Raw genomic sequence first — 71,108 nt, 5'->3', positions numbered from 1 at the left:
ACTAAAAGGTTCAGGAACATCTCTTCATAGAACTAAAAGGTTCAGGGACATCTCTTTAAAGAACTAAAATGTTCAGGGACTTCTATTCTCTGAACTAAAAGGTTCAGGGACTTCTCTTCATAGAACTAAAAGCTTCAGGGACATATCTTTAAAGAACTAAAATGTTCAGGGACTTCTATACTCTGAAGTAAAAGGTTCAGGGACTTCTCTTCATAGAACTAAAAGGTTCAGGGACTTCTCGTCATAGAAAATAAAAAGGTTCAGGGACTTCTCTTCAAGGAACTAAATGGTTCAGGATCTTCTTTTCCAAAACTAAAAGGTTCAGGGACTTTTCTTCATAGAACAAAGAGTTTCAGGGACTTCTCGTCATAGAACTAAAAGCTTGAGGGACTTCTCTTCTCAGAACTAAAAGGTTCAGGGACTTCTCTTGAAAGAACTAAAAGGTTCAGGGACTTCTCTTGAGGAACTAAAAGGTTCAGGGAGTTCTCTTCATTGAACTATAAGGTTCAGGGACTTATCTTCAAAGAACTAAAAGGTTCAGGGACTTCTCTTCAAAGAACTAAATGGTTTAGGGACTACTCTTCAAAGAACTAAAAGGTTCAGGGACTTCTCTTCTCAGAACTAAAAGGTTCAGGGACGTCTGTTCTCAGAACTAAAAGGTTCAGGGACTTCTCTTCTCAGAACTAAAAGGTTCAGGGACGTCTCTTCTCAGAACTAAAAGGTTCAGGGACTTCTCTTGATAGAACTACAAGATTCAGGGAATTCTCTTTATAGAACTAAACGGTTCAGGGGCTTTTCTTCAAAGAACTACAAGGTTCAGGGACTTCTCTTCATAGAATTAAAAGGTTCAGGGACTTCTTTTCATAGAACCAAAAGGTTCAGGGACGTCTCTTCATGAACTAAAAGGTTCAGGAACATCTCTTCATAGAACTAAAAGGTTCAGGGACATCTCTTTAAAGAACTAAAATGTTCAGGGACTTCTATTCTCTGAACTAAAAGGTTCAGGGACTTCTCTTCATAGAACTAAAAGGTTCAGGGACTTCTCGTCATAGAAAATAAAAAGGTTCAGGGACTTCTCGTCATAGAAAATAAAAAGGTTCAGGGAGTTCTCTTCATAGAACTAAAAGGTTCAGGGACTTCTCTTCATAGAACTAAAAGGTTCAGGGACTTCTCGTCATAGAAAATAAAAAGGTTCAGGGACTTCTCTTCAAGGAACTAAATGGTTCAGGATCTTCTTTTCCAAAACTAAAAGGTTCAGGGACTTCTCTTCATGGAACTAAATGGTTCAGGGACTTCTCTTCAAAGAACTAAAAGGTTCAGGGACTTTTCTTCATAGAACAAAGAGTTTCAGGGACTTCTCGTCATAGAACTAAAAGCTTGAGGGACTTCTCTTCTCAGAACTAAAAGGTTCAGGGACTTCTCTTGAAAGAACTAAAAGGTTCAGGGACTTCTCTTAAGGAACTAAAAGGTTCAGGGAGTTCTCTTCATTGAACTATAAGGTTCAGGGACTTCTCTTCAAAGAACTAAAAGGTTCAGGGACTTCTCTTCTAAAGAATTAAAAGGTTCAAGGATTTCTCTTCTCAGAACTAAAAGGTTCAGGGACGTCTCTTCAGGAACTAAAAGGTTCAGGGACTTCTCTTGAAAGAAATAAAAGGTTCAGGGACTTCTCTTAAGGAACTAAAAGGTTCAGGGATTTCTCTTCATTGAACTATAAGGTTCAGGGACTTCTCTTCAAAGAACTAAAAGGTTCAGGGACTTCTCTTATAAAGAATTAAAAGGTTCAGGGACTTCTCTTCTCAGAACTAAAAGGTTCAGGGACGTCTCTTCAGGAACTAAAAGGTTCAGGGACTTCTCTTCATAGAACTAAAAGGTTCAGGAACATCTCTTCATAGAACTAAAAGGTTCAGGGACATCTCTTTAAAGAACTAAAATGTTCAGGGTCTTCTATTCTCTGAACTAAAAGGTTCAGGGACTTCTCTTCATAGAAAATAAAAAGGTTCAGGGACTTCTCTTTAAAGAACTAAAAGGTTCACGGACTTCTCTTAAGGAACTAAAAGGTTCAGGGAGTTCTCTTCATAGAACTATAAGGTTCAGGGACTTCTCTTCAAAGAACTAAAATATTCAGGGACTTCTCTTCAAAGAACTAAAAGGTTCAGGGACTTCTCTTCAAAGAACTAAATGGTTCAGGGACTACTCTTCAAAGAACTAAAAGGTTCAGGGACTTCTCTTCTCAGAACTAAAAGGTTCAGGGACGTCTCTTCTCTGAACTAAAAGGTTCAGGGACTTCTCTTGATAGAACTACAAGATTCAGGGACTTCTCTTCATAGAACTAAACGGTTCAGGAACTTTTCTTCAAAGAACTACAAGGTTCAGGGACTTCTCTTCATAGAATTAAAAGGTTCAGGGACTTCTTTTCATAGAACCAAAAGGTTCAGGGACGTCTCTTCAGGAACTAAAAGGTTCAGGGACTTCTCTTCATAGAACTAAAAGGTTCAGGGACTTCTCTTCCAAGAGCTAAAAGGTTTAGGGACTTCTCTTCTCAGAACTAAAAGGTTCAGGGACTTCTCTTCATAGAATTAAAAGGTTCAGGGACTTCTCTTCCAAGAGCTAAAAGGTTCAGGGACTTCTCTTCTCAGAACTACAGGGTTCAGGGACTTCTCTTCATGGAAATAAAAGGTTCAGGGACTTCACTTGAGGAACTAAAAGGTTCAGGGACTTCTCTTCATGAACTAAAAGGTTCAGGAACATCTCTTCATAGAACTAAAAGGTTCAGGAACATCTCTTCATAGAACTAAAAGGTTCAGGGACATCTCTTTAAAGAACTAAAATGTTCAGGGACTTCTATTCTCTGAACTAAAAGGTTCAGGGACTTCTCTTCATAGAACTAAAAGGTTCAGGGACATATCTTTAAAGAACTAAAATGTTCAGGGACTTCTATACTCTGAAGTAAAAGGTTCAGGGACTTCTCTTCATAGAACTAAAAGGTTCAGGGACTTCTCGTCATAGAAAATAAAAAGGTTCAGGGACTTCTCTTCAAGGAACTAAATGGTTCAGGATCTTCTTTTCCAAAACTAAAAGGTTCAGGGACTTCTCTTCATAGAATTAAAAGGTTCAGGGACTTCTCTTCATGGAACTAAATGGTTCAGGGACTTCTCTTCAAAGAACTAAAAGGTTCAGGGACTTTTCTTCATAGAACAAAGAGTTTCAGGGACTTCTCGTCATAGAACTAAAAGCTTGAGGGACTTCTCTTCTCAGAACTAAAAGGTTCAGGGACTTCTCTTGAAAGAACTAAAAGGTTCAGGGACTTCTATTCTCTGAACTAAAAGGTTCAGGGACTTCTCTTCATAGAACTAAAAGGTTCAGGAACATCTCTTCATAGAATTAAAAGGTTCAGGGACATCTCTTTAAAGAACTAAAATGTTCAGGGACTTCTATTCTCTGAACTAAAAGGTTCAGGGACTTCTCTTCATAGAACTAAAAGGTTCAGGGACTTCTCGTCATAGAAAATAAAAAGGTTCAGGGACTTCTCGTCATAGAAAATAAAAAGGTTCAGGGAGTTCTCTTCATAGAACTAAAAGGTTCAGGGACATCTCTTTAAAGAACTAAAATGTTCAGGGACTTCTATACTCTGAAGTAAAAGGTTCAGGGACTTCTCTTCTCAGAACTAAAAGGTTCAGGGACTTCTCTTGATAGAACTACAAGATTCAGGGAATTCTCTTTATAGAACTAAACGGTTCAGGGGCTTTTCTTCAAAGAACTACAAGGTTCAGGGACTTCTCTTCATAGAATTAAAAGGTTCAGGGACTTCTTTTCATAGAACCAAAAGGTTCAGGGACGTCTCTTCATGAACTAAAAGGTTCAGGAACATCTCTTCATAGAACTAAAAGGTTCAGGGACATCTCTTTAAAGAACTAAAATGTTCAGGGACTTCTATTCTCTGAACTAAAAGGTTCAGGGACTTCTCTTCATAGAACTAAAAGGTTCAGGAACATCTCTTCATAGAATTAAAAGGTTCAGGGACATCTCTTTAAAGAACTAAAATGTTCAGGGACTTCTATTCTCTGAACTAAAAGGTTCAGGGACTTCTCTTCATAGAACTAAAAGGTTCAGGGACTTCTCGTCATAGAAAATAAAAAGGTTCAGGGACTTCTCGTCATAGAAAATAAAAAGGTTCAGGGAGTTCTCTTCATAGAACTAAAAGGTTCAGGGACATCTCTTTAAAGAACTAAAATGTTCAGGGACTTCTATACTCTGAAGTAAAAGGTTCAGGGACTTCTCTTCATAGAACTAAAAGGTTCAGGGACTTCTCGTCATAGAAAATAAAAAGGTTCAGGGACTTCTCTTCAAGGAACTAAATGGTTCAGGATCTTCTTTTCCAAAACTAAAAGGTTCAGGGACTTCTCTTTATAGAATTAAAAGGTTCAGGGACTTCTCTTCATGGAACTAAATGGTTCAGGGACTTCTCTTCAAAGAACTAAAAGGTTCAGGGACTTTTCTTCATAGAACAAAGAGTTTCAGGGACTTCTCGTCATAGAACTAAAAGCTTGAGGGACTTCTCTTCTCAGAACTAAAAGGTTCAGGGACTTCTCTTGAAAGAACTAAAAGGTTCAGGGACTTCTCTTAAGGAACTAAAAGGTTCAGGGAGTTCTCTTCATTGAACTATAAGGTTCAGGGACTTCTCTTCAAAGAACTAAAAGGTTCAGGGACTTCTCTTCTAAAGAATTAAAAGGTTCAGGGATTTCTCTTCTCAGAACTAAAAGGTTCAGGGACGTCTCTTCAGGAACTAAAAGGTTCAGGGACTTCTCTTGAAAGAAATAAAAGGTTCAGGGACTTCTCTTAAGGAACTAAAAGGTTCAGGGATTTCTCTTCATTGAACTATAAGGTTCAGGGACTTCTCTTCAAAGAACTAAAAGGTTCAGGGACTTCTCTTATAAAGAATTAAAAGGTTCAGGGACTTCTCTTCTCAGAACTAAAAGGTTCAGGGACGTCTCTTCAGGAACTAAAAGGTTCAGGGACTTCTCTTCATAGAACTAAAAGGTTCAGGAACATCTCTTCATAGAACTAAAAGGTTCAGGGACATCTCTTTAAAGAACTAAAATGTTCAGGGTCTTCTATTCTCTGAACTAAAAGGTTCAGGGACTTCTCTTCATAGAAAATAAAAAGGTTCAGGGACTTCTCTTTAAAGAACTAAAAGGTTCACGGACTTCTCTTAAGGAACTAAAAGGTTCAGGGAGTTCTCTTCATAGAACTATAAGGTTCAGGGACTTCTCTTCAAAGAACTAAAATAGTCAGGGACTTCTCTTCAAAGAACTAAAAGGTTCAGGGACTTCTCTTCAAAGAACTAAATGGTTCAGGGACTACTCTTCAAAGAACTAAAAGGTTCAGGGACTTCTCTTCTCAGAACTAAAAGGTTCAGGGACGTCTCTTCTCTGAACTAAAAGGTTCAGGGACTTCTCTTGATAGAACTACAAGATTCAGGGACTTCTCTTCATAGAACTAAACGGTTCAGGAACTTTTCTTCAAAGAACTACAAGGTTCAGGGACTTCTCTTCATAGAATTAAAAGGTTCAGGGACTTCTTTTCATAGAACCAAAAGGTTCAGGGACGTCTCTTCAGGAACTAAAAGGTTCAGGGACTTCTCTTCATAGAACTAAAAGGTTCAGGGACTTCTCTTCCAAGAGCTAAAAGGTTTAGGGACTTCTCTTCTCAGAACTAAAAGGTTCAGGGACTTCTCTTCATAGAATTAAAAGGTTCAGGGACTTCTCTTCCAAGAGCTAAAAGGTTCAGGGACTTCTCTTCTCAGAACTACAGGGTTCAGGGACTTCTCTTCATGGAAATAAAAGGTTCAGGGACTTCACTTGAGGAACTAAAAGGTTCAGGGACTTCTCTTCATGAACTAAAAGGTTCAGGAACATCTCTTCATAGAACTAAAAGGTTCAGGAACATCTCTTCATAGAACTAAAAGGTTCAGGGACATCTCTTTAAAGAACTAAAATGTTCAGGGACTTCTATTCTCTGAACTAAAAGGTTCAGGGACTTCTCTTCATAGAACTAAAAGGTTCAGGGACATATCTTTAAAGAACTAAAATGTTCAGGGACTTCTATACTCTGAAGTAAAAGGTTCAGGGACTTCTCTTCATAGAACTAAAAGGTTCAGGGACTTCTCGTCATAGAAAATAAAAAGGTTCAGGGACTTCTCTTCAAGGAACTAAATGGTTCAGGATCTTCTTTTCCAAAACTAAAAGGTTCAGGGACTTCTCTTCATAGAATTAAAAGGTTCAGGGACTTCTCTTCATGGAACTAAATGGTTCAGGGACTTCTCTTCAAAGAACTAAAAGGTTCAGGGACTTTTCTTCATAGAACAAAGAGTTTCAGGGACTTCTCGTCATAGAACTAAAAGCTTGAGGGACTTCTCTTCTCAGAACTAAAAGGTTCAGGGACTTCTCTTGAAAGAACTAAAAGGTTCAGGGACTTCTCTTAAGGAACTAAAAGGTTCAGGGAGTTCTCTTCATTGAACTATAAGGTTCAGGGACTTCTCTTCAAAGAACTAAAAGGTTCAGGGACTTCTCTTCTCAGAACTAAAAGGTTCAGGGACGTCTGTTCTCAGAACTAAAAGGTTCAGGGACTTCTCTTGATAGAACTACAAGATTCAGGGACTTCTCTTCATAGAACTAAACGGTTCAGGGACTGTTCTTCAAAGAACTAAAAGGTTCAGGGACTTCTCTTCATAGAATTAAAAGGTTCAGGGACTTCTTTTCATAGAACCAAAAGGTTCAGGGACGTCTCGTCAGGAACTAAAAGGTTCAGGGACTTCTCTTCATAGAACTAAAAGGTTCAGGGACTTCTCTTGAAAGAACTAAAATGTTCTGGAACTTCTCTTCCAAGAACTAAAAGGTTCAGGGACTTCTCTTCATAGAATTAAAAGGTTCAGGGACTTCTCTTCCAAGAGCTCAAAGGTTCAGGGACTTCTCTTCTCAGAACTACAGGGTTCAGGGACTTCTCTTCATGGAAATAAAAGGTTCAGGGACTTCTCTTGAGGAACTAAAAGGTTCAGGGACTTCTCTTCATGAACTAAAAGGTTCAGGAACATCTCTTCATAGAACTAAAAGGTTCAGGGACATCTCTTTAAAGAACTACAATGTTCAGGGACTTCTATTCTCTGAACTAAACGGTTCAGGGACTTCTCTTCAAGGAACTAAAAGGTTCAGGAACTTCTCTTCAAAGAACTAAAAGGTTCAGGGACTTCTCTTCATAGAACAACGAGTTTCAGGGACTTCTCGTCATAGAAATAAAAGCTTGAGGGTCTTCTCTTCTCAGAACTAAAAGGTTCAGGGACTTCTCTTGAAAGAACTAAAAGGTTCAGGGACTGCTCTTCATAGAACTAAAAGGTTCAGGGACTTCTCTTCCAAGAACTAAAAGGTTCAGGGACTTCTCTTTAAAGAACTAAAAGGTTCAGGGACTTCTCTTAAGGAAGTAAAAGGTTCAGGAAGTTCTCTTCATAGAACTATAAGGTTCAGGGACTTCTCTTCAAATAACTAAAATATTCAGGGACTTCTCTTCAAAGAACTAAAAGGTTCAGGGACTTCTCTTCTCAGAACTAAAAGGTTCAGGGACGTCTCTTCTCAGAACTAAAAGGTTCAGGGACTTCTCTTGATAGAACTACAAGATTCAGGGAATTCTCTTTATAGAACTAAACGGTTCAGGGGCTTTTCTTCAAAGAACTACAAGGTTCAGGGACTTCTCTTCATAGAATTAAAAGGTTCAGGGACTTCTTTTCATAGAACCAAAAGGTTCAGGGACGTCTCTTCATGAACTAAAAGGTTCAGGAACATCTCTTCATAGAACTAAAAGGTTCAGGGACATCTCTTTAAAGAACTAAAATGTTCAGGGACTTCTATTCTCTGAACTAAAAGGTTCAGGGACTTCTCTTCATAGAACTAAAAGGTTCAGGAACATCTCTTCATAGAACTAAAAGGTTCAGGGACATCTCTTTAAAGAACTAAAATGTTCAGGGACTTCTATTCTCTGAACTAAAAGGTTCAGGGACTTCTCTTCATAGAACTAAAAGGTTCAGGGACTTCTCGTCATAGAAAATAAAAAGGTTCAGGGACTTCTCGTCATAGAAAATAAAAAGGTTCAGGGACTTCTCTTCATAGAACTAAAAGGTTCAGGGACATCTCTTTAAAGAACTAAAATGTTCAGGGACTTCTATACTCTGAAGTAAAAGGTTCAGGGACTTCTCTTCATAGAACTAAAAGGTTCAGGGACTTCTCTTCATAGAAAATAAAAAGGTTCAGGGACTTCTCTTCAAGGAACTAAATGGTTCAGGGACTTCTCTTCAAAGAACTAAAAGGTTCAGGGACTTTTCTTCATAGAACAAAGAGTTTCAGGGACTTCTCGTCATAGAACTAAAAGCTTGAGGGACTTCTCTTCTCAGAACTAAAAGGTTCAGGGACTTCTCTTGAAAGAACTAAAAGGTTCAGGGACTTCTCTTAAGGAACTAAAAGGTTCAGGGAGTTCTCTTCATTGAACTATAATGTTCAGGGACTTCTCTTCAAAGAACTAAAAGGTTCAGGGACTTCTCTTCTAAAGAATTAAAAGGTTCAGGGATTTCTCTTCTCAGAACTAAAAGGTTCAGGGACGTCTCTTCAGGAACTAAAAGGTTCAGGGACTTCTCTTGAAAGAAATAAAAGGTTCAGGGACTTCTCTTAAGGAACTAAAAGGTTCAGGGATTTCTCTTCATTGAACTATAAGGTTCAGGGACTTCTCTTCAAAGAACTAAAAGGTTCAGGGACTTCTCTTATAAAGAATTAAAAGGTTCAAGGACTTCTCTTCTCAGAACTAAAAGGTTCAGGGACGTCTCTTCAGGAACTAAAAGGTTCAGGGACTTCTCTTCATAGAACTAAAAGGTTCAGGAACATCTCTTCATAGAACTAAAAGGTTCAGGGACATCTCTTTAAAGAACTAAAATGTTCAGGGTCTTCTATTCTCTGAACTAAAAGGTTCAGGGACTTCTCTTCAAGGAACTAAATGGTTCAGGATCTTCTTTTCCAAAACTAAAAGGTTCAGGGACTTCTCTTCATAGAATTAAAAGGTTCAGGGACTTCTCTTCATGGAACTAAATGGTTCAGGGACTTCTCTTCAAAGAACTAAAAGGTTCAGGGACTTTTCTTCATAGAACAAAGAGTTTCAGGGACTTCTCGTCATAGAACTAAAAGCTTGAGGGACTTCTCTTCTCAGAACTAAAAGGTTCAGGGACTTCTCTTGAAAGAACTAAAAGGTTCAGGGACATCTCTTCATAGAACTAAAAGGTTCAGGGACTTCTCTTCATAGAACTAAAAGGTTCAGGGACATCTCTTCATAGAACTAAAAGGTTCGGGGACTTCTCGTCATAGAAAACAAAAAGGTTCAGGGACTTCTCGTCCTAGAAAATAAAAAGGTTCAGGGACTTCTCTTGAGGAACTAAAAGGTTCAGGGACATCTCTTTAAAGAACTAAAATGTTCAGGGACTTCTATTCTCTGAACTAAAAGGTTCAGGGACTTCTCTTCATAGAACTAAAAGGTTCAGGGACATCTCTTTAAAGAACTAAAATGTTCAGGGACTTCTATACTCTGAAGTAAAAGGTTCAGGGACTTCTCTTCATAGAACTAAAAGGTTCAAGGACTTCTCGTCATAGAAAATAAAAAGGTTCAGGGACTTCTCTTCAAGGAACTAAATGGTTCAGGATCTTCTTTTCCAAAACTAAAAGGTTCAGGGACGTCTCTTCAGGAACTAAAAGGTTCAGGGACTTCTCTTCATAGAACTAAAAGGTTCAGGGACTTCTCTTGAAAGAACTAAAATGTTCCGGAACTTCTCTTCCAAGAGCTAAAAGGTTCAGGGACTTCTCTTCTCAGAACTACAGGGTTCAGGGACTTCTCTTCATGGAAATAAAAGGTTCAGGGACTTCTCTTGAGGAACTAAAAGGTTCAGGGACTTCTCTTCATGAACTAAAAGGTTCAGGAACATCTCTTCATAGAACTAAAAGGTTCAGGGACATCTCTTTAAAGAACTAAAATGTTCAGGGACTTCTATTCTCTGAACTAAAAGGTTCAGGGACTTCTCTTCATAGAACTAAAAGGTTCAGGGACTTCTCGTCATAGAAAATAAAAAGGTTCAGGGACTTCTCGTCATAGAAAATAAAAAGGTTCAGGGACTTCTCTTCATAGAAATAAAAGGTTCAGGGACATCTCTTTAAAGAACTAAAATGTTCAGGGACTTCTGTACTCTGAAGTAAAAGGTTCAGGGACTTCTCTTCATAGAACTAAAAGGTTCAGGGACTTCTCGTCATTGAAAAAAAAAAGGTTCAGGGACTTCTCTTCAAGGAACTAAATGGTTCAGGATCTTCTTTTCCAAAACTAAAAGGTTCAGGGACTTCTCTTCATAGAATTAAAAGGTTCAGGGACTTCTCTTCATGGAACTAAATGGTTCAGGGACTTCTCTTCAAAGAACTAAAAGGTTCAGGGACTTCTCTTCATAGAACTAAAAGGTTCAGGGACATCTCTTTAAAGAACTAAAATGTTCTGGGACTTCTATTCTCTGAACTAAAAGTTTCAGGGACTTCTCTTGATAGAACTACAAGGTTCAGGGACTTCTCTTCATAGAACTAAACGGTTCAGGGACTTTTCCTCAAAGAACTACAAGGTTCAAGGACTTCTCTTTATAGAACTAAACGGTTCAGGAACTTCTTTTCAGTGAACCAAAAGGTTCAGGGACGTCTCTTCAGGAACTAAAAGGTTCAGGGACTTCTCTTCATAGAACTAAAAGGTTCAGGGACTTCTCTTGAAAGAACTAAAATGTTCCGGAACTTCTCTTCCAAGAGCTAAAAGGTTCAGGGACTTCTCTTCTCAGAACTACAGGGTTCAGGGACTTCTCTTCATGAACTAAAAGGTTCAGGAACATCTCTTCATAGAACTAAAAGGTTCAGGGACATCTCTTTAAAGAACTAAAATGTTCAGGGACTTCGATTCTCTGAACTAAAAGGTTCAGGGACTTCTCTTCATAGAACTAAAAGGTTCAGGGACTTCTCGTCATAGAAAATAAAAAGGTTCAGGGACTTCTCGTCATAGAAAATAAAAAGGTTCAGGGACTTCTCTTCATAGAACTAAAAGGTTCAGGGACATCTCTTTAAAGAACTAAAATGTTCAGGGACTTCTATACTCTGAAGTAAAAGGTTCAGGGACTTCTCTTCATAGAACTAAAAGGTTCAGGGACTTCTCGTCATAGAAAATAAAAAGGTTCAGGGACTTCTCTTCAAGGAACTAAATGGTTCAGGATCTTCTTTAGCAAAACTAAAAGGTTCAGGGACTTCTCTTCATAGAATTAAAAGGTTCAGGGACTTCTCTTCATGGAACTAAATGGTTCAGGGACTTCTCTTCAAAGAACTAAAAGGTTCAGGGACTTTTCTTCATAGAACAAAGAGTTTCAGGGACGTCTCGTCATAGAACTAAAAGCTTAAGGGACTTCTCTTCTCAGAACTAAAAGGTTCAGGGACTTCTCTTGAAAGAACTAAAAGGTTCAGGGACTTCTCTTAAGGAACTAAAAGGTTCAGGGAGTTCTCTTCATTGAACTATAAGGTTCAGGGACTTCTCTTCAAAGAACTAAAAGGTTCAGGGACTTCTCTTATAAAGAATTAAAAGGTTCAGGGACTTCTCTTCTCAGAACTAAAAGGTTCAGGGACGTCTCTTCAGGAACTAAAAGGTTCAGGGACTTCTCTTCATAGAACTAAAAGGTTCAGGGACATCTCTTTAAAGAACTAAAATGTTCAGGGACTTCTATTCTCTGAACTAAAAGTTTCAGGGACTTCTCTTGATAGAACTACAAGGTTCAGGGACTTCTCTTCATAGAACTAAACGGTTCAGGGACTTTTCCTCAAAGAACTACAAGGTTCAGGGACTTCTCTTTATAGAACTAAACGGTTCAGGAACTTCTTTTCAGTGAACCAAAAGGTTCAGGGACGTCTCTTCAGGAACTAAAAGGTTCAGGGACTTCTCTTCATAGAACTAAAAGGTTCAGGGACTTCTCTTGAAAGAACTAAAATGTTCCGGAACTTCTCTTCCAAGAGCTAAAAGGTTCAGGGACTTCTCTTCTCAGAACTACAGGGTTCAGGGACTTCTCTTCATGGAAATAATAGGTTCAGGGACTTCTCTTGAGGAACTAAAAGGTTCAGGGACTTCTCTTCATGAACTAAAAGGTTCAGGAACATCTCTTCATAGAACTAAAAGGTTCAGGGACATCTCTTTAAAGAACTAAAATGTTCAGGGACTTCTATTCTCTGAACTAAAAGGTTCAGGGACTTCTCTTCATAGAACTAAAAGGTTCAGGGACTTCTCGTCATAGAAAATAAAAAGGTTCAGGGACTTCTCGTCATAGAAAATAAAAAGGTTCAGGGACTTCTCTTCATAGAAATAAAAGGTTCAGGGACATCTCTTTAAAGAACTAAAATGTTCAGGGACTTCTGTACTCTGAAGTAAAAGGTTCAGAGACTTCTCTTCATAGAACTAAAAGGTTCAGGGACTTCTCGTCATTGAAAATAAAAAGGTTCAGGGACTTCTCTTCAAGGAACTAAATGGTTCAGGATCTTCTTTTCCAAAACTAAAAGGTTCAGGGACTTCTCTTCATAGAACTAAAAGGTTCAGGGACTTCTCGTCATAGAAAATAAAAAGGTTCAGGGACTTCTCGTCATAGAAAATAAAAAGGTTCAGGGACTTCTCTTCATAGAAATAAAAGGTTCAGGGACATCTCTTTAAAGAACTAAAATGTTCAGGGACTTCTGTACTCTGAAGTAAAAGGTTCAGAGACTTCTCTTCATAGAACTAAAAGGTTCAGGGACTTCTCGTCATTGAAAATAAAAAGGTTCAGGGACTTCTCTTCAAGGAACTAAATGGTTCAGGATCTTCTTTTCCAAAACTAAAAGGTTCAGGGACTTCTCTTCATAGAATTAAAAGGTTCAGGGACTTCTCTTCATGGAACTAAATGGTTCAGGGACTTCTCTTCAAAGAACTAAAAGGTTCAGGGACTTTTCTTCATAGAACAAAGAGTTTCAGGGACTTCTCGTCATAGAACTACAAGCTTGAGGGACTTCTCTTCTCAGAACTAAAAGGTTCAGGGACTTCTCTTGAAAGAACTAAAAGGTTCAGGGACTTCTCTTAAGGAACTAAAAGGTTCAGGGAGTTCTCTTCATTGAACTATAAGGTTCAGGGACTTCTCTTCAAAGAACTAAAAGGTTCAGGGACTTCTCTTATAAAGAATTAAAAGGTTCAGGGACTTCTCTTCTCAGAACTAAAAGGTTCAGGGACGTCTCTTCAGGAACTAAAAGGTTCAGGGACTTCTCTTCATAGAACTAAAAGGTTCAGGGACATCTCTTTAAAGAACTAAAATGTTCAGGGACTTCTATTCTCTGAACTAAAAGTTTCAGGGACTTCTCTTGATAGAACTACAAGGTTCAGGGACTTCTCTTCATAGAACTAAACGGTTCAGGGACTTTTCCTCAAAGAACTACAAGGTTCAGGGACTTCTCTTTATAGAACTAAACGGTTCAGGAACTTCTTTTCAGTGAACCAAAAGGTTCAGGGACGTCTCTTCAGGAACTAAAAGGTTCAGGGACTTCTCTTCATAGAACTAAAAGGTTCAGGGACTTCTCTTGAAAGAACTAAAATGTTCCGGAACTTCTCTTCCAAGAGCTAAAAGGTTCAGGGACTTCTCTTCTCAGAACTACAGGGTTCAGGGACTTCTCTTCATGGAAATAATAGGTTCAGGGACTTCTCTTGAGGAACTAAAAGGTTCAGGGACTTCTCTTCATGAACTAAAAGGTTCAGGAACATCTCTTCATAGAACTAAAAGGTTCAGGGACATCTCTTTAAAGAACTAAAATGTTCAGGGACTTCTATTCTCTGAACTAAAAGGTTCAGGGACTTCTCTTCATAGAACTAAAAGGTTCAGGGACTTCTCGTCATAGAAAATAAAAAGGTTCAGGGACTTCTCGTCATAGAAAATAAAAAGGTTCAGGGACTTCTCTTCATAGAAATAAAAGGTTCAGGGACATCTCTTTAAAGAACTAAAATGTTCAGGGACTTCTGTACTCTGAAGTAAAAGGTTCAGAGACTTCTCTTCATAGAACTAAAAGGTTCAGGGACTTCTCGTCATTGAAAATAAAAAGGTTCAGGGACTTCTCTTCAAGGAACTAAATGGTTCAGGATCTTCTTTTCCAAAACTAAAAGGTTCAGGGACTTCTCTTCATAGAACTAAAAGGTTCAGGGACTTCTCGTCATAGAAAATAAAAAGGTTCAGGGACTTCTCGTCATAGAAAATAAAAAGGTTCAGGGACTTCTCTTCATAGAAATAAAAGGTTCAGGGACATCTCTTTAAAGAACTAAAATGTTCAGGGACTTCTGTACTCTGAAGTAAAAGGTTCAGAGACTTCTCTTCATAGAACTAAAAGGTTCAGGGACTTCTCGTCATTGAAAATAAAAAGGTTCAGGGACTTCTCTTCAAGGAACTAAATGGTTCAGGATCTTCTTTTCCAAAACTAAAAGGTTCAGGGACTTCTCTTCATAGAATTAAAAGGTTCAGGGACTTCTCTTCATGGAACTAAATGGTTCAGGGACTTCTCTTCAAAGAACTAAAAGGTTCAGGGACTTTTCTTCATAGAACAAAGAGTTTCAGGGACTTCTCGTCATAGAACTACAAGCTTGAGGGACTTCTCTTCTCAGAACTAAAAGGTTCAGGGACTTCTCTTGAAAGAACTAAAAGGTTCAGGGACTTCTCTTAAGGAACTAAAAGGTTCAGGGAGTTCTCTTCATTGAACTATAAGGTTCAGGGACTTCTCTTCAAAGAACTAAAAGGTTCAGGGACTTCTCTTATAAAGAATTAAAAGGTTCAGGGACTTCTCTTCTCAGAACTAAAAGGTTCAGGGACGTCTCTTCAGGAACTAAAAGGTTCAGGGACTTCTCTTCATAGAACTAAAAGGTTCAGGGACATCTCTTTAAAGAACTAAAATGTTCAGGGACTTCTATTCTCTGAACTAAAAGTTTCAGGGACTTCTCTTGATAGAACTACAAGGTTCAGGGACTTCTCTTCATAGAACTAAACGGTTCAGGGACTTTTCCTCAAAGAACTACAAGGTTCAGGGACTTCTCTTTATAGAACTAAACGGTTCAGGAACTTCTTTTCAGTGAACCAAAAGGTTCAGGGACGTCTCTTCAGGAACTAAAAGGTTCAGGGACTTCTCTTCATAGAACTAAAAGGTTCAGGGACTTCTCTTGAAAGAACTAAAATGTTCCGGAACTTCTCTTCCAAGAGCTAAAAGGTTCAGGGACTTCTCTTCTCAGAACTACAGGGTTCAGGGACTTCTCTTCATGGAAATAATAGGTTCAGGGACTTCTCTTGAGGAACTAAAAGGTTCAGGGACTTCTCTTCATGAACTAAAAGGTTCAGGAACATCTCTTCATAGAACTAAAAGGTTCAGGGACATCTCTTTAAAGAACTAAAATGTTCAGGGACTTCTATTCTCTGAACTAAAAGGTTCAGGGACTTCTCTTCATAGAACTAAAAGGTTCAGGGACTTCTCGTCATAGAAAATAAAAAGGTTCAGGGACTTCTCGTCATAGAAAATAAAAAGGTTCAGGGACTTCTCTTCATAGAAATAAAAGGTTCAGGGACATCTCTTTAAAGAACTAAAATGTTCAGGGACTTCTGTACTCTGAAGTAAAAGGTTCAGAGACTTCTCTTCATAGAACTAAAAGGTTCAGGGACTTCTCGTCATTGAAAATAAAAAGGTTCAGGGACTTCTCTTCAAGGAACTAAATGGTTCAGGATCTTCTTTTCCAAAACTAAAAGGTTCAGGGACTTCTCTTCATAGAACTAAAAGGTTCAGGGACTTCTCGTCATAGAAAATAAAAAGGTTCAGGGACTTCTCGTCATAGAAAATAAAAAGGTTCAGGGACTTCTCTTCATAGAAATAAAAGGTTCAGGGACATCTCTTTAAAGAACTAAAATGTTCAGGGACTTCTGTACTCTGAAGTAAAAGGTTCAGAGACTTCTCTTCATAGAACTAAAAGGTTCAGGGACTTCTCGTCATTGAAAATAAAAAGGTTCAGGGACTTCTCTTCAAGGAACTAAATGGTTCAGGATCTTCTTTTCCAAAACTAAAAGGTTCAGGGACTTCTCTTCATAGAATTAAAAGGTTCAGGGACTTCTCTTCATGGAACTAAATGGTTCAGGGACTTCTCTTCAAAGAACTAAAAGGTTCAGGGACTTTTCTTCATAGAACAAAGAGTTTCAGGGACTTCTCGTCATAGAACTACAAGCTTGAGGGACTTCTCTTCTCAGAACTAAAAGGTTCAGGGACTTCTCTTGAAAGAACTAAAAGGTTCAGGGACTTCTCTTAAGGAACTAAAAGGTTCAGGGAGTTCTCTTCATTGAACTATAAGGTTCAGGGACTTCTCTTCAAAGAACTAAAAGGTTCAGGGACTTCTCTTATAAAGAATTAAAAGGTTCAGGGACTTCTCTTCTCAGAACTAAAAGGTTCAGGGACGTCTCTTCAGGAACTAAAAGGTTCAAGGACTTCTCTTCATAGAAATAAAAAGTTCAGCGACATCTCTTTAAAGAACTAAAATGTTCAGGGACTTCTATTCTCTGAACTAAATGTTTCAGGGACTTCTCTTGATAGAACTACAAGGTTCAGGGACTTCTCTTCATAGAACTAATGGGTTCAGGGACTTTTCCTCAAAGAACTACAAGGTTCAGGGACTTCTCTTCATAGAACTAAAAGGTTCAGGGACTTCTCTTAATAGAACAAAGAGTTTCAGGGACTTCTCGTCATAGAGCTAAAAGGTTCAGGGACATCTCTTCTCAGAACTGAAAGTTTCAAGGACTTCTCTTGAAAGAACTAAAAGGTTCAGGGACTTCTCTTGAGGAACTAAAAGGTTCAGGGAGTTCTCTTCAAAGAACTAAAAGGTTCAGGGACTTCTCTTCATAGAATTAAAAGGTTCAGGGACTTCTCTTCATGGAACTAAATGGTTCAGGGACTTCTCTTCAAAGAACTAAAAGGTTCAGGGACTTTTCTTCATAGAACAAAGAGTTTCAGGGACGTCTCGTCATAGAACTAAAAGCTTAAGGGACTTCTCTTCTCAGAACTAAAAGGTTCAGGGACTTCTCTTGAAAGAACTAAAAGGTTCAGGGACTTCTCTTAAGGAACTAAAAGGTTCAGGGAGTTCTCTTCATTGAACTATAAGGTTCAGGGACTTCTCTTCAAAGAACTAAAAGGTTCAGGGACTTCTCTTATAAAGAATTAAAAGGTTCAGGGACTTCTCTTCTCAGAACTAAAAGGTTCAGGGACGTCTCTTCAGGAACTAAAAGGTTCAGGGACTTCTCTTCATAGAACTAAAAGGTTCAGGGACATCTCTTTAAAGAACTAAAATGTTCAGGGACTTCTATTCTCTGAACTAAAAGTTTCAGGGACTTCTCTTGATAGAACTACAAGGTTCAGGGACTTCTCTTCATAGAACTAAACGGTTCAGGGACTTTTCCTCAAAGAACTACAAGGTTCAGGGACTTCTCTTTATAGAACTAAACGGTTCAGGAACTTCTTTTCAGTGAACCAAAAGGTTCAGGGACGTCTCTTCAGGAACTAAAAGGTTCAGGGACTTCTCTTCATAGAACTAAAAGGTTCAGGGACTTCTCTTGAAAGAACTAAAATGTTCCGGAACTTCTCTTCCAAGAGCTAAAAGGTTCAGGGACTTCTCTTCTCAGAACTACAGGGTTCAGGGACTTCTCTTCATGGAAATAATAGGTTCAGGGACTTCTCTTGAGGAACTAAAAGGTTCAGGGACTTCTCTTCATGAACTAAAAGGTTCAGGAACATCTCTTCATAGAACTAAAAGGTTCAGGGACATCTCTTTAAAGAACTAAAATGTTCAGGGACTTCTATTCTCTGAACTAAAAGGTTCAGGGACTTCTCTTCATAGAACTAAAAGGTTCAGGGACTTCTCGTCATAGAAAATAAAAAGGTTCAGGGACTTCTCGTCATAGAAAATAAAAAGGTTCAGGGACTTCTCTTCATAGAAATAAAAGGTTCAGGGACATCTCTTTAAAGAACTAAAATGTTCAGGGACTTCTGTACTCTGAAGTAAAAGGTTCAGAGACTTCTCTTCATAGAACTAAAAGGTTCAGGGACTTCTCGTCATTGAAAATAAAAAGGTTCAGGGACTTCTCTTCAAGGAACTAAATGGTTCAGGATCTTCTTTTCCAAAACTAAAAGGTTCAGGGACTTCTCTTCATAGAATTAAAAGGTTCAGGGACTTCTCTTCATGGAACTAAATGGTTCAGGGACTTCTCTTCAAAGAACTAAAAGGTTCAGGGACTTTTCTTCATAGAACAAAGAGTTTCAGGGACTTCTCGTCATAGAACTAAAAGCTTGAGGGACTTCTCTTCTCAGAACTAAAAGGTTCAGGGACTTCTCTTGAAAGAACTAAAAGGTTCAGGGACATCTCTTCATAGAACTAAAAGGTTCAGGGACTTCTCTTCATAGAACTAAAAGGTTCAGGGACATCTCTTCATAGAACTAAAAGGTTCGGGGACTTCTCGTCATAGAAAACAAAAAGGTTCAGGGACTTCTCGTCCTAGAAAATAAAAAGGTTCAGGGACTTCTCTTGAGGAACTAAAAGGTTCAGGGACATCTCTTTAAAGAACTAAAATGTTCAGGGACTTCTATTCTCTGAACTAAAAGGTTCAGGGACTTCTCTTCATAGAACTAAAAGGTTCAGGGACATCTCTTTAAAGAACTAAAATGTTCAGGGACTTCTATACTCTGAAGTAAAAGGTTCAGGGACTTCTCTTCATAGAACTAAAAGGTTCAAGGACTTCTCGTCATAGAAAATAAAAAGGTTCAGGGACTTCTCTTCAAGGAACTAAATGGTTCAGGATCTTCTTTTCCAAAACTAAAAGGTTCAGGGACGTCTCTTCAGGAACTAAAAGGTTCAGGGACTTCTCTTCATAGAACTAAAAGGTTCAGGGACTTCTCTTGAAAGAACTAAAATGTTCCGGAACTTCTCTTCCAAGAGCTAAAAGGTTCAGGGACTTCTCTTCTCAGAACTACAGGGTTCAGGGACTTCTCTTCATGGAAATAAAAGGTTCAGGGACTTCTCTTGAGGAACTAAAAGGTTCAGGGACTTCTCTTCATGAACTAAAAGGTTCAGGAACATCTCTTCATAGAACTAAAAGGTTCAGGGACATCTCTTTAAAGAACTAAAATGTTCAGGGACTTCTATTCTCTGAACTAAAAGGTTCAGGGACTTCTCTTCATAGAACTAAAAGGTTCAGGGACTTCTCGTCATAGAAAATAAAAAGGTTCAGGGACTTCTCGTCATAGAAAATAAAAAGGTTCAGGGACTTCTCTTCATAGAAATAAAAGGTTCAGGGACATCTCTTTAAAGAACTAAAATGTTCAGGGACTTCTGTACTCTGAAGTAAAAGGTTCAGGGACTTCTCTTCATAGAACTAAAAGGTTCAGGGACTTCTCGTCATTGAAAAAAAAAAGGTTCAGGGACTTCTCTTCAAGGAACTAAATGGTTCAGGATCTTCTTTTCCAAAACTAAAAGGTTCAGGGACTTCTCTTCATAGAATTAAAAGGTTCAGGGACTTCTCTTCATGGAACTAAATGGTTCAGGGACTTCTCTTCAAAGAACTAAAAGGTTCAGGGACTTCTCTTCATAGAACTAAAAGGTTCAGGGACATCTCTTTAAAGAACTAAAATGTTCTGGGACTTCTATTCTCTGAACTAAAAGTTTCAGGGACTTCTCTTGATAGAACTACAAGGTTCAGGGACTTCTCTTCATAGAACTAAACGGTTCAGGGACTTTTCCTCAAAGAACTACAAGGTTCAAGGACTTCTCTTTATAGAACTAAACGGTTCAGGAACTTCTTTTCAGTGAACCAAAAGGTTCAGGGACGTCTCTTCAGGAACTAAAAGGTTCAGGGACTTCTCTTCATAGAACTAAAAGGTTCAGGGACTTCTCTTGAAAGAACTAAAATGTTCCGGAACTTCTCTTCCAAGAGCTAAAAGGTTCAGGGACTTCTCTTCTCAGAACTACAGGGTTCAGGGACTTCTCTTCATGAACTAAAAGGTTCAGGAACATCTCTTCATAGAACTAAAAGGTTCAGGGACATCTCTTTAAAGAACTAAAATGTTCAGGGACTTCGATTCTCTGAACTAAAAGGTTCAGGGACTTCTCTTCATAGAACTAAAAGGTTCAGGGACTTCTCGTCATAGAAAATAAAAAGGTTCAGGGACTTCTCGTCATAGAAAATAAAAAGGTTCAGGGACTTCTCTTCATAGAACTAAAAGGTTCAGGGACATCTCTTTAAAGAACTAAAATGTTCAGGGACTTCTATACTCTGAAGTAAAAGGTTCAGGGACTTCTCTTCATAGAACTAAAAGGTTCAGGGACTTCTCGTCATAGAAAATAAAAAGGTTCAGGGACTTCTCTTCAAGGAACTAAATGGTTCAGGATCTTCTTTAGCAAAACTAAAAGGTTCAGGGACTTCTCTTCATAGAATTAAAAGGTTCAGGGACTTCTCTTCATGGAACTAAATGGTTCAGGGACTTCTCTTCAAAGAACTAAAAGGTTCAGGGACTTTTCTTCATAGAACAAAGAGTTTCAGGGACGTCTCGTCATAGAACTAAAAGCTTAAGGGACTTCTCTTCTCAGAACTAAAAGGTTCAGGGACTTCTCTTGAAAGAACTAAAAGGTTCAGGGACTTCTCTTAAGGAACTAAAAGGTTCAGGGAGTTCTCTTCATTGAACTATAAGGTTCAGGGACTTCTCTTCAAAGAACTAAAAGGTTCAGGGACTTCTCTTATAAAGAATTAAAAGGTTCAGGGACTTCTCTTCTCAGAACTAAAAGGTTCAGGGACGTCTCTTCAGGAACTAAAAGGTTCAGGGACTTCTCTTCATAGAACTAAAAGGTTCAGGGACATCTCTTTAAAGAACTAAAATGTTCAGGGACTTCTATTCTCTGAACTAAAAGTTTCAGGGACTTCTCTTGATAGAACTACAAGGTTCAGGGACTTCTCTTCATAGAACTAAACGGTTCAGGGACTTTTCCTCAAAGAACTACAAGGTTCAGGGACTTCTCTTTATAGAACTAAACGGTTCAGGAACTTCTTTTCAGTGAACCAAAAGGTTCAGGGACGTCTCTTCAGGAACTAAAAGGTTCAGGGACTTCTCTTCATAGAACTAAAAGGTTCAGGGACTTCTCTTGAAAGAACTAAAATGTTCCGGAACTTCTCTTCCAAGAGCTAAAAGGTTCAGGGACTTCTCTTCTCAGAACTACAGGGTTCAGGGACTTCTCTTCATGGAAATAATAGGTTCAGGGACTTCTCTTGAGGAACTAAAAGGTTCAGGGACTTCTCTTCATGAACTAAAAGGTTCAGGAACATCTCTTCATAGAACTAAAAGGTTCAGGGACATCTCTTTAAAGAACTAAAATGTTCAGGGACTTCTATTCTCTGAACTAAAAGGTTCAGGGACTTCTCTTCATAGAACTAAAAGGTTCAGGGACTTCTCGTCATAGAAAATAAAAAGGTTCAGGGACTTCTCGTCATAGAAAATAAAAAGGTTCAGGGACTTCTCTTCATAGAAATAAAAGGTTCAGGGACATCTCTTTAAAGAACTAAAATGTTCAGGGACTTCTGTACTCTGAAGTAAAAGGTTCAGAGACTTCTCTTCATAGAACTAAAAGGTTCAGGGACTTCTCGTCATTGAAAATAAAAAGGTTCAGGGACTTCTCTTCAAGGAACTAAATGGTTCAGGATCTTCTTTTCCAAAACTAAAAGGTTCAGGGACTTCTCTTCATAGAACTAAAAGGTTCAGGGACTTCTCGTCATAGAAAATAAAAAGGTTCAGGGACTTCTCGTCATAGAAAATAAAAAGGTTCAGGGACTTCTCTTCATAGAAATAAAAGGTTCAGGGACATCTCTTTAAAGAACTAAAATGTTCAGGGACTTCTGTACTCTGAAGTAAAAGGTTCAGAGACTTCTCTTCATAGAACTAAAAGGTTCAGGGACTTCTCGTCATTGAAAATAAAAAGGTTCAGGGACTTCTCTTCAAGGAACTAAATGGTTCAGGATCTTCTTTTCCAAAACTAAAAGGTTCAGGGACTTCTCTTCATAGAATTAAAAGGTTCAGGGACTTCTCTTCATGGAACTAAATGGTTCAGGGACTTCTCTTCAAAGAACTAAAAGGTTCAGGGACTTTTCTTCATAGAACAAAGAGTTTCAGGGACTTCTCGTCATAGAACTACAAGCTTGAGGGACTTCTCTTCTCAGAACTAAAAGGTTCAGGGACTTCTCTTGAAAGAACTAAAAGGTTCAGGGACTTCTCTTAAGGAACTAAAAGGTTCAGGGAGTTCTCTTCATTGAACTATAAGGTTCAGGGACTTCTCTTCAAAGAACTAAAAGGTTCAGGGACTTCTCTTATAAAGAATTAAAAGGTTCAGGGACTTCTCTTCTCAGAACTAAAAGGTTCAGGGACGTCTCTTCAGGAACTAAAAGGTTCAAGGACTTCTCTTCATAGAAATAAAAAGTTCAGCGACATCTCTTTAAAGAACTAAAATGTTCAGGGACTTCTATTCTCTGAACTAAATGTTTCAGGGACTTCTCTTGATAGAACTACAAGGTTCAGGGACTTCTCTTCATAGAACTAATGGGTTCAGGGACTTTTCCTCAAAGAACTACAAGGTTCAGGGACTTCTCTTCATAGAACTAAAAGGTTCAGGGACTTCTCTTAATAGAACAAAGAGTTTCAGGGACTTCTCGTCATAGAGCTAAAAGGTTCAGGGACATCTCTTCTCAGAACTGAAAGTTTCAAGGACTTCTCTTGAAAGAACTAAAAGGTTCAGGGACTTCTCTTGAGGAACTAAAAGGTTCAGGGAGTTCTCTTCAAAGAACTAAAAGGTTCAGGGACTTCTCTTCATAGAATTAAAAGGTTCAGGGACTTCTCTTCATGGAACTAAATGGTTCAGGGACTTCTCTTCAAAGAACTAAAAGGTTCAGGGACTTTTCTTCATAGAACAAAGAGTTTCAGGGACGTCTCGTCATAGAACTAAAAGCTTAAGGGACTTCTCTTCTCAGAACTAAAAGGTTCAGGGACTTCTCTTGAAAGAACTAAAAGGTTCAGGGACTTCTCTTAAGGAACTAAAAGGTTCAGGGAGTTCTCTTCATTGAACTATAAGGTTCAGGGACTTCTCTTCAAAGAACTAAAAGGTTCAGGGACTTCTCTTATAAAGAATTAAAAGGTTCAGGGACTTCTCTTCTCAGAACTAAAAGGTTCAGGGACGTCTCTTCAGGAACTAAAAGGTTCAGGGACTTCTCTTCATAGAACTAAAAGGTTCAGGGACATCTCTTTAAAGAACTAAAATGTTCAGGGACTTCTATTCTCTGAACTAAAAGTTTCAGGGACTTCTCTTGATAGAACTACAAGGTTCAGGGACTTCTCTTCATAGAACTAAACGGTTCAGGGACTTTTCCTCAAAGAACTACAAGGTTCAGGGACTTCTCTTTATAGAACTAAACGGTTCAGGAACTTCTTTTCAGTGAACCAAAAGGTTCAGGGACGTCTCTTCAGGAACTAAAAGGTTCAGGGACTTCTCTTCATAGAACTAAAAGGTTCAGGGACTTCTCTTGAAAGAACTAAAATGTTCCGGAACTTCTCTTCCAAGAGCTAAAAGGTTCAGGGACTTCTCTTCTCAGAACTACAGGGTTCAGGGACTTCTCTTCATGGAAATAATAGGTTCAGGGACTTCTCTTGAGGAACTAAAAGGTTCAGGGACTTCTCTTCATGAACTAAAAGGTTCAGGAACATCTCTTCATAGAACTAAAAGGTTCAGGGACATCTCTTTAAAGAACTAAAATGTTCAGGGACTTCTATTCTCTGAACTAAAAGGTTCAGGGACTTCTCTTCATAGAACTAAAAGGTTCAGGGACTTCTCGTCATAGAAAATAAAAAGGTTCAGGGACTTCTCGTCATAGAAAATAAAAAGGTTCAGGGACTTCTCTTCATAGAAATAAAAGGTTCAGGGACATCTCTTTAAAGAACTAAAATGTTCAGGGACTTCTGTACTCTGAAGTAAAAGGTTCAGAGACTTCTCTTCATAGAACTAAAAGGTTCAGGGACTTCTCGTCATTGAAAATAAAAAGGTTCAGGGACTTCTCTTCAAGGAACTAAATGGTTCAGGATCTTCTTTTCCAAAACTAAAAGGTTCAGGGACTTCTCTTCATAGAATTAAAAGGTTCAGGGACTTCTCTTCATGGAACTAAATGGTTCAGGGACTTCTCTTCAAAGAACTAAAAGGTTCAGGGACTTTTCTTCATAGAACAAAGAGTTTCAGGGACTTCTCGTCATAGAACTACAAGCTTGAGGGACTTCTCTTCTCAGAACTAAAAGGTTCAGGGACTTCTCTTGAAAGAACTAAAAGGTTCAGGGACTTCTCTTAAGGAACTAAAAGGTTCAGGGAGTTCTCTTCATTGAACTATAAGGTTCAGGGACTTCTCTTCAAAGAACTAAAAGGTTCAGGGACTTCTCTTATAAAGAATTAAAAGGTTCAGGGACTTCTCTTCTCAGAACTAAAAGGTTCAGGGACGTCTCTTCAGGAACTAAAAGGTTCAAGGACTTCTCTTCATAGAAATAAAAAGTTCAGCGACATCTCTTTAAAGAACTAAAATGTTCAGGGACTTCTATTCTCTGAACTAAATGTTTCAGGGACTTCTCTTGATAGAACTACAAGGTTCAGGGACTTCTCTTCATAGAACTAATGGGTTCAGGGACTTTTCCTCAAAGAACTACAAGGTTCAGGGACTTCTCTTCATAGAACTAAAAGGTTCAGGGACTTCTCTTAATAGAACAAAGAGTTTCAGGGACTTCTCGTCATAGAGCTAAAAGGTTCAGGGACATCTCTTCTCAGAACTGAAAGTTTCAAGGACTTCTCTTGAAAGAACTAAAAGGTTCAGGGACTTCTCTTGAGGAACTAAAAGGTTCAGGGAGTTCTCTTCAAAGAACTAAAATGTTCAGGGACTTCTCTTCTCAGAACTAAAAGGTTCAGGGACGTCTCTTGATAGAACTACAAGGTTCAGGGACTGCTCTTGATAAAACTACAAGGTTCAGGGACTTCTCTTCATAGAACTAAAAGTTTCAGGGACTTCTCGTCATAGAAAATAAAAAGGTTCAGGGACTTCTCGTCATAGAAAATAAAAAGGTTCATGGACTTCTCTTCATAGAACTAAAAGGTTCAGGGACTTCTCGTCATAGAAAATAAAAAGGTTCAGGGACTTCTCTTCAAGGAACTAAATGGTTCAGGATCTTCTTTAGCAAAACTAAAAGGTTCAGGGACTTCTCTTCATAGAATTAAAAGGTTCAGGGACTTCTCTTCATGGAACTAAATGGTTCAGGGACTTCTCTTCAAAGAACTAAAAGGTTCAGGGACTTTTCTTCATAGAACAAAGAGTTTCAGGGACGTCTCGTCATAGAACTAAAAGCTTGAGGGACTTCTCTTCTCAGAACTAAAAGGTTCAGGGACTTCTCTTGAAAGAACTAAAAGGTTCAGGGACTTCTCTTAAGGAACTAAAAGGTTCAGGGAGTTCTCTTCATTGAACTATAAGGTTCAGGGACTTCTCTTCAAAGAACTAAAAGGTTCAGGGACTTCTCTTATAAAGAATTAAAAGGTTCAGGGACTTCTCTTCTCAGAACTAAAAGGTTCAGGGACGTCTCTTCAGGAACTAAAAGGTTCAAGGACTTCTCTTCATAGAAATAAAAAGTTCAGCGACATCTCTTTAAAGAACTAAAATGTTCAGGGACTTCTATTCTCTGAACTAAATGTTTCAGGGACTTCTCTTGATAGAACTACAAGGTTCAGGGACTTCTCTTCATAGAACTAATGGGTTCAGGGACTTTTCCTCAAAGAACTACAAGGTTCAGGGACTTCTCTTCATAGAACTAAAAGGTTCAGGGACTTCTCTTCATAGAACAAAGAGTTTCAGGGACTTCTCGTCATAGAGCTAAAAGGTTCAGGGACATCTCTTCTCAGAACTGAAAGTTTCAAGGACTTCTCTTGAAAGAACTAAAAGGTTCAGGGACTTCTCTTGAGGAACTAAAAGGTTCAGGGAGTTCTCTTCAAAGAACTAAAATGTTCAGGGACTTCTCATCTCAGAACTAAAAGGTTCAGGGACGTCTCTTGATAGAACTACAAGGTTCAGGGACTGCTCTTGATAAAACTACAAGGTTCAGGGACTTCTCTTCATAGAACTAAAAGTTTCAGGGACTTCTCGTCATAGAAAATAAAAAGGTTCAGGGACTTCTCGTCATAGAAAATAAAAAGGTTCATGGACTTCTCTTCATAGAACTAAAAGGTTCAGGGACTTCTCGTCATAGAAAATAAAAAGGTTCAGGGACTTCTCTTCAAGGAACTAAATGGTTCAGGATCTTCTTTAGCAAAACTAAAAGGTTCAGGGACTTCTCTTCATAGAATTAAAAGGTTCAGGGACTTCTCTTCATGGAACTAAATGGTTCAGGATCTTCTTTAGCAAAACTAAAAGGTTCAGGGACTTCTCTTCATAGAATTAAAAGGTTCAGGGACTTCTCTTCATGGAACTAAATGGTTCAGGGACTTCTCTTCAAAGAACTAAAAGGTTCAGGGACTTTTCTTCATAGAACAAAGAGTTTCAGGGACGTCTCGTCATAGAACTAAAAGCTTGAGGGACTTCTCTTCTCAGAACTAAAAGGTTCAGGGACTTCTCTTGAAAGAACTAAAAGGTTCAGGGACTTCTCTTAAGGAACTAAAAGGTTCAGGGAGTTCTCTTCATTGAACTATAAGGTTCAGGGACTTCTCTTCAAAGAACTAAAAGGTTCAGGGACTTCTCTTATAAAGAATTAAAAGGTTCAGGGACTTCTCTTCTCAGAACTAAAAGGTTCAGGGACGTCTCTTCAGGAACTAAAAGGTTCAAGGACTTCTCTTCATAGAAATAAAAAGTTCAGCGACATCTCTTTAAAGAACTAAAATGTTCAGGGACTTCTATTCTCTGAACTAAATGTTTCAGGGACTTCTCTTGATAGAACTACAAGGTTCAGGGACTTCTCTTCATAGAACTAATGGGTTCAGGGACTTTTCCTCAAAGAACTACAAGGTTCAGGGACTTCTCTTCATAGAACTAAAAGGTTCAGGGACTTCTCTTCATAGAACAAAGAGTTTCAGGGACTTCTCGTCATAGAGCTAAAAGGTTCAGGGACATCTCTTCTCAGAACTGAAAGTTTCAAGGACTTCTCTTGAAAGAACTAAAAGGTTCAGGGACTTCTCTTGAGGAACTAAAAGGTTCAGGGAGTTCTCTTCAAAGAACTAAAATGTTCAGGGACTTCTCATCTCAGAACTAAAAGGTTCAGGGACGTCTCTTGATAGAACTACAAGGTTCAGGGACTGCTCTTGATAAAACTACAAGGTTCAGGGACTTCTCTTCATAGAACTAAAAGTTTCAGGGACTTCTCGTCATAGAAAATAAAAAGGTTCAGGGACTTCTCGTCATAGAAAATAAAAAGGTTCATGGACTTCTCTTCATAGAACTAAAAGGTTCAGGGACTTCTCGTCATAGAAAATAAAAAGGTTCAGGGACTTCTCTTCAAGGAACTAAATGGTTCAGGATCTTCTTTAGCAAAACTAAAAGGTTCAGGGACTTCTCGTCATAGAGCTAAAAGGTTCAGGGACATCTCTTCTCAGAACTGAAAGTTTCAAGGACTTCTCTTGAAAGAACTAAAAGGTTCAGGGACTTCTCTTGAGGAACTAAAAGGTTCAGGGAGTTCTCTTCAAAGAACTAAAATGTTCAGGGACTTCTCTTCTCAGAACTAAAAGGTTCAGGGACGTCTCTTGATAGAACTACAAGGTTCAGGGACTGCTCTTGATAAAACTACAAGGTTCAGGGACTTCTCTTCATAGAACTAAAAGTTTCAGGGACTTCTCGTCATAGAAAATAAAAAGGTTCAGGGACTTCTCGTCATAGAAAATAAAAAGGTTCATGGACTTCTCTTCATAGAACTAAAAGGTTCAGGGACTTCTCGTCATAGAAAATAAAAAGGTTCAGGGACTTCTCTTCAAGGAACTAAATGGTTCAGGATCTTCTTTAGCAAAACTAAAAGGTTCAGGGACTTCTCTTCATAGAATTAAAAGGTTCAGGGACTTCTCTTCATGGAACTAAATGGTTCAGGGACTTCTCTTCAAAGAACTAAAAGGTTCAGGGACTTTTCTTCATAGAACAAAGAGTTTCAGGGACGTCTCGTCATAGAACTAAAAGCTTGAGGGACTTCTCTTCTCAGAACTAAAAGGTTCAGGGACTTCTCTTGAAAGAACTAAAAGGTTCAGGGACTTCTCTTAAGGAACTAAAAGGTTCAGGGAGTTCTCTTCATTGAACTATAAGGTTCAGGGACTTCTCTTCAAAGAACTAAAAGGTTCAGGGACTTCTCTTATAAAGAATTAAAAGGTTCAGGGACTTCTCTTCTCAGAACTAAAAGGTTCAGGGACGTCTCTTCAGGAACTAAAAGGTTCAAGGACTTCTCTTCATAGAAATAAAAAGTTCAGCGACATCTCTTTAAAGAACTAAAATGTTCAGGGACTTCTATTCTCTGAACTAAATGTTTCAGGGACTTCTCTTGATAGAACTACAAGGTTCAGGGACTTCTCTTCATAGAACTAATGGGTTCAGGGACTTTTCCTCAAAGAACTACAAGGTTCAGGGACTTCTCTTCATAGAACTAAAAGGTTCAGGGACTTCTCTTCATAGAACAAAGAGTTTCAGGGACTTCTCGTCATAGAGCTAAAAGGTTCAGGGACATCTCTTCTCAGAACTGAAAGTTTCAAGGACTTCTCTTGAAAGAACTAAAAGGTTCAGGGACTTCTCTTGAGGAACTAAAAGGTTCAGGGAGTTCTCTTCAAAGAACTAAAATGTTCAGGGACTTCTCATCTCAGAACTAAAAGGTTCAGGGACGTCTCTTGATAGAACTACAAGGTTCAGGGACTGCTCTTGATAAAACTACAAGGTTCAGGGACTTCTCTTCATAGAACTAAAAGTTTCAGGGACTTCTCGTCATAGAAAATAAAAAGGTTCAGGGACTTCTCGTCATAGAAAATAAAAAGGTTCATGGACTTCTCTTCATAGAACTAAAAGGTTCAGGGACTTCTCGTCATAGAAAATAAAAAGGTTCAGGGACTTCTCTTCAAGGAACTAAATGGTTCAGGATCTTCTTTAGCAAAACTAAAAGGTTCAGGGACTTCTCTTCATAGAATTAAAAGGTTCAGGGACTTCTCTTCATGGAACTAAATGGTTCAGGGACTTCTCTTCAAAGAACTAAAAGGTTCAGGGACTTTTCTTCATAGAACAAAGAGTTTCAGGGACGTCTCGTCATAGAACTAAAAGCTTGAGGGACTTCTCTTCTCAGAACTAAAAGGTTCAGGGACTTCTCTTGAAAGAACTAAAAGGTTCAGGGACTTCTCTTAAGGAACTAAAAGGTTCAGGGACTTCTCTTATAAAGAATTAAAAGGTTCAGGGACTTCTCTTCTCAGAACTAAAAGGTTCAGGGACGTCTCTTCAGGAACTAAAAGGTTCAGGGACTTCTCTTCATAGAACTAAAAGGTTCAGGGACATCTCTTTAAAGAACTAAAATGTTCAGGGACTTCTATTCTCTGAACTAAAAGTTTCAGGGACTTCTCTTGATAGAACTACAAGGTTCAGGGACTTCTCTTCATAGAACTAAACGGTTCAGGGACTTTTCCTCAAAGAACTACAAGGTTCAGGGACTTCTCTTTATAGAACTAAACGGTTCAGGAACTTCTTTTCAGTGAACCAAAAGGTTCAGGGACGTCTCTTCAGGAACTAAAAGGTTCAGGGACTTCTCTTCATAGAACTAAAAGGTTCAGGGACTTCTCTTGAAAGAACTAAAATGTTCCGGAACTTCTCTTCCAAGAGCTAAAAGGTTCAGGGACTTCTCTTCTCAGAACTACAGGGTTCAGGGACTTCTCTTCATGGAAATAAAAGGTTCAGGGACTTCTCTTGAGGAACTAAAAGGTTCAGGGACTTCTCTTCATGAACTAAAAGGTTCAGGAACATCTCTTCATAGAACTAAAAGGTTCAGGGACATCTCTTTAAAGAACTAAAATGTTCAGGGACTTCTATTCTCTGAACTAAAAGGTTCAGGGACTTCTCTTCATAGAACTAAAAGGTTCAGGGACTTCTCGTCATAGAAAATAAAAAGGTTCAGGGACTTCTCGTCATAGAAAATAAAAAGGTTCAGGGACTTCTCTTCATAGAAATAAAAGGTTCAGGGACATCTCTTTAAAGAACTAAAATGTTCAGGGACTTCTGTACTCTGAAGTAAAAGGTTCAGGGACTTCTCTTCATAGAACTAAAAGGTTCAGGGACTTCTCGTCATTGAAAATAAAAAGGTTCAGGGACTTCTCTTCAAGGAACTAAATGGTTCAGGATCTTCTTTTCCAAAACTAAAAGGTTCAGGGACTTCTCTTCATAGAATTAAAAGGTTCAGGGACTTCTCTTCATGGAACTAAATGGTTCAGGGACTTCTCTTCAAAGAACTAAAAGGTTCAGGGACTTTTCTTCATAGAACAAAGAGTTTCAGGGACTTCTCGTCATAGAACTACAAGCTTGAGGGACTTCTCTTCTCAGAACTAAAAGGTTCAGGGACTTCTCTTGAAAGAACTAAAAGGTTCAGGGACTTCTCTTAAGGAACTAAAAGGTTCAGGGAGTTCTCTTCATTGAACTATAAGGTTCAGGGACTTCTCTTCAAAGAACTAAAAGGTTCAGGGACTTCTCTTATAAAGAATTAAAAGGTTCAGGGACTTCTCTTCTCAGAACTAAAAGGTTCAGGGACGTCTCTTCAGGAACTAAAAGGTTCAAGGACTTCTCTTCATAGAAATAAAAAGTTCAGCGACATCTCTTTAAAGAACTAAAATGTTCAGGGACTTCTATTCTCTGAACTAAATGTTTCAGGGACTTCTCTTGATAGAACTACAAGGTTCAGGGACTTCTCTTCATAGAACTAATGGGTTCAGGGACTTTTCCTCAAAGAACTACAAGGTTCAGGGACTTCTCTTCATAGAACTAAAAGGTTCAGGGACTTCTCTTAATAGAACAAAGAGTTTCAGGGACTTCTCGTCATAGAGCTAAAAGGTTCAGGGACATCTCTTCTCAGAACTGAAAGTTTCAAGGACTTCTCTTGAAAGAACTAAAAGGTTCAGGGACTTCTCTTGAGGAACTAAAAGGTTCAGGGAGTTCTCTTCAAAGAACTAAAATGTTCAGGGACTTCTCTTCTCAGAACTAAAAGGTTCAGGGACGTCTCTTGATAGAACTACAAGGTTCAGGGACTGCTCTTGATAAAACTACAAGGTTCAGGGACTTCTCTTCATAGAACTAAAAGTTTCAGGGACTTCTCGTCATAGAAAATAAAAAGGTTCAGGGACTTCTCGTCATAGAAAATAAAAAGGTTCATGGACTTCTCTTCATAGAACTAAAAGGTTCAGGGACTTCTCGTCATAGAAAATAAAAAGGTTCAGGGACTTCTCTTCAAGGAACTAAATGGTTCAGGATCTTCTTTAGCAAAACTAAAAGGTTCAGGGACTTCTCTTCATAGAATTAAAAGGTTCAGGGACTTCTCTTCATGGAACTAAATGGTTCAGGGACTTCTCTTCAAAGAACTAAAAGGTTCAGGGACTTTTCTTCATAGAACAAAGAGTTTCAGGGACGTCTCGTCATAGAACTAAAAGCTTGAGGGACTTCTCTTCTCAGAACTAAAAGGTTCAGGGACTTCTCTTGAAAGAACTAAAAGGTTCAGGGACTTCTCTTAAGGAACTAAAAGGTTCAGGGAGTTCTCTTCATTGAACTATAAGGTTCAGGGACTTCTCTTCAAAGAACTAAAAGGTTCAGGGACTTCTCTTATAAAGAATTAAAAGGTTCAGGGACTTCTCTTCTCAGAACTAAAAGGTTCAGGGACGTCTCTTCAGGAACTAAAAGGTTCAAGGACTTCTCTTCATAGAAATAAAAAGTTCAGCGACATCTCTTTAAAGAACTAAAATGTTCAGGGACTTCTATTCTCTGAACTAAATGTTTCAGGGACTTCTCTTGATAGAACTACAAGATTCAGGGACTTCTCTTCATAGAACTAATGGGTTCAGGGACTTTTCCTCAAAGAACTACAAGGTTCAGGGACTTCTCTTCATAGAACTAAAAGGTTCAGGGACTTCTCGTCATAGAAAATAAAAAGGTTCAGGGACTTCTCGTCATAGAAAATAAAAAGGTTCAGGGACTTCTCTTCATAGAAATAAAAGGTTCAGGGACATCTCTTTAAAGAACTAAAATGTTCAGGGACTTCTGTACTCTGAAGTAAAAGGTTCAGAGACTTCTCTTCATAGAACTAAAAGGTTCAGGGACTTCTCGTCATTGAAAATAAAAAGGTTCAGGGACTTCTCTTCAAGGAACTAAATGGTTCAGGATCTTCTTTTCCAAAACTAAAAGGTTCAGGGACTTCTCTTCATAGAACTAAAAGGTTCAGGGACTTCTCGTCATAGAAAATAAAAAGGTTCAGGGACTTCTCGTCATAGAAAATAAAAAGGTTCAGGGACTTCTCTTCATAGAAATAAAAGGTTCAGGGACATCTCTTTAAAGAACTAAAATGTTCAGGGACTTCTGTACTCTGAAGTAAAAGGTTCAGAGACTTCTCTTCATAGAACTAAAAGGTTCAGGGACTTCTCGTCATTGAAAATAAAAAGGTTCAGGGACTTCTCTTCAAGGAACTAAATGGTTCAGGATCTTCTTTTCCAAAACTAAAAGGTTCAGGGACTTCTCTTCATAGAATTAAAAGGTTCAGGGACTTCTCTTCATGGAACTAAATGGTTCAGGGACTTCTCTTCAAAGAACTAAAAGGTTCAGGGACTTTTCTTCATAGAACAAAGAGTTTCAGGGACTTCTCGTCATAGAACTACAAGCTTGAGGGACTTCTCTTCTCAGAACTAAAAGGTTCAGGGACTTCTCTTGAAAGAACTAAAAGGTTCAGGGACTTCTCTTAAGGAACTAAAAGGTTCAGGGAGTTCTCTTCATTGAACTATAAGGTTCAGGGACTTCTCTTCAAAGAACTAAAAGGTTCAGGGACTTCTCTTATAAAGAATTAAAAGGTTCAGGGACTTCTCTTCTCAGAACTAAAAGGTTCAGGGACGTCTCTTCAGGAACTAAAAGGTTCAAGGACTTCTCTTCATAGAAATAAAAAGTTCAGCGACATCTCTTTAAAGAACTAAAATGTTCAGGGACTTCTATTCTCTGAACTAAATGTTTCAGGGACTTCTCTTGATAGAACTACAAGGTTCAGGGACTTCTCTTCATAGAACTAATGGGTTCAGGGACTTTTCCTCAAAGAACTACAAGGTTCAGGGACTTCTCTTCATAGAACTAAAAGGTTCAGGGACTTCTCTTAATAGAACAAAGAGTTTCAGGGACTTCTCGTCATAGAGCTAAAAGGTTCAGGGACATCTCTTCTCAGAACTGAAAGTTTCAAGGACTTCTCTTGAAAGAACTAAAAGGTTCAGGGACTTCTCTTGAGGAACTAAAAGGTTCAGGGAGTTCTCTTCAAAGAACTAAAAGGTTCAGGGACTTCTCTTCATAGAATTAAAAGGTTCAGGGACTTCTCTTCATGGAACTAAATGGTTCAGGGACTTCTCTTCAAAGAACTAAAAGGTTCAGGGACTTTTCTTCATAGAACAAAGAGTTTCAGGGACGTCTCGTCATAGAACTAAAAGCTTAAGGGACTTCTCTTCTCAGAACTAAAAGGTTCAGGGACTTCTCTTGAAAGAACTAAAAGGTTCAGGGACTTCTCTTAAGGAACTAAAAGGTTCAGGGAGTTCTCTTCATTGAACTATAAGGTTCAGGGACTTCTCTTCAAAGAACTAAAAGGTTCAGGGACTTCTCTTATAAAGAATTAAAAGGTTCAGGGACTTCTCTTCTCAGAACTAAAAGGTTCAGGGACGTCTCTTCAGGAACTAAAAGGTTCAGGGACTTCTCTTCATAGAACTAAAAGGTTCAGGGACATCTCTTTAAAGAACTAAAATGTTCAGGGACTTCTATTCTCTGAACTAAAAGTTTCAGGGACTTCTCTTGATAGAACTACAAGGTTCAGGGACTTCTCTTCATAGAACTAAACGGTTCAGGGACTTTTCCTCAAAGAACTACAAGGTTCAGGGACTTCTCTTTATAGAACTAAACGGTTCAGGAACTTCTTTTCAGTGAACCAAAAGGTTCAGGGACGTCTCTTCAGGAACTAAAAGGTTCAGGGACTTCTCTTCATAGAACTAAAAGGTTCAGGGACTTCTCTTGAAAGAACTAAAATGTTCCGGAACTTCTCTTCCAAGAGCTAAAAGGTTCAGGGACTTCTCTTCTCAGAACTACAGGGTTCAGGGACTTCTCTTCATGGAAATAATAGGTTCAGGGACTTCTCTTGAGGAACTAAAAGGTTCAGGGACTTCTCTTCATGAACTAAAAGGTTCAGGAACATCTCTTCATAGAACTAAAAGGTTCAGGGACATCTCTTTAAAGAACTAAAATGTTCAGGGACTTCTATTCTCTGAACTAAAAGGTTCAGGGACTTCTCTTCATAGAACTAAAAGGTTCAGGGACTTCTCGTCATAGAAAATAAAAAGGTTCAGGGACTTCTCGTCATAGAAAATAAAAAGGTTCAGGGACTTCTCTTCATAGAAATAAAAGGTTCAGGGACATCTCTTTAAAGAACTAAAATGTTCAGGGACTTCTGTACTCTGAAGTAAAAGGTTCAGAGACTTCTCTTCATAGAACTAAAAGGTTCAGGGACTTCTCGTCATTGAAAATAAAAAGGTTCAGGGACTTCTCTTCAAGGAACTAAATGGTTCAGGATCTTCTTTTCCAAAACTAAAAGGTTCAGGGACTTCTCTTCATAGAACTAAAAGGTTCAGGGACTTCTCGTCATAGAAAATAAAAAGGTTCAGGGACTTCTCGTCATAGAAAATAAAAAGGTTCAGGGACTTCTCTTCATAGAAATAAAAGGTTCAGGGACATCTCTTTAAAGAACTAAAATGTTCAGGGACTTCTGTACTCTGAAGTAAAAGGTTCAGAGACTTCTCTTCATAGAACTAAAAGGTTCAGGGACTTCTCGTCATTGAAAATAAAAAGGTTCAGGGACTTCTCTTCAAGGAACTAAATGGTTCAGGATCTTCTTTTCCAAAACTAAAAGGTTCAGGGACTTCTCTTCATAGAATTAAAAGGTTCAGGGACTTCTCTTCATGGAACTAAATGGTTCAGGGACTTCTCTTCAAAGAACTAAAAGGTTCAGGGACTTTTCTTCATAGAACAAAGAGTTTCAGGGACTTCTCGTCATAGAACTACAAGCTTGAGGGACTTCTCTTCTCAGAACTAAAAGGTTCAGGGACTTCTCTTGAAAGAACTAAAAGGTTCAGGGACTTCTCTTAAGGAACTAAAAGGTTCAGGGAGTTCTCTTCATTGAACTATAAGGTTCAGGGACTTCTCTTCAAAGAACTAAAAGGTTCAGGGACTTCTCTTATAAAGAATTAAAAGGTTCAGGGACTTCTCTTCTCAGAACTAAAAGGTTCAGGGACGTCTCTTCAGGAACTAAAAGGTTCAAGGACTTCTCTTCATAGAAATAAAAAGTTCAGCGACATCTCTTTAAAGAACTAAAATGTTCAGGGACTTCTATTCTCTGAACTAAATGTTTCAGGGACTTCTCTTGATAGAACTACAAGGTTCAGGGACTTCTCTTCATAGAACTAATGGGTTCAGGGACTTTTCCTCAAAGAACTACAAGGTTCAGGGACTTCTCTTCATAGAACTAAAAGGTTCAGGGACTTCTCTTAATAGAACAAAGAGTTTCAGGGACTTCTCGTCATAGAGCTAAAAGGTTCAGGGACATCTCTTCTCAGAACTGAAAGTTTCAAGGACTTCTCTTGAAAGAACTAAAAGGTTCAGGGACTTCTCTTGAGGAACTAAAAGGTTCAGGGAGTTCTCTTCAAAGAACTAAAATGTTCAGGGACTTCTCTTCTCAGAACTAAAAGGTTCAGGGACGTCTCTTGATAGAACTACAAGGTTCAGGGACTGCTCTTGATAAAACTACAAGGTTCAGGGACTTCTCTTCATAGAACTAAAAGTTTCAGGGACTTCTCGTCATAGAAAATAAAAAGGTTCAGGGACTTCTCGTCATAGAAAATAAAAAGGTTCATGGACTTCTCTTCATAGAACTAAAAGGTTCAGGGACTTCTCGTCATAGAAAATAAAAAGGTTCAGGGACTTCTCTTCAAGGAACTAAATGGTTCAGGATCTTCTTTAGCAAAACTAAAAGGTTCAGGGACTTCTCTTCATAGAATTAAAAGGTTCAGGGACTTCTCTTCATGGAACTAAATGGTTCAGGGACTTCTCTTCAAAGAACTAAAAGGTTCAGGGACTTTTCTTCATAGAACAAAGAGTTTCAGGGACGTCTCGTCATAGAACTAAAAGCTTGAGGGACTTCTCTTCTCAGAACTAAAAGGTTCAGGGACTTCTCTTGAAAGAACTAAAAGGTTCAGGGACTTCTCTTAAGGAACTAAAAGGTTCAGGGAGTTCTCTTCATTGAACTATAAGGTTCAGGGACTTCTCTTCAAAGAACTAAAAGGTTCAGGGACTTCTCTTATAAAGAATTAAAAGGTTCAGGGACTTCTCTTCTCAGAACTAAAAGGTTCAGGGACGTCTCTTCAGGAACTAAAAGGTTCAAGGACTTCTCTTCATAGAAATAAAAAGTTCAGCGACATCTCTTTAAAGAACTAAAATGTTCAGGGACTTCTATTCTCTGAACTAAATGTTTCAGGGACTTCTCTTGATAGAACTACAAGGTTCAGGGACTTCTCTTCATAGAACTAATGGGTTCAGGGACTTTTCCTCAAAGAACTACAAGGTTCAGGGACTTCTCTTCATAGAACTAAAAGGTTCAGGGACTTCTCTTCATAGAACAAAGAGTTTCAGGGACTTCTCGTCATAGAGCTAAAAGGTTCAGGGACATCTCTTCTCAGAACTGAAAGTTTCAAGGACTTCTCTTGAAAGAACTAAAAGGTTCAGGGACTTCTCTTGAGGAACTAAAAGGTTCAGGGAGTTCTCTTCAAAGAACTAAAATGTTCAGGGACTTCTCATCTCAGAACTAAAAGGTTCAGGGACGTCTCTTGATAGAACTACAAGGTTCAGGGACTGCTCTTGATAAAACTACAAGGTTCAGGGACTTCTCTTCATAGAACTAAAAGTTTCAGGGACTTCTCGTCATAGAAAATAAAAAGGTTCAGGGACTTCTCGTCATAGAAAATAAAAAGGTTCATGGACTTCTCTTCATAGAACAAAAAGGTTCAGGGACTTCTCGTCATAGAAAATAAAAAGGTTCAGGGACTTCTCTTTAAGGAACTAAATGGTTCAGGATCTTCTTTAGCAAAACTAAAAGGTTCAGGGACTTCTCTTCATAGAATTAAAAGGTTCAGGGACTTCTCTTCATGGAACTAAATGGTTCAGGGACTTCTCTTCAAAGAACTAAAAGGTTCAGGGACTTTTCTTCATAGAACAAAGAGTTTCAGGGACGTCTCGTCATAGAACTAAAAGCTTGAGGGACTTCTCTTCTCAGAACTAAAAGGTTCAGGGACTTCTCTTGAAAGAACTAAAAGGTTCAGGGACTTCTCTTAAGGAACTAAAAGGTTCAGGGACTTCTCTTCAAAGAACTAAAAGGTTCAGGGACTTCTCTTATAAAGAATTAAAAGGTTCAGGGACTTCTCTTCTCAGAACTAAAAGGTTCAGGGACGTCTCTTCAGGAACTAAAAGGTTCAGGGACTTCTCTTCATAGAACTAAAAGGTTCAGGGACATCTCTTTAAAGAACTAAAATGTTCAGGGACTTCTATTCTCTGAACTAAAAGTTTCAGGGACTTCTCTTGATAGAACTACAAGGTTCAGGGACTTCTCTTCATAGAACTAAACGGTTCAGGGACTTTTCCTCAAAGAACTACAAGGTTCAGGGACTTCTCTTTATAGAACTAAACGGTTCAGGAACTTCTTTTCAGTGAACCAAAAGGTTCAGGGACGTCTCTTCAGGAACTAAAAGGTTCAGGGACTTCTCTTCATAGAACTAAAAGGTTCAGGGACTTCTCTTGAAAGAACTAAAATGTTCCGGAACTTCTCTTCCAAGAGCTAAAAGGTTCAGGGACTTCTCTTCTCAGAACTACAGGGTTCAGGGACTTCTCTTCATGGAACTAAAAGGTTCAGGGACTTCTCTTCATGAACTAAAAGGTTCAGGAACATCTCTTCATAGAACTAAAAGGTTCAGGGACATCTCTTTAAAGAACTAAAATGTTCAGGGACTTCTATTCTCTGAACTAAAAGGTTCAGGGACTTCTCTTCATAGAACTAAAAGGTTCAGGGACTTCTCGTCATAGAAAATAAAAAGGTTCAGGGACTTCTCGTCATAGAAAATAAAAAGGTTCAGGGACTTCTCTTCATAGAAATAAAAGGTTCAGGGACATCTCTTTAAAGAACTAAAATGTTCAGGGACTTCTGTACTCTGAAGTAAAAGGTTCAGGGACTTCTCTTCATAGAACTAAAAGGTTCAGGGACTTCTCGTCATTGAAAATAAAAAGGTTCAGGGACTTCTCTTCAAGGAACTAAATGGTTCAGGATCTTCTTTTCCAAAACTAAAAGGTTCAGAGACTTCTCTTCATAGAATTAAAAGGTTCAGGGACTTCTCTTCATGGAACTAAATGGTTCAGGGACTTCTCTTCAAAGAACTAAAAGGTTCAGGGACTTTTCTTCATAGAACAAAGAGTTTCAGGGACTTCTCGTCATAGAACTACAAGCTTGAGGGACTTCTCTTCTCAGAACTAAAAGGTTCAGGGACTTCTCTTGAAAGAACTAAAAGGTTCAGGGACTTCTCTTAAGGAACTAAAAGGTTCAGGGAGTTCTCTTCATTGAACTATAAGGTTCAGGGACTTCTCTTCAAAGAACTAAAAGGTTCAGGGACTTCTCTTATAAAGAATTAAAAGGTTCAGGGACTTCTCTTCTCAGAACTAAAAGGTTCAGGGACGTCTCTTCAGGAACTAAAAGGTTCAAGGACTTCTCTTCATAGAAATAAAAAGTTCAGCGACATCTCTTTAAAGAACTAAAATGTTCAGGGACTTCTATTCTCTGAACTAAATGTTTCAGGGACTTCTCTTGATAGAACTACAAGGTTCAGGGACTTCTCTTCATAGAACTAATGGGTTCAGGGACTTTTCCTCAAAGAACTACAAGGTTCAGGGACTTCTCTTCATAGAACTAAAAGGTTCAGGGACTTCTCTTAATAGAACAAAGAGTTTCAGGGACTTCTCGTCATAGAGCTAAAAGGTTCAGGGACATCTCTTCTCAGAACTGAAAGTTTCAAGGACTTCTCTTGAAAGAACTAAAAGGTTCAGGGACTTCTCTTGAGGAACTAAAAGGTTCAGGGAGTTCTCTTCAAAGAACTAAAATGTTCAGGGACTTCTCTTCTCAGAACTAAAAGGTTCAGGGACGTCTCTTGATAGAACTACAAGGTTCAGGGACTGCTCTTGATAAAACTACAAGGTTCAGGGACTTCTCTTCATAGAACTAAAAGTTTCAGGGACTTCTCGTCATAGAAAATAAAAAGGTTCAGGGACTTCTCGTCATAGAAAATAAAAAGGTTCATGGACTTCTCTTCATAGAACTAAAAGGTTCAGGGACTTCTCGTCATAGAAAATAAAAAGGTTCAGGGACTTCTCTTCAAGGAACTAAATGGTTCAGGATCTTCTTTAGCAAAACTAAAAGGTTCAGGGACTTCTCTTCATAGAATTAAAAGGTTCAGGGACTTCTCTTCATGGAACTAAATGGTTCAGGGACTTCTCTTCAAAGAACTAAAAGGTTCAGGGACTTTTCTTCATAGAACAAAGAGTTTCAGGGACGTCTCGTCATAGAACTAAAAGCTTGAGGGACTTCTCTTCTCAGAACTAAAAGGTTCAGGGACTTCTCTTGAAAGAACTAAAAGGTTCAGGGACTTCTCTTAAGGAACTAAAAGGTTCAGGGAGTTCTCTTCATTGAACTATAAGGTTCAGGGACTTCTCTTCAAAGAACTAAAAGGTTCAGGGACTTCTCTTATAAAGAATTAAAAGGTTCAGGGACTTCTCTTCTCAGAACTAAAAGGTTCAGGGACGTCTCTTCAGGAACTAAAAGGTTCAAGGACTTCTCTTCATAGAAATAAAAAGTTCAGCGACATCTCTTTAAAGAACTAAAATGTTCAGGGACTTCTATTCTCTGAACTAAATGTTTCAGGGACTTCTCTTCATAGAACTAATGGGTTCAGGGACTTTTCCTCAAAGAACTACAAGGTTCAGGGACTTCTCTTCATAGAACTAAAAGGTTCAGGGACTTCTCTTCATAGAACAAAGAGTTTCAGGGACTTCTCGTCATAGAGCTAAAAGGTTCAGGGACATCTCTTCTCAGAACTGAAAGTTTCAAGGACTTCTCTTGAAAGAACTAAAAGGTTCAGGGACTTCTCTTGAGGAACTAAAAGGTTCAGGGAGTTCTCTTCAAAGAACTAAAATGTTCAGGGACTTCTCATCTCAGAACTAAAAGGTTCAGGGACGTCTCTTGATAGAACTACAAGGTTCAGGGACTGCTCTTGATAAAACTACAAGGTTCAGGGACTTCTCTTCATAGAACTAAAAGTTTCAGGGACTTCTCGTCATAGAAAATAAAAAGGTTCAGGGACTTCTCGTCATAGAAAATAAAAAGGTTCATGGACTTCTCTTCATAGAACTAAAAGGTTCAGGGACTTCTCGTCATAGAAAATAAAAAGGTTCAGGGACTTCTCTTCAAGGAACTAAATGGTTCAGGATCTTCTTTAGCAAAACTAAAAGGTTCAGGGACTTCTCTTCATAGAATTAAAAGGTTCAGGGACTTCTCTTCATGGAACTAAATGGTTCAGGGACTTCTCTTCAAAGAACTAAAAGGTTCAGGGACTTTTCTTCATAGAACAAAGAGTTTCAGGGACGTCTCGTCATAGAACTAAAAGCTTGAGGGACTTCTCTTCTCAGAACTAAAAGGTTCAGGGACTTCTCTTGAAAGAACTAAAAGGTTCAGGGACTTCTCTTAAGGAACTAAAAGGTTCAGGGAGTTCTCTTCATTGAACTATAAGGTTCAGGGACTTCTCTTCAAAGAACTAAAAGGTTCAGGGACTTCTCTTATAAAGAATTAAAAGGTTCAGGGACTTCTCTTCTCAGAACTAAAAGGTTCAGGGACGTCTCTTCAGGAACTAAAAGGTTCAGGGACTTCTCTTCATAGAACTAAAAGGTTCAGGGACATCTCTTTAAAGAACTAAAATGTTCAGGGACTTCTATTCTCTGAACTAAAAGTTTCAGGGACTTCTCTTGATAGAACTACAAGGTTCAGGGACTTCTCTTCATAGAACTAAACGGTTCAGGGACTTGTCCTCAAAGAACTACAAGGTTCAGGGACTTCTCTTTATAGAACTAAACGGTTCAGGAACTTCTTTTCAGTGAACCAAAAGGTTCAGGGACGTCTCTTCAGGAACTAAAAGGTTCAGGGACTTCTCTTCATAGAACTAAAAGGTTCAGGGACTTCTCTTGAAAGAACTAAAATGTTCCGGAACTTCTCTTCCAAGAGCTAAAAGGTTCAGGGACTTCTCTTCTCAGAACTACAGGGTTCAGGGACTTCTCTTCATGGAAATAAAAGGTTCAGGGACTTCTCTTGAGGAACTAAAAGGTTCAGGGACTTCTCTTCATGAACTAAAAGGTTCAGGAACATCTCTTCATAGAACTAAAAGGTTCAGGGACATCTCTTTAAAGAACTAAAATGTTCAGGGACTTCTATTCTCTGAACTAAAAGGTTCAGGGACTTCTCTTCATAGAACTAAAAGGTTCAGGGACTTCTCGTCATAGAAAATAAAAAGGTTCAGGGACTTCTCGTCATAGAAAATAAAAAGGTTCAGGGACTTCTCTTCATAGAAATAAAAGGTTCAGGGACATCTCTTTAAAGAACTAAAATGTTCAGGGACTTCTGTACTCTGAAGTAAAAGGTTCAGGGACTTCTCTTCATAGAACTAAAAGGTTCAGGGACTTCTCGTCATTGAAAATAAAAAGGTTCAGGGACTTCTCTTCAAGGAACTAAATGGTTCAGGATCTTCTTTTCCAAAACTAAAAGGTTCAGGGACTTCTCTTCATAGAATTAAAAGGTTCAGGGACTTCTCGTCATAGAACTACAAGCTTGAGGGACTTCTCTTCTCAGAACTAAAAGGTTCAGGGACTTCTCTTGAAAGAACTAAAAGGTTCAGGGACTTCTCTTAAGGAACTAAAAGGTTCAGGGAGTTCTCTTCATTGAACTATAAGGTTCAGGGACTTCTCTTCAAAGAACTAAAAGGTTCAGGGACTTCTCTTATAAAGAATTAAAAGGTTCAGGGACTTCTCTTCTCAGAACTAAAAGGTTCAGGGACGTCTCTTCAGGAACTAAAAGGTTCAAGGACTTCTCTTCATAGAAATAAAAAGTTCAGCGACATCTCTTTAAAGAACTAAAATGTTCAGGGACTTCTATTCTCTGAACTAAATGTTTCAGGGACTTCTCTTGATAGAACTACAAGGTTCAGGGACTTCTCTTCATAGAACTAATGGGTTCAGGGACTTTTCCTCAAAGAACTACAAGGTTCAGGGACTTCTCTTCATAGAACTAAAAGGTTCAGGGACTTCTCTTAATAGAACAAAGAGTTTCAGGGACTTCTCGTCATAGAGCTAAAAGGTTCAGGGACATCTCTTCTCAGAACTGAAAGTTTCAAGGACTTCTCTTGAAAGAACTAAAAGGTTCAGGGACTTCTCTTGAGGAACTAAAAGGTTCAGGGAGTTCTCTTCAAAGAACTAAAATGTTCAGGGACTTCTCTTCTCAGAACTAAAAGGTTCAGGGACGTCTCTTGATAGAACTACAAGGTTCAGGGACTGCTCTTGATAAAACTACAAGGTTCAGGGACTTCTCTTCATAGAACTAAAAGTTTCAGGGACTTCTCGTCATAGAAAATAAAAAGGTTCAGGGACTTCTCGTCATAGAAAATAAAAAGGTTCATGGACTTCTCTTCATAGAACTAAAAGGTTCAGGGACTTCTCGTCATAGAAAATAAAAAGGTTCAGGGACTTCTCTTCAAGGAACTAAATGGTTCAGGATCTTCTTTAGCAAAACTAAAAGGTTCAGGGACTTCTCTTCATAGAATTAAAAGGTTCAGGGACTTCTCTTCATGGAACTAAATGGTTCAGGGACTTCTCTTCAAAGAACTAAAAGGTTCAGGGACTTTTCTTCATAGAACAAAGAGTTTCAGGGACGTCTCGTCATAGAACTAAAAGCTTGAGGGACTTCTCTTCTCAGAACTAAAAGGTTCAGGGACTTCTCTTGAAAGAACTAAAAGGTTCAGGGACTTCTCTTAAGGAACTAAAAGGTTCAGGGAGTGCTCTTCATTGAACTATAAGGTTCAGGGACTTCTCTTCAAAGAACTAAAAGGTTCAGGGACTTCTCTTATAAAGAATTAAAAGGTTCAGGGACTTCTCTTCTCAGAACTAAAAGGTTCAGGGACGTCTCTTCAGGAACTAAAAGGTTCAAGGACTTCTCTTCATAGAAATAAAAAGTTCAGCGACATCTCTTTAAAGAACTAAAATGTTCAGGGACTTCTATTCTCTGAACTAAATGTTTCAGGGACTTCTCTTGATAGAACTACAAGGTTCAGGGACTTCTCTTCATAGAACTAATGGGTTCAGGGACTTTTCCTCAAAGAACTACAAGGTTCAGGGACTTCTCTTCATAGAACTAAAAGGTTCAGGGACTTCTCTTCATAGAACAAAGAGTTTCAGGGACTTCTCGTCATAGAGCTAAAAGGTTCAGGGACATCTCTTCTCAGAACTGAAAGTTTCAAGGACTTCTCTTGAAAGAACTAAAAGGTTCAGGGACTTCTCTTGAGGAACTAAAAGGTTCAGGGAGTTCTCTTCAAAGAACTAAAATGTTCAGGGACTTCTCATCTCAGAACTAAAAGGTTCAGGGACGTCTCTTGATAGAACTACAAGGTTCAGGGACTGCTCTTGATAAAACTACAAGGTTCAGGGACTTCTCTTCATAGAACTAAAAGTTTCAGGGACTTCTCGTCATAGAAAATAAAAAGGTTCAGGGACTTCTCGTCATAGAAAATAAAAAGGTTCATGGACTTCTCTTCATAGAACTAAAAGGTTCAGGGACTTCTCGTCATAGAAAATAAAAAGGTTCAGGGACTTCTCTTCAAGGAACTAAATGGTTCAGGATCTTCTTTAGCAAAACTAAAAGGTTCAGGGACTTCTCTTCATAGAATTAAAAGGTTCAGGGACTTCTCTTCATGGAACTAAATGGTTCAGGGACTTCTCTTCAAAGAACTAAAAGGTTCAGGGACTTTTCTTCATAGAACAAAGAGTTTCAGGGACGTCTCGTCATAGAACTAAAAGCTTGAGGGACTTCTCTTCTCAGAACTAAAAGGTTCAGGGACTTCTCTTGAAAGAACTAAAAGGTTCAGGGACTTCTCTTAAGGAACTAAAAGGTTCAGGGACTTCTCTTATAAAGAATTAAAAGGTTCAGGGACTTCTCTTCTCAGAACTAAAAGGTTCAGGGACGTCTCTTCAGGAACTAAAAGGTTCAGGGACTTCTCTTCATAGAACTAAAAGGTTCAGGGACATCTCTTTAAAGAACTAAAATGTTCAGGGACTTCTATTCTCTGAACTAAAAGTTTCAGGGACTTCTCTTGATAGAACTACAAGGTTCAGGGACTTCTCTTCATAGAACTAAACGGTTCAGGGACTTTTCCTCAAAGAACTACAAGGTTCAGGGACTTCTCTTTATAGAACTAAACGGTTCAGGAACTTCTTTTCAGTGAACCAAAAGGTTCAGGGACGTCTCTTCAGGAACTAAAAGGTTCAGGGACTTCTCTTCATAGAACTAAAAGGTTCAGGGACTTCTCTTGAAAGAACTAAAATGTTCCGGAACTTCTCTTCCAAGAGCTAAAAGGTTCAGGGACTTCTCTTCTCAGAACTACAGGGTTCAGGGACTTCTCTTCATGGAAATAAAAGGTTCAGGGACTTCTCTTGAGGAACTAAAAGGTTCAGGGACTTCTCTTCATGAACTAAAAGGTTCAGGAACATCTCTTCATAGAACTAAAAGGTTCAGGGACATCTCTTTAAAGAACTAAAATGTTCAGGGACTTCTATTCTCTGAACTAAAAGGTTCAGGGACTTCTCTTCATAGAACTAAAAGGTTCAGGGACTTCTCGTCATAGAAAATAAAAAGGTTCAGGGACTTCTCGTCATAGAAAATAAAAAGGTTCAGGGACTTCTCTTCATAGAAATAAAAGGTTCAGGGACATCTCTTTAAAGAACTAAAATGTTCAGGGACTTCTGTACTCTGAAGTAAAAGGTTCAGGGACTTCTCTTCATAGAACTAAAAGGTTCAGGGACTTCTCGTCATTGAAAATAAAAAGGTTCAGGGACTTCTCTTCAAGGAACTAAATGGTTCAGGATCTTCTTTTCCAAAACTAAAAGGTTCAGGGACTTCTCTTCATAGAATTAAAAGGTTCAGGGACTTCTCTTCATGGAACTAAATGGTTCAGGGACTTCTCTTCAAAGAACTAAAAGGTTCAGGGACTTTTCTTCATAGAACAAAGAGTTTCAGGGACTTCTCGTCATAGAACTACAAGCTTGAGGGACTTCTCTTCTCAGAACTAAAAGGTTCAGGGACTTCTCTTGAAAGAACTAAAAGGTTCAGGGACTTCTCTTAAGGAACTAAAAGGTTCAGGGAGTTCTCTTCATTGAACTATAAGGTTCAGGGACTTCTCTTCAAAGAACTAAAAGGTTCAGGGACTTCTCTTATAAAGAATTAAAAGGTTCAGGGACTTCTCTTCTCAGAACTAAAAGGTTCAGGGACGTCTCTTCAGGAACTAAAAGGTTCAAGGACTTCTCTTCATAGAAATAAAAAGTTCAGCGACATCTCTTTAAAGAACTAAAATGTTCAGGGACTTCTATTCTCTGAACTAAATGTTTCAGGGACTTCTCTTGATAGAACTACAAGGTTCAGGGACTTCTCTTCATAGAACTAATGGGTTCAGGGACTTTTCCTCAAAGAACTACAAGGTTCAGGGACTTCTCTTCATAGAACTAAAAGGTTCAGGGACTTCTCTTAATAGAACAAAGAGTTTCAGGGACTTCTCGTCATAGAGCTAAAAGGTTCAGGGACATCTCTTCTCAGAACTGAAAGTTTCAAGGACTTCTCTTGAAAGAACTAAAAGGTTCAGGGACTTCTCTTGAGGAACTAAAAGGTTCAGGGAGTTCTCTTCAAAGAACTAAAATGTTCAGGGACTTCTCTTCTCAGAACTAAAAGGTTCAGGGACGTCTCTTGATAGAACTACAAGGTTCAGGGACTGCTCTTGATAAAACTACAAGGTTCAGGGACTTCTCTTCATAGAACTAAAAGTTTCAGGGACTTCTCGTCATAGAAAATAAAAAGGTTCAGGGACTTCTCGTCATAGAAAATAAAAAGGTTCATGGACTTCTCTTCATAGAACTAAAAGGTTCAGGGACTTCTCGTCATAGAAAATAAAAAGGTTCAGGGACTTCTCTTCAAGGAACTAAATGGTTCAGGATCTTCTTTAGCAAAACTAAAAGGTTCAGGGACTTCTCTTCATAGAATTAAAAGGTTCAGGGACTTCTCTTCATGGAACTAAATGGTTCAGGGACTTCTCTTCAAAGAACTAAAAGGTTCAGGGACTTTTCTTCATAGAACAAAGAGTTTCAGGGACGTCTCGTCATAGAACTAAAAGCTTGAGGGACTTCTCTTCTCAGAACTAAAAGGTTCAGGGACTTCTCTTGAAAGAACTAAAAGGTTCAGGGACTTCTCTTAAGGAACTAAAAGGTTCAGGGAGTTCTCTTCATTGAACTATAAGGTTCAGGGACTTCTCTTCAAAGAACTAAAAGGTTCAGGGACTTCTCTTATAAAGAATTAAAAGGTTCAGGGACTTCTCTTCTCAGAACTAAAAGGTTCAGGGACGTCTCTTCAGGAACTAAAAGGTTCAAGGACTTCTCTTCATAGAAATAAAAAGTTCAGCGACATCTCTTTAAAGAACTAAAATGTTCAGGGACTTCTATTCTCTGAACTAAATGTTTCAGGGACTTCTCTTGATAGAACTACAAGGTTCAGGGACTTCTCTTCATAGAACTAATGGGTTCAGGGACTTTTCCTCAAAGAACTACAAGGTTCAGGGACTTCTCTTCATAGAACTAAAAGGTTCAGGGACTTCTCGTCATAGAAAATAAAAAGGTTCAGGGACTTCTCGTCATAGAAAATAAAAAGGTTCAGGGACTTCTCTTCATAGAAATAAAAGGTTCAGGGACATCTCTTTAAAGAACTAAAATGTTCAGGGACTTCTGTACTCTGAAGTAAAAGGTTCAGAGACTTCTCTTCATAGAACTAAAAGGTTCAGGGACTTCTCGTCATTGAAAATAAAAAGGTTCAGGGACTTCTCTTCAAGGAACTAAATGGTTCAGGATCTTCTTTTCCAAAACTAAAAGGTTCAGGGACTTCTCTTCATAGAACTAAAAGGTTCAGGGACTTCTCGTCATAGAAAATAAAAAGGTTCAGGGACTTCTCGTCATAGAAAATAAAAAGGTTCAGGGACTTCTCTTCATAGAAATAAAAGGTTCAGGGACATCTCTTTAAAGAACTAAAATGTTCAGGGACTTCTGTACTCTGAAGTAAAAGGTTCAGAGACTTCTCTTCATAGAACTAAAAGGTTCAGGGACTTCTCGTCATTGAAAATAAAAAGGTTCAGGGACTTCTCTTCAAGGAACTAAATGGTTCAGGATCTTCTTTTCCAAAACTAAAAGGTTCAGGGACTTCTCTTCATAGAATTAAAAGGTTCAGGGACTTCTCTTCATGGAACTAAATGGTTCAGGGACTTCTCTTCAAAGAACTAAAAGGTTCAGGGACTTTTCTTCATAGAACAAAGAGTTTCAGGGACTTCTCGTCATAGAACTACAAGCTTGAGGGACTTCTCTTCTCAGAACTAAAAGGTTCAGGGACTTCTCTTGAAAGAACTAAAAGGTTCAGGGACTTCTCTTAAGGAACTAAAAGGTTCAGGGAGTTCTCTTCATTGAACTATAAGGTTCAGGGACTTCTCTTCAAAGAACTAAAAGGTTCAGGGACTTCTCTTATAAAGAATTAAAAGGTTCAGGGACTTCTCTTCTCAGAACTAAAAGGTTCAGGGACGTCTCTTCAGGAACTAAAAGGTTCAAGGACTTCTCTTCATAGAAATAAAAAGTTCAGCGACATCTCTTTAAAGAACTAAAATGTTCAGGGACTTCTATTCTCTGAACTAAATGTTTCAGGGACTTCTCTTGATAGAACTACAAGGTTCAGGGACTTCTCTTCATAGAACTAATGGGTTCAGGGACTTTTCCTCAAAGAACTACAAGGTTCAGGGACTTCTCTTCATAGAACTAAAAGGTTCAGGGACTTCTCTTAATAGAACAAAGAGTTTCAGGGACTTCTCGTCATAGAGCTAAAAGGTTCAGGGACATCTCTTCTCAGAACTGAAAGTTTCAAGGACTTCTCTTGAAAGAACTAAAAGGTTCAGGGACTTCTCTTGAGGAACTAAAAGGTTCAGGGAGTTCTCTTCAAAGAACTAAAAGGTTCAGGGACTTCTCTTCATAGAATTAAAAGGTTCAGGGACTTCTCTTCATGGAACTAAATGGTTCAGGGACTTCTCTTCAAAGAACTAAAAGGTTCAGGGACTTTTCTTCATAGAACAAAGAGTTTCAGGGACGTCTCGTCATAGAACTAAAAGCTTAAGGGACTTCTCTTCTCAGAACTAAAAGGTTCAGGGACTTCTCTTGAAAGAACTAAAAGGTTCAGGGACTTCTCTTAAGGAACTAAAAGGTTCAGGGAGTTCTCTTCATTGAACTATAAGGTTCAGGGACTTCTCTTCAAAGAACTAAAAGGTTCAGGGACTTCTCTTATAAAGAATTAAAAGGTTCAGGGACTTCTCTTCTCAGAACTAAAAGGTTCAGGGACGTCTCTTCAGGAACTAAAAGGTTCAGGGACTTCTCTTCATAGAACTAAAAGGTTCAGGGACATCTCTTTAAAGAACTAAAATGTTCAGGGACTTCTATTCTCTGAACTAAAAGTTTCAGGGACTTCTCTTGATAGAACTACAAGGTTCAGGGACTTCTCTTCATAGAACTAAACGGTTCAGGGACTTTTCCTCAAAGAACTACAAGGTTCAGGGACTTCTCTTTATAGAACTAAACGGTTCAGGAACTTCTTTTCAGTGAACCAAAAGGTTCAGGGACGTCTCTTCAGGAACTAAAAGGTTCAGGGACTTCTCTTCATAGAACTAAAAGGTTCAGGGACTTCTCTTGAAAGAACTAAAATGTTCCGGAACTTCTCTTCCAAGAGCTAAAAGGTTCAGGGACTTCTCTTCTCAGAACTACAGGGTTCAGGGACTTCTCTTCATGGAAATAATAGGTTCAGGGACTTCTCTTGAGGAACTAAAAGGTTCAGGGACTTCTCTTCATGAACTAAAAGGTTCAGGAACATCTCTTCATAGAACTAAAAGGTTCAGGGACATCTCTTTAAAGAACTAAAATGTTCAGGGACTTCTATTCTCTGAACTAAAAGGTTCAGGGACTTCTCTTCATAGAACTAAAAGGTTCAGGGACTTCTCGTCATAGAAAATAAAAAGGTTCAGGGACTTCTCGTCATAGAAAATAAAAAGGTTCAGGGACTTCTCTTCATAGAAATAAAAGGTTCAGGGACATCTCTTTAAAGAACTAAAATGTTCAGGGACTTCTGTACTCTGAAGTAAAAGGTTCAGAGACTTCTCTTCATAGAACTAAAAGGTTCAGGGACTTCTCGTCATTGAAAATAAAAAGGTTCAGGGACTTCTCTTCAAGGAACTAAATGGTTCAGGATCTTCTTTTCCAAAACTAAAAGGTTCAGGGACTTCTCTTCATAGAACTAAAAGGTTCAGGGACTTCTCGTCATAGAAAATAAAAAGGTTCAGGGACTTCTCGTCATAGAAAATAAAAAGGTTCAGGGACTTCTCTTCATAGAAATAAAAGGTTCAGGGACATCTCTTTAAAGAACTAAAATGTTCAGGGACTTCTGTACTCTGAAGTAAAAGGTTCAGAGACTTCTCTTCATAGAACTAAAAGGTTCAGGGACTTCTCGTCATTGAAAATAAAAAGGTTCAGGGACTTCTCTTCAAGGAACTAAATGGTTCAGGATCTTCTTTTCCAAAACTAAAAGGTTCAGGGACTTCTCTTCATAGAATTAAAAGGTTCAGGGACTTCTCTTCATGGAACTAAATGGTTCAGGGACTTCTCTTCAAAGAACTAAAAGGTTCAGGGACTTTTCTTCATAGAACAAAGAGTTTCAGGGACTTCTCGTCATAGAACTACAAGCTTGAGGGACTTCTCTTCTCAGAACTAAAAGGTTCAGGGACTTCTCTTGAAAGAACTAAAAGGTTCAGGGACTTCTCTTAAGGAACTAAAAGGTTCAGGGAGTTCTCTTCATTGAACTATAAGGTTCAGGGACTTCTCTTCAAAGAACTAAAAGGTTCAGGGACTTCTCTTATAAAGAATTAAAAGGTTCAGGGACTTCTCTTCTCAGAACTAAAAGGTTCAGGGACGTCTCTTCAGGAACTAAAAGGTTCAAGGACTTCTCTTCATAGAAATAAAAAGTTCAGCGACATCTCTTTAAAGAACTAAAATGTTCAGGGACTTCTATTCTCTGAACTAAATGTTTCAGGGACTTCTCTTGATAGAACTACAAGGTTCAGGGACTTCTCTTCATAGAACTAATGGGTTCAGGGACTTTTCCTCAAAGAACTACAAGGTTCAGGGACTTCTCTTCATAGAACTAAAAGGTTCAGGGACTTCTCTTAATAGAACAAAGAGTTTCAGGGACTTCTCGTCATAGAGCTAAAAGGTTCAGGGACATCTCTTCTCAGAACTGAAAGTTTCAAGGACTTCTCTTGAAAGAACTAAAAGGTTCAGGGACTTCTCTTGAGGAACTAAAAGGTTCAGGGAGTTCTCTTCAAAGAACTAAAATGTTCAGGGACTTCTCTTCTCAGAACTAAAAGGTTCAGGGACGTCTCTTGATAGAACTACAAGGTTCAGGGACTGCTCTTGATAAAACTACAAGGTTCAGGGACTTCTCTTCATAGAACTAAAAGTTTCAGGGACTTCTCGTCATAGAAAATAAAAAGGTTCAGGGACTTCTCGTCATAGAAAATAAAAAGGTTCATGGACTTCTCTTCATAGAACTAAAAGGTTCAGGGACTTCTCGTCATAGAAAATAAAAAGGTTCAGGGACTTCTCTTCAAGGAACTAAATGGTTCAGGATCTTCTTTAGCAAAACTAAAAGGTTCAGGGACTTCTCTTCATAGAATTAAAAGGTTCAGGGACTTCTCTTCATGGAACTAAATGGTTCAGGGACTTCTCTTCAAAGAACTAAAAGGTTCAGGGACTTTTCTTCATAGAACAAAGAGTTTCAGGGACGTCTCGTCATAGAACTAAAAGCTTGAGGGACTTCTCTTCTCAGAACTAAAAGGTTCAGGGACTTCTCTTGAAAGAACTAAAAGGTTCAGGGACTTCTCTTAAGGAACTAAAAGGTTCAGGGAGTTCTCTTCATTGAACTATAAGGTTCAGGGACTTCTCTTCAAAGAACTAAAAGGTTCAGGGACTTCTCTTATAAAGAATTAAAAGGTTCAGGGACTTCTCTTCTCAGAACTAAAAGGTTCAGGGACGTCTCTTCAGGAACTAAAAGGTTCAAGGACTTCTCTTCATAGAAATAAAAAGTTCAGCGACATCTCTTTAAAGAACTAAAATGTTCAGGGACTTCTATTCTCTGAACTAAATGTTTCAGGGACTTCTCTTGATAGAACTACAAGGTTCAGGGACTTCTCTTCATAGAACTAATGGGTTCAGGGACTTTTCCTCAAAGAACTACAAGGTTCAGGGACTTCTCTTCATAGAACTAAAAGGTTCAGGGACTTCTCTTCATAGAACAAAGAGTTTCAGGGACTTCTCGTCATAGAGCTAAAAGGTTCAGGGACATCTCTTCTCAGAACTGAAAGTTTCAAGGACTTCTCTTGAAAGAACTAAAAGGTTCAGGGACTTCTCTTGAGGAACTAAAAGGTTCAGGGAGTTCTCTTCAAAGAACTAAAATGTTCAGGGACTTCTCATCTCAGAACTAAAAGGTTCAGGGACGTCTCTTGATAGAACTACAAGGTTCAGGGACTGCTCTTGATAAAACTACAAGGTTCAGGGACTTCTCTTCATAGAACTAAAAGTTTCAGGGACTTCTCGTCATAGAAAATAAAAAGGTTCAGGGACTTCTCGTCATAGAAAATAAAAAGGTTCATGGACTTCTCTTCATAGAACTAAAAGGTTCAGGGACTTCTCGTCATAGAAAATAAAAAGGTTCAGGGACTTCTCTTTAAGGAACTAAATGGTTCAGGATCTTCTTTAGCAAAACTAAAAGGTTCAGGGACTTCTCTTCATAGAATTAAAAGGTTCAGGGACTTCTCTTCATGGAACTAAATGGTTCAGGGACTTCTCTTCAAAGAACTAAAAGGTTCAGGGACTTTTCTTCATAGAACAAAGAGTTTCAGGGACGTCTCGTCATAGAACTAAAAGCTTGAGGGACTTCTCTTCTCAGAACTAAAAGGTTCAGGGACTTCTCTTGAAAGAACTAAAAGGTTCAGGGACTTCTCTTAAGGAACTAAAAGGTTCAGGGACTTCTCTTCAAAGAACTAAAAGGTTCAGGGACTTCTCTTATAAAGAATTAAAAGGTTCAGGGACTTCTCTTCTCAGAACTAAAAGGTTCAGGGACGTCTCTTCAGGAACTAAAAGGTTCAGGGACTTCTCTTCATAGAACTAAAAGGTTCAGGGACATCTCTTTAAAGAACTAAAATGTTCAGGGACTTCTATTCTCTGAACTAAAAGTTTCAGGGACTTCTCTTGATAGAACTACAAGGTTCAGGGACTTCTCTTCATAGAACTAAACGGTTCAGGGACTTTTCCTCAAAGAACTACAAGGTTCAGGGACTTCTCTTTATAGAACTAAACGGTTCAGGAACTTCTTTTCAGTGAACCAAAAGGTTCAGGGACGTCTCTTCAGGAACTAAAAGGTTCAGGGACTTCTCTTCATAGAACTAAAAGGTTCAGGGACTTCTCTTGAAAGAACTAAAATGTTCCGGAACTTCTCTTCCAAGAGCTAAAAGGTTCAGGGACTTCTCTTCTCAGAACTACAGGGTTCAGGGACTTCTCTTCATGGAACTAAAAGGTTCAGGGACTTCTCTTCATGAACTAAAAGGTTCAGGAACATCTCTTCATAGAACTAAAAGGTTCAGGGACATCTCTTTAAAGAACTAAAATGTTCAGGGACTTCTATTCTCTGAACTAAAAGGTTCAGGGACTTCTCTTCATAGAACTAAAAGGTTCAGGGACTTCTCGTCATAGAAAATAAAAAGGTTCAGGGACTTCTCGTCATAGAAAATAAAAAGGTTCAGGGACTTCTCTTCATAGAAATAAAAGGTTCAGGGACATCTCTTTAAAGAACTAAAATGTTCAGGGACTTCTGTACTCTGAAGTAAAAGGTTCAGGGACTTCTCTTCATAGAACTAAAAGGTTCAGGGACTTCTCGTCATTGAAAATAAAAAGGTTCAGGGACTTCTCTTCAAGGAACTAAATGGTTCAGGATCTTCTTTTCCAAAACTAAAAGGTTCAGAGACTTCTCTTCATAGAATTAAAAGGTTCAGGGACTTCTCTTCATGGAACTAAATGGTTCAGGGACTTCTCTTCAAAGAACTAAAAGGTTCAGGGACTTTTCTTCATAGAACAAAGAGTTTCAGGGACTTCTCGTCATAGAACTACAAGCTTGAGGGACTTCTCTTCTCAGAACTAAAAGGTTCAGGGACTTCTCTTGAAAGAACTAAAAGGTTCAGGGACTTCTCTTAAGGAACTAAAAGGTTCAGGGAGTTCTCTTCATTGAACTATAAGGTTCAGGGACTTCTCTTCAAAGAACTAAAAGGTTCAGGGACTTCTCTTATAAAGAATTAAAAGGTTCAGGGACTTCTCTTCTCAGAACTAAAAGGTTCAGGGACGTCTCTTCAGGAACTAAAAGGTTCAAGGACTTCTCTTCATAGAAATAAAAAGTTCAGCGACATCTCTTTAAAGAACTAAAATGTTCAGGGACTTCTATTCTCTGAACTAAATGTTTCAGGGACTTCTCTTGATAGAACTACAAGGTTCAGGGACTTCTCTTCATAGAACTAATGGGTTCAGGGACTTTTCCTCAAAGAACTACAAGGTTCAGGGACTTCTCTTCATAGAACTAAAAGGTTCAGGGACTTCTCTTAATAGAACAAAGAGTTTCAGGGACTTCTCGTCATAGAGCTAAAAGGTTCAGGGACATCTCTTCTCAGAACTGAAAGTTTCAAGGACTTCTCTTGAAAGAACTAAAAGGTTCAGGGACTTCTCTTGAGGAACTAAAAGGTTCAGGGAGTTCTCTTCAAAGAACTAAAATGTTCAGGGACTTCTCTTCTCAGAACTAAAAGGTTCAGGGACGTCTCTTGATAGAACTACAAGGTTCAGGGACTGCTCTTGATAAAACTACAAGGTTCAGGGACTTCTCTTCATAGAACTAAAAGTTTCAGGGACTTCTCGTCATAGAAAATAAAAAGGTTCAGGGACTTCTCGTCATAGAAAATAAAAAGGTTCATGGACTTCTCTTCATAGAACTAAAAGGTTCAGGGACTTCTCGTCATAGAAAATAAAAAGGTTCAGGGACTTCTCTTCAAGGAACTAAATGGTTCAGGATCTTCTTTAGCAAAACTAAAAGGTTCAGGGACTTCTCTTCATAGAATTAAAAGGTTCAGGGACTTCTCTTCATGGAACTAAATGGTTCAGGGACTTCTCTTCAAAGAACTAAAAGGTTCAGGGACTTTTCTTCATAGAACAAAGAGTTTCAGGGACGTCTCGTCATAGAACTAAAAGCTTGAGGGACTTCTCTTCTCAGAACTAAAAGGTTCAGGGACTTCTCTTGAAAGAACTAAAAGGTTCAGGGACTTCTCTTAAGGAACTAAAAGGTTCAGGGAGTTCTCTTCATTGAACTATAAGGTTCAGGGACTTCTCTTCAAAGAACTAAAAGGTTCAGGGACTTCTCTTATAAAGAATTAAAAGGTTCAGGGACTTCTCTTCTCAGAACTAAAAGGTTCAGGGACGTCTCTTCAGGAACTAAAAGGTTCAAGGACTTCTCTTCATAGAAATAAAAAGTTCAGCGACATCTCTTTAAAGAACTAAAATGTTCAGGGACTTCTATTCTCTGAACTAAATGTTTCAGGGACTTCTCTTGATAGAACTACAAGGTTCAGGGACTTCTCTTCATAGAACTAATGGGTTCAGGGACTTTTCCTCAAAGAACTACAAGGTTCAGGGACTTCTCTTCATAGAACTAAAAGGTTCAGGGACTTCTCTTCATAGAACAAAGAGTTTCAGGGACTTCTCGTCATAGAGCTAAAAGGTTCAGGGACATCTCTTCTCAGAACTGAAAGTTTCAAGGACTTCTCTTGAAAGAACTAAAAGGTTCAGGGACTTCTCTTGAGGAACTAAAAGGTTCAGGGAGTTCTCTTCAAAGAACTAAAATGTTCAGGGACTTCTCATCTCAGAACTAAAAGGTTCAGGGACGTCTCTTGATAGAACTACAAGGTTCAGGGACTGCTCTTGATAAAACTACAAGGTTCAGGGACTTCTCTTCATAGAACTAAAAGTTTCAGGGACTTCTCGTCATAGAAAATAAAAAGGTTCAGGGACTTCTCGTCATAGAAAATAAAAAGGTTCATGGACTTCTCTTCATAGAACTAAAAGGTTCAGGGACTTCTCGTCATAGAAAATAAAAAGGTTCAGGGACTTCTCTTCAAGGAACTAAATGGTTCAGGATCTTCTTTAGCAAAACTAAAAGGTTCAGGGACTTCTCTTCATAGAATTAAAAGGTTCAGGGACTTCTCTTCATGGAACTAAATGGTTCAGGGACTTCTCTTCAAAGAACTAAAAGGTTCAGGGACTTTTCTTCATAGAACAAAGAGTTTCAGGGACGTCTCGTCATAGAACTAAAAGCTTGAGGGACTTCTCTTCTCAGAACTAAAAGGTTCAGGGACTTCTCTTGAAAGAACTAAAAGGTTCAGGGACTTCTCTTAAGGAACTAAAAGGTTCAGGGAGTTCTCTTCATTGAACTATAAGGTTCAGGGACTTCTCTTCAAAGAACTAAAAGGTTCAGGGACTTCTCTTATAAAGAATTAAAAGGTTCAGGGACTTCTCTTCTCAGAACTAAAAGGTTCAGGGACGTCTCTTCAGGAACTAAAAGGTTCAGGGACTTCTCTTCATAGAACTAAAAGGTTCAGGGACATCTCTTTAAAGAACTAAAATGTTCAGGGACTTCTATTCTCTGAACTAAAAGTTTCAGGGACTTCTCTTGATAGAACTACAAGGTTCAGGGACTTCTCTTCATAGAACTAAACGGTTCAGGGACTTTTCCTCAAAGAACTACAAGGTTCAGGGACTTCTCTTTATAGAACTAAACGGTTCAGGAACTTCTTTTCAGTGAACCAAAAGGTTCAGGGACGTCTCTTCAGGAACTAAAAGGTTCAGGGACTTCTCTTCATAGAACTAAAAGGTTCAGGGACTTCTCTTGAAAGAACTAAAATGTTCCGGAACTTCTCTTCCAAGAGCTAAAAGGTTCAGGGACTTCTCTTCTCAGAACTACAGGGTTCAGGGACTTCTCTTCATGGAAATAAAAGGTTCAGGGACTTCTCTTGAGGAACTAAAAGGTTCAGGGACTTCTCTTCATGAACTAAAAGGTTCAGGAACATCTCTTCATAGAACTAAAAGGTTCAGGGACATCTCTTTAAAGAACTAAAATGTTCAGGGACTTCTATTCTCTGAACTAAAAGGTTCAGGGACTTCTCTTCATAGAACTAAAAGGTTCAGGGACTTCTCGTCATAGAAAATAAAAAGGTTCAGGGACTTCTCGTCATAGAAAATAAAAAGGTTCAGGGACTTCTCTTCATAGAAATAAAAGGTTCAGGGACATCTCTTTAAAGAACTAAAATGTTCAGGGACTTCTGTACTCTGAAGTAAAAGGTTCAGGGACTTCTCTTCATAGAACTAAAAGGTTCAGGGACTTCTCGTCATTGAAAATAAAAAGGTTCAGGGACTTCTCTTCAAGGAACTAAATGGTTCAGGATCTTCTTTTCCAAAACTAAAAGGTTCAGGGACTTCTCTTCATAGAATTAAAAGGTTCAGGGACTTCTCTTCATGGAACTAAATGGTTCAGGGACTTCTCTTCAAAGAACTAAAAGGTTCAGGGACTTTTCTTCATAGAACAAAGAGTTTCAGGGACTTCTCGTCATAGAACTACAAGCTTGAGGGACTTCTCTTCTCAGAACTAAAAGGTTCAGGGACTTCTCTTGAAAGAACTAAAAGGTTCAGGGACTTCTCTTAAGGAACTAAAAGGTTCAGGGAGTTCTCTTCATTGAACTATAAGGTTCAGGGACTTCTCTTCAAAGAACTAAAAGGTTCAGGGACTTCTCTTATAAAGAATTAAAAGGTTCAGGGACTTCTCTTCTCAGAACTAAAAGGTTCAGGGACGTCTCTTCAGGAACTAAAAGGTTCAAGGACTTCTCTTCATAGAAATAAAAAGTTCAGCGACATCTCTTTAAAGAACTAAAATGTTCAGGGACTTCTATTCTCTGAACTAAATGTTTCAGGGACTTCTCTTGATAGAACTACAAGGTTCAGGGACTTCTCTTCATAGAACTAATGGGTTCAGGGACTTTTCCTCAAAGAACTACAAGGTTCAGGGACTTCTCTTCATAGAACTAAAAGGTTCAGGGACTTCTCTTAATAGAACAAAGAGTTTCAGGGACTTCTCGTCATAGAGCTAAAAGGTTCAGGGACATCTCTTCTCAGAACTGAAAGTTTCAAGGACTTCTCTTGAAAGAACTAAAAGGTTCAGGGACTTCTCTTGAGGAACTAAAAGGTTCAGGGAGTTCTCTTCAAAGAACTAAAATGTTCAGGGACTTCTCTTCTCAGAACTAAAAGGTTCAGGGACGTCTCTTGATAGAACTACAAGGTTCAGGGACTGCTCTTGATAAAACTACAAGGTTCAGGGACTTCTCTTCATAGAACTAAAAGTTTCAGGGACTTCTCGTCATAGAAAATAAAAAGGTTCAGGGACTTCTCGTCATAGAAAATAAAAAGGTTCATGGACTTCTCTTCATAGAACTAAAAGGTTCAGGGACTTCTCGTCATAGAAAATAAAAAGGTTCAGGGACTTCTCTTCAAGGAACTAAATGGTTCAGGATCTTCTTTAGCAAAACTAAAAGGTTCAGGGACTTCTCTTCATAGAATTAAAAGGTTCAGGGACTTCTCTTCATGGAACTAAATGGTTCAGGGACTTCTCTTCAAAGAACTAAAAGGTTCAGGGACTTTTCTTCATAGAACAAAGAGTTTCAGGGACGTCTCGTCATAGAACTAAAAGCTTGAGGGACTTCTCTTCTCAGAACTAAAAGGTTCAGGGACTTCTCTTGAAAGAACTAAAAGGTTCAGGGACTTCTCTTAAGGAACTAAAAGGTTCAGGGAGTTCTCTTCATTGAACTATAAGGTTCAGGGACTTCTCTTCAAAGAACTAAAAGGTTCAGGGACTTCTCTTATAAAGAATTAAAAGGTTCAGGGACTTCTCTTCTCAGAACTAAAAGGTTCAGGGACGTCTCTTCAGGAACTAAAAGGTTCAAGGACTTCTCTTCATAGAAATAAAAAGTTCAGCGACATCTCTTTAAAGAACTAAAATGTTCAGGGACTTCTATTCTCTTAACTAAATGTTTCAGGGACTTCTCTTGATAGAACTACAAGGTTCAGGGACTTCTCTTCATAGAACTAATGGGTTCAGGGACTTTTCCTCAAAGAACTACAAGGTTCAGGGACTTCTCTTCATAGAACTAAAAGGTTCAGGGACTTCTCTTCATAGAACAAAGAGTTTCAGGGACTTCTCGTCATAGAGCTAAAAGGTTCAGGGACATCTCTTCTCAGAACTGAAAGTTTCAAGGACTTCTCTTGAAAGAACTAAAAGGTTCAGGGACTTCTCTTGAGGAACTAAAAGGTTCAGGGAGTTCTCTTCAAAGAACTAAAATGTTCAGGGACTTCTCTTCTCAGAACTAAAAGGTTCAGGGACGTCTCTTGATAGAACTACAAGGTTCAGGGACTGCTCTTGATAAAACTACAAGGTTCAGGGACTTCTCTTCATAGAACTAAAAGTTTCAGGGACTTCTCGTCATAGAAAATAAAAAGGTTCAGGGACTTCTCGTCATAGAAAATAAAAAGGTTCATGGACTTCTCTTCATAGAACTAAAAGGTTCAGGGACTTCTCGTCATAGAAAATAAAAAGGTTCAGGGACTTCTCTTCAAGGAACTAAATGGCTCAGGATCTTCTTTAGCAAAACTAAAAGGTTCAGGGACTTCTCTTGAAAGAACTAAAAGGTTCAGGGACTTCTCTTAAGGAACTAAAAGGTTCAGGGAGTTCTCTTCATTGAACTATAAGGTTCAGGGACTTCTCTTCAAAGAACTAAAAGGTTCAGGGACTTCTCTTATAAAGAATTAAAAGGTTCAGGGACTTCTCTTCTCAGAACTAAAAGGTTCAGGGACGTCTCTTCAGGAACTAAAAGGTTCAGGGACTTCTCTTCATAGAACTAAAAGGTTCAGGGACATCTCTTTAAAGAACTAAAATGTTCAGGGACTTCTATTCTCTGAACTAAAAGTTTCAGGGACTTCTCTTGATAGAACTACAAGGTTCAGGGACTTCTCTTCATAGAACTAAACGGTTCAGGGACTTTTCCTCAAAGAACTACAAGGTTCAGGGACTTCTCTTTATAGAACTAAACGGTTCAGGAACTTCTTTTCAGTGAACCAAAAGGTTCAGGGACGTCTCTTCAGGAACTAAAAGGTTCAGGGACTTCTCTTCATAGAACTAAAAGGTTCAGGGACTTCTCTTGAAAGAACTAAAATGTTCCGGAACTTCTCTTCCAAGAGCTAAAAGGTTCAGGGACTTCTCTTCTCAGAACTACAGGGTTCAGGGACTTCTCTTCATGGAAATAAAAGGTTCAGGGACTTCTCTTGAGGAACTAAAAGGTTCAGGGACTTCTCTTCATGAACTAAAAGGTTCAGGAACATCTCTTCATAGAACTAAAAGGTTCAGGGACATCTCTTTAAAGAACTAAAATGTTCAGGGACTTCTATTCTCTGAACTAAAAGGTTCAGGGACTTCTCTTCATAGAACTAAAAGGTTCAGGGACTTCTCGTCATAGAAAATAAAAAGGTTCAGGGACTTCTCGTCATAGAAAATAAAAAGGTTCAGGGACTTCTCTTCATAGAAATAAAAGGTTCAGGGACATCTCTTTAAAGAACTAAAATGTTCAGGGACTTCTGTACTCTGAAGTAAAAGGTTCAGGGACTTCTCTTCATAGAACTAAAAGGTTCAGGGACTTCTCGTCATTGAAAATAAAAAGGTTCAGGGACTTCTCTTCAAGGAACTAAATGGTTCAGGATCTTCTTTTCCAAAACTAAAAGGTTCAGGGACTTCTCTTCATAGAATTAAAAGGTTCAGGGACTTCTCTTCATGGAACTAAATGGTTCAGGGACTTCTCTTCAAAGAACTAAAAGGTTCAGGGACTTTTCTTCATAGAACAAAGAGTTTCAGGGACTTCTCGTCATAGAACTAAAAGCTTGAGGGACTTCTCTTCTCAGAACTAAAAGGTTCAGGGACTTCTCTTGAAAGAACTAAAAGGTTCAGGGACTTCTCTTGAAAGAACTAAAAGGTTCAGGGACTTCTCTTAAGGAACTAAAAGGTTCAGGGAGTTCTCTTCATTGAACTATAAGGTTCAGGGACTTCTCTTCAAAGAACTAAAAGGTTCAGGGACTTCTCTTATAAAGAATTAAAAGGTTCAGGGACTTCTCTTCTCAGAACTAAAAGGTTCAGGGACGTCTCTTGATAGAACTACAAGGTTCAGGGACTGCTCTTGATAAAACTACAAGGTTCAGGGACTTCTCTTCATAGAACTAAAAGGTTCAGGGACTTCTCGTCATAGAAAATAAAAAGGTTCAGGGACTTCTCGTCATAGAAAATAAAAAGGTTCATGGACTTCTCTTCATAGAACTAAAAGGTTCAGGGACTTCTCTTCAAAGAACTAAAAGGTTCAGGGATGTCTCTTGATAGAACTACAAGGTTCAGGGACTTCTCCTGATAGAACCACAAGGTTCAGGTACTTCTCTTCATAGAACTAAACGGTTCAGGGACTTCTCTTCAAAGAACTACAAGTTTCAGGGACTTCTCTTCATAGAACTAAACGGTTCAGGGACTTCTCTTCAAAGAACTAAAAGGTTCAGGGACTTCTCTTGAAAGAAATAAAAGGTTCAGGGACTTCTCTTAAGGAACTAAAAGGTTCAGGGATTTCTCTTCATTGAACTATAAGGTTCAGGGACTTCTCTTCAAAGAACTAAAACGTTCAGGGACTTCTCTTATAAAGAATTAAAAGGTTCAGGGACTTCTCTTCTCAGAACTAAAAGGTTCAGGGACGTCTCTTCAGGAACTAAAAGGTTCAGGGACTTCTCTTCATAGAACTAAAAGGTTCAGGAACATCTCTTCATAGAACTAAAAGGTTCAGGGACATCTCTTTAAAGAACTAAAATGTTCAGGGACTTCTATTCTCTGAACTAAAAGGTTCAGGGACTTCTCTTCATACAACTAAAAGGTTCAGGGACTTCTCGTCATAGAAAATAAAAAGGTTCAGGGACATCTCGTCATAGAAAATAAAAAGGTTCAGGGACTTCTCTTCAAAGAACTAAAATATTCAGGGACTTCTCTTCAAAGGACTAAAAGGTTCTGGGACTTCTCTTCATGGAACTAAATGGTTCAGGGACTTCTCTTCAAAGAACTAAATGGTTCAGGGACTACTCTTCAAAGAACTAAAAGGTTCAGGGACTTCTCTTGAAAGAACTAAAAGGTTCAGGGACTTCTCTTAAGGAACTAAAAGGTTCAGGGAGTTCTCTTCATTGAACTATAAGGTTCAGGGACTTCTCTTCAAAGAACTAAAAGGTTCAGGGACTTCTCTTATAAAGAATTAAAAGGTTCAGGGACTTCTCTTCTCAGAACTAAAAGGTTCAGGGACGTCTCTTGATAGAACTACAAGGTTCAGGGACTGCTCTTGATAAAACTACAAGGTTCAGGGACTTCTCTTCATAGAACTAAAAGGTTCAGGGACTTCTCGTCATAGAAAATAAAAAGGTTCAGGGACTTCTCGTCATAGAAAATAAAAAGGTTCATGGACTTCTCTTCATAGAACTAAAAGGTTCAGGGACTTCTCTTCAAAGAACTAAAAGGTTCAGGGATGTCTCTTGATAGAACTACAAGGTTCAGGGACTTCTCCTGATAGAACCACAAGGTTCAGGTACTTCTCTTCATAGAACTAAACGGTTCAGGGACTTCTCTTCAAAGAACTACAAGTTTCAGGGACTTCTCTTCATAGAACTAAACGGTTCAGGGACTTCTCTTCAAAGAACTAAAAGGTTCAGGGACTTCTCTTGAAAGAAATAAAAGGTTCAGGGACTTCTCTTAAGGAACTAAAAGGTTCAGGGATTTCTCTTCATTGAACTATAAGGTTCAGGGACTTCTCTTCAAAGAACTAAAACGTTCAGGGACTTCTCTTATAAAGAATTAAAAGGTTCAGGGACTTCTCTTCTCAGAACTAAAAGGTTCAGGGACGTCTCTTCAGGAACTAAAAGTTTCAGGGACTTCTCTTCATAGAACTAAAAGGTTCAGGAACATCTCTTCATAGAACTAAAAGGTTCAGGGACATCTCTTTAAAGAACTAAAATGTTCAGGGACTTCTATTCTCTGAACTAAAAGGTTCAGGGACTTCTCTTCATACAACTAAAAGGTTCAGGGACTTCTCGTCATAGAAAATAAAAAGGTTCAGGGACATCTCGTCATAGAAAATAAAAAGGTTCAGGGACTTCTCTTCAAAGAACTAAAATATTCAGGGACTTCTCTTCAAAGGACTAAAAGGTTCTGGGACTTCTCTTCATGGAACTAAATGGTTCAGGGACTTCTCTTCAAAGAACTAAATGGTTCAGGGACTACTCTTCAAAGAACTAAAAGGTTCAGGGACTTCTCTTCTCAGAACTAAAAGGTTCAGGGACGTCTCTTCTCTGAACTAAAAGGTTCAGGGACTTCTCTTGATAGAACTACAAGATTCAAGGACTTCTCTTCATAGAACTAAACGGTTCAGGGACTTTTCTTCAAAGAAATACAAGGTTCAGGTACTTCTCTTCATAGAATTAAAAGGTTCAGGGACTTCTTTTCATAGAACCAAAAGGTTCAGGGACGTCTCTTCAGGAACTAAAAGGTTCAGGGACTTCTCTTCATAGAACTAAAAGGTTCAGGGACTTCTCTTGAAAGAATTAAAATGTTCTGGAACTTCTCTTCCAAGAACTAAAAGGTTCAGGGACTTCTCTTCATAGAATTAAAAGGTTCAGGGACTTCTCTTCCAAGAGATAAAAGGTTCAGGGACTTCTCTTCAAAGAACTAAAAGGTTCAGGGACTTCTCTTCTCAGAACTACAGGGTTCAGGGACTTCTCTTCATGGAAATAAAAGGTTCAGGGACTTCTCTTGAGGAACTAAAAGGTTCAGGGACTTCTCTTCATGAACTAAAAGGTTCAGGAACATCTCTTCATAGAACTAAAAGGTTCAGGGACATCTCTTTAAAGAACTAAAATGTTCAGGGACTTCTATTCTCTGAACTAAAAGGTTCAGGGACTTCTCTTCATAGAACTAAAAGGTTCAGGGACTTCTCGTCATAGAAAATAAAAAGGTTCAGGGACTTCTCGTCATAGAAAATAAAAAGGTTCAGGGACTTCTCTTCATAGAACTAAAAGGTTCAGGGACATCTCTTTAAAGAACTAAAATGTTCAGGGACTTCTATACTCTGAAGTGAAAGGTTCAGGGACTTCTCTTCATAGAACTAAAAGGTTCAGGGACTTCTCGTCATTGAAAATAAAAAGGTTCAGGGACTTCTCTTCATAGAATTAAAAGGTTCAGGGACTTCTCTTCATGGAACTAAATGGTTCAGGGACTTCTCTTCAAAGAACTAAAAGGTTCAGGGACTTCTCGTCATAGAACTAAAAGCTTGAGGGACTTCTCTTCTCAGAACTAAAAGGTTCAGGGACTTCTCTTGAAAGAACTAAAAGGTTCAGGGACTTCTCTTAAGGAACTAAAAGGTTCAGGGAGTTCTCTTCATTGAACTATAAGGTTCAGGGACTTCTCTTCAAAGAACTAAAAGGTTCAGGGACTTCTCTTATAAAGAATTAAAAGGTTCAGGGACTTCTCTTCTCAGAACTAAAAGATTCAGGGACGTCTCTTCAGGAACTAAAAGGTTCAAGGACTTCTCTTCATAGAACTAAAAAGTTCAGGGACATCTCTTTAAAGAACTAAAATGTTCAGGGACTTCTATTCTCTGAACTAAAAGTTTCAGGGACTTCTCTTGATAGAACTACAAGGTTCAGGGACTTCTCTTCATAGAACTAAACGGTTCAGGGACTTTTCCTCAAAGAACTACAAGGTTCAGGGACTTCTCTTCATAGAACTAAAAGGTTCAGGGACTTCTCTTCATAGAACAAAGAGTTTCAGGGACTTCTCGTCATAGAGCTAAAAGGTTCAGGGACTTCTCTTCTCAGAACTGAAAGGTTCAAGGACTTCTCTTCAAAGAACTAAAATGTTCAGGGACTTCTCTTCTCAGAACTAAAAGGTTCAGGGACGTCTCTTGATAGAACTACAAGGTTCAGGGACTGCTCTTGATAAAACTACAAGGTTCAGGGACTTCTCTTCATAGAACTAAAAGGTTCAGGGACTTCTCGTCATAGAAAATAAAAAGGTTCAGGGACTTCTCGTCATAGAAAATAAAAAGGTTCATGGACTTCTCTTCATAGAACTAAAAGGTTCAGGGACTTCTCTTCAAAGAACTAAAAGGTTCAGGGATGTCTCTTGATAGAACTACAAGGTTCAGGGACTTCTCCTGATAGAACCACAAGGTTCAGGGACTTCTCTTCATAGAACTAAACGGTTCAGGGACTTCTCTTCAAAGAACTACAAGTTTCAGGGACTTCTCTTCATAGAACTAAACGGTTCAGGGACTTCTCTTCAAAGAACTAAAAGGTTCAGGAACTTCTCTTCAAAGAACTAAAAGGTTCAGGGACTTCTCTTCATAGAACAAAGAGTTTCAGGGACTTCTCGTCATAGAACTAAAAGCTTGAGGGACTTCTCTTCTCAGAACTAAAAGGTTCAGGGACTTCTCTTGAAAGAACTAAAAGGTTCAGGGACTGCTCTTCATAGAACTAAAATGTTCAGGGACTTCTCTTCCAAAAACTAAAAGGTTCAGGGACTTCTCTTTAAAGAACTAAAAGGTTCAGGGACTTCTCTTAAGGAACTAAAAGGTTCAGGGAGTTCTCTTCATAGAACTATAAGGTTCAGGGACTTCTCTTCAAATAACTAAAATATTCAGGGACTTCTCTTCAAAGAACTAAAAGGTTCAGGGACTTCTCTTCTCAGAACTAAAAGGTTCAGGGACTTCTCTTGATAGAACTACAAGATTCAGGGACTTCTCTTCATAGAACTAAACGGTTCAGGGACTTCTTTTCATAGAACCAAAAGGTTCAGGGACGTCTCTTCAGGAACTAAAAGGTTCAGGGACTTCTCTTCATAGAACTAAAAGGTTCAGGGACTTCTCTTGAAAGAACTAAAATGTTCTGGAACTTCTCTTCCAAGAACTAAAAGGTTCAGGGACTTCTCTTCATAGAATTAAAAGGTTCAGGGACTTCTCTTCCAAGAGCTAAAAGGTTCAGGGACTGCTCTTCTCAGAACTACAGGGTTCAGGGACTTCTCTTCATAGAAATAAAAGGTTCAGGGACTTCTCTTCATAGAACTAAAAGGTTCAGGGACATCTCTTCATAGAACTAAAAGGTTCAGGGACTTCTCGTCATAGAAAACAAAAAGGTTCAGGGACTTCTCGTCCTAGAAAATAAAAAGGTTCAGGGACTTCTCTTCATAGAACTAAAAGGTTCAGGGACTTCTCTTCAAAGAACTAAAAGGTTCAGGGACTTCTCTTCTCAGAACTAAAAGGTTCAGGGACGTCTCTTGATAGAACTACAAGGTTCAGGGACTTCTCCTGATAGAACCACAAGGTTCAGGGACTTCTCTTCATAGAACTAAACGGTTCAGGGACTTCTCTTCAAAGAACTACAAGTTTCAGGGACTTCTCTTCATAGAACTAAACGGTTCAGGGACTTATCTTCAAGGAACTAAAAGGTTCAGGAACTTCTCTTCAAAGAACTAAAAGGTTCAGGGACTTCTCTTCATAAAACAAAGAGTTTCAGGGACTTCTCGTCATAGAAATAAAAGCTTGAGGGTCTTCTCTTCTCAGAACTAAAAGGTTCAGGGACTTCTCTTGAAAGAACTAAAAGATTCAGGGACTGCTCTTCATAGAACTAAAAGGTTCAGGGACTTCTCTTCCAAGAACTAAAAGGTTCAGGGACTTCTCTTTAAAGAACTAAAAGGTTCAGGGACTTCTCTTAAGGAACTACAGGGTTCAGGGACTTCTCTTCATGGAAATAAAAGGTTCAGGGACTTCTCTTGAGGAACTAAAAGGTTCAGGGACTTCTCTTCATGAACTCAAAGGTTCAGGAACATCTCTTCATAGAACTAAAATGTTCAGGGACATCTCTTTAAAGACCTAAAATGTTCAGGGACTTCTATACTCTGAAGTAAAAGGTTCAGGGACTTCTCTTCATAGAACTAAAAGGTTCAGGGACTTCTCTTCATAGAACTAAAAGGTTCAGGGACATCTCTTCATAGAACTAAAAGGTTCGGGGACTTCTCGTCATAGAAAACAAAAAGGTTCAGGGACTTCTCGTCCTAGAAAATAAAAAGGTTCAGGGACTTCTCTTCATAGAACTAAAAGGTTCAGGGACTTCTCTTGAAAGAACTAAAATGTTCTGGAACTTCTCTTCCAAGAACTAAAAGGTTCAGGGACTTCTCTTAATAGAATTAAAAGGTTCAGGGACTTCGCTTCCAAGAGCTAAAAGGTTCAGGGACTGCTCTTCTCAGAACTACAGGGTTCAGGGACTTCTCTTCATAGAAATAAAAGGTTCAGGGACTTCTCTTGAGGAACTAAAAGGTTCAGGGACTTCTCTTCATAGAACTAAAAGGTTCAGGGACATCTCTTCATAGAACTAAAAGGTTCAGGGACTTCTCTTCATAGAACTAAAAGGTTCAGGGACATCTCTTCATAGAACTAAAAGGTTCGGGGACTTCTCGTCATAGAAAACAAAAAGGTTCAGGGACTTCTCGTCCTAGAAAATAAAAAGGTTCAGGGACTTCTCTTCATAGAACTAAAAGGTTCAGGGACTTCTCTTGAAAGAACTAAAATGTTCTGGAACTTCTCTTCCAAGAACTAAAAGGTTCAGGGACTTCTCTTCATAGAATTAAAAGGTTCAGGGACTTCGCTTCCAAGAGCTAAAAGGTTCAGGGACTGCTCTTCTCAGAACTACAGGGTTCAGGGACTTCTCTTCATAGAAATAAAAGGTTCAGGGACTTCTCTTGAGGAACTAAAAGGTTCAGGGACTTCTCTTCATAGAACTAAAAGGTTCAGGGACATCTCTTCATAGAACTAAAAGGTTCGGGGACTTCTCGTCATAGAAAACAAAAAGGTTCAGGGACTTCTCGTCCTAGAAAATAAAAAGGTTCAGGGACTTCTCTTCATAGAACTAAAAGGTTCAGGGACTTCTCTTGAAAGAACTAAAATGTTCTGGAACTTCTCTTCCAAGAACTAAAAGGTTCAGGGACTTCTCTTCATAGAATTAAAAGGTTCAGGGACTTCGCTTCCAAGAGCTAAAAGGTTCAGGGACTGCTCTTCTCAGAACTACAGGGTTCAGGGACTTCTCTTCATGGAAATAAAAGGTTCAGGGACTTCTCTTGAGGAACTAAAAGGTTCAGGGACTTCTCTTCATAGAACTAAAAGGTTCAGGGACATCTCTTCATAGAACTAAAAGGTTCAGGGACTTCTCGTCATAGAAAACAAAAAGGTTCAGGGACTTCTCGTCCTAGAAAATAAAAAGGTTCAGGGACTTCTCTTCATAGAACTAAAAGGTTCAGGGACTTCTCTTCAAAGAACTAAAAGCTTCAGGGACTTCTCTTCTCAGAACTAAAAGGTTCAGGGACGTCTCTTGATAGAACTACAAGGTTCAGGGACTTCTCCTGATAGAACCACAAGGTTCAGGGACTTCTCTTCATAGAACTAAACGGTTCAGGGACTTCTCTTCAAAGAACTACAAGTTTCAGGGACTTCTCTTCATAGAACTAAACGGTTCAGGGACTTATCTTCAAGGAACTAAAAGGTTCAGGAACTTCTCTTCAAAGAACTAAAAGGTTCAGGGACTTCTCTTGAAAGAACTAAAAGGTTCAGGGACTGCTCTTCATAGAACTAAAAGGTTCAGGGACTTCTCTTCCAAGAACTAAAAGGTTCAGGGACTTCTCTTTAAAGAACTAAAAGGTTCAGGGACTTCTCTTAAGGAACTAAAAGGTTCAGGGAGTTCTCTTCATAGAACTATAAGGTTCAGGGACTTCTCTTCAAATAACTAAAATATTCAGGGACTTCTCTTCAAAGAACTAAAAGGTTCAGGGACTTCTCTTCTCAGAACTAAAAGGTTCAGGGACGTCTCTTCTCAGAACTAAAAGGTTCAGGGACTTCTCCTGATAGAACTACAAGATTCAGGGACTTCTCTTCATAGAACTAAACGGTTCAGGGGCTTTTCTTCAAAGAACTACAAGGTTCAGGGACTTCTCTTCTCAGAACTACAGGGTTCAGGGACTTCTCTTCATGGAAATAAAAGGTTCAGGGACTTCTCTTGAGGAACTAAAAGGTTCAGGGACTTCTCTTCATGAACTAAAAGGTTCAGGAACATCTCTTCATAGAACTAAAAGGTTCAGGGACATCTCTTTAAAGAACTAAAATGTTCAGGGACTTCTATACTCTGAAGTAAAAGGTTCAGGGACTTCTCTTCATAGAACTAAAAGGTTCAGGGACTTCTCTTCATAGAACTAAAAGGTTCAGGGACATCTCTTCATAGAACTAAAAGGTTCGGGGACTTCTCGTCATAGAAAACAAAAAGGTTCAGGGACTTCTCGTCCTAGAAAATAAAAAGGTTCAGGGACTTCTCTTCATAGAACTAAAAGGTTCAGGGACTTCTCTTCAAAGAACTAAAAGGTTCAGGGACTTCTCTTCTCAGAACTAAAAGGTTCAGGGACATCTCTTGATAGAACTACAAGGTTCAGGGACTTCTCCTGATAGAACCACAAGGTTCAGGGACTTCTCTTCATAGAACTAAAAGGTTCAGGGACTTCTCTTGAAAGAACTAAAATGTTCTGGAACTTCTCTTCCAAGAACTAAAAGGTTCAGGGACTTCTCTTCATAGAATTAAAAGGTTCAGGGACTTCGCTTCCAAGAGCTAAAAGGTTCAGGGACTGCTCTTCTCAGAACTACAGGGTTCAGGGACTTCTCTTCATAGAAATAAAAGGTTCAGGGACTTCTCTTGAGGAACTAAAAGGTTCAGGGACTTCTCTTCATAGAACTAAAAGGTTCAGGGACATCTCTTCATAGAACTAAAAGGTTCGGGGACTTCTCGTCATAGAAAACAAAAAGGTTCAGGGACTTCTCGTCCTAGAAAATAAAAAGGTTCAGGGACTTCTCTTCATAGAACTAAAAGGTTCAGGGACTTCTCTTGAAAGAACTAAAATGTTCTGGAACTTCTCTTCCAAGAACTAAAAGGTTCAGGGACTTCTCTTCATAGAATTAAAAGGTTCAGGGACTTCGCTTCCAAGAGCTAAAAGGTTCAGGGACTGCTCTTCTCAGAACTACAGGGTTCAGGGACTTCTCTTCATGGAAATAAAAGGTTCAGGGACTTCTCTTGAGGAACTAAAAGGTTCAGGGACTTCTCTTCATAGAACTAAAAGGTTCAGGGACATCTCTTCATAGAACTAAAAGGTTCAGGGACTTCTCGTCATAGAAAACAAAAAGGTTCAGGGACTTCTCGTCCTAGAAAATAAAAAGGTTCAGGGACTTCTCTTCATAGAACTAAAAGGTTCAGGGACTTCTCTTCAAAGAACTAAAAGCTTCAGGGACTTCTCTTCTCAGAACTAAAAGGTTCAGGGACGTCTCTTGATAGAACTACAAGGTTCAGGGACTTCTCCTGATAGAACCACAAGGTTCAGGGACTTCTCTTCATAGAACTAAACGGTTCAGGGACTTCTCTTCAAAGAACTACAAGTTTCAGGGACTTCTCTTCATAGAACTAAACGGTTCAGGGACTTATCTTCAAGGAACTAAAAGGTTCAGGAACTTCTCTTCAAAGAACTAAAAGGTTCAGGGACTTCTCTTGAAAGAACTAAAAGGTTCAGGGACTGCTCTTCATAGAACTAAAAGGTTCAGGGACTTCTCTTCCAAGAACTAAAAGGTTCAGGGACTTCTCTTTAAAGAACTAAAAGGTTCAGGGACTTCTCTTAAGGAACTAAAAGGTTCAGGGAGTTCTCTTCATAGAACTATAAGGTTCAGGGACTTCTCTTCAAATAACTAAAATATTCAGGGACTTCTCTTCAAAGAACTAAAAGGTTCAGGGACTTCTCTTCTCAGAACTAAAAGGTTCAGGGACGTCTCTTCTCAGAACTAAAAGGTTCAGGGACTTCTCCTGATAGAACTACAAGATTCAGGGACTTCTCTTCATAGAACTAAAC

Source organism: Symphodus melops (assembly GCF_947650265.1).
Source record: "Symphodus melops genome assembly, chromosome: 14".
Classification (NCBI taxonomy): Eukaryota; Metazoa; Chordata; class Actinopteri; order Labriformes; family Labridae; genus Symphodus; species Symphodus melops.
The sequence above is the reverse complement of the archived record's forward strand: the minus strand, read 5'-3'. Positions refer to the sequence as shown.